Raw genomic sequence first — 60,948 nt, 5'->3', positions numbered from 1 at the left:
GCAGCAAGAAACCCATCCCGGTTCCTTGTTCTTTCCATAGACATGGATGCTCTAATGCCATGTCCAGATGCATGGAGGTGCTTCTGGTGGGTATTCAGAGCAGGCCCATGCTCAGAAACACTCCAGCTGGGGAGGGACAAAGACCTTTTTTCCTGCCACTTCTTTAGTGTTATTGGTGTGTGATCAAAAGAAAGGACTGACCTGGTTTTCGGCAGTGCTCAGCACCCACACGTCCCCGTGAAGCTGAGGAGAAGGGCAGGAGCGCACTGTTTTTGAAATGAAGCCCAGAAAATGACTCATAACGCTGTGAAGGAGATACTTGACAACTAAATGAAAATATATACAGACAGAAGGTACCAAAGCATTTCTGTGGAACATTTTATTGTAGTAACCTTTCGGGTGGTGTTTCTATCGCAAAGCTGCAACTGTTGGATAGCTGTTACGACAGCTTTATTGAAACATTATTTTCTGTATTTTAACTAGGGCATCCCTGTCTGTGGAGCAAACAACCACTATATGTTGTGATCACCTAGATTTTGGGGCAGGCCTTTGCAGGATCCTGGCCTCGGCTCTGCTCTCTGGAGGGTAGAACTCGTTTGGGCTCAGAGACGAGTGTTCTCCCCTATTTGGTGCTGTGGTCTGGGTGCTGCTGCTGCTCACTGACCCCTGGGCAGCTGTATCCGTGTCTGTAGCAGCCTAGATACTGAAATGCCGAATCTTCCCTGGGCAGGGAGGAGGAGGAGGCACGAAGCCAACTGGGCGAGGTACCTTGTCGTGCTGAGCAGCCTCTGCCACTGCCCTCTTTGCTACGGGTTTTGCTGAGAGCTTGGAGGTAGGAAATTCTGAGGAGGCAGATTCGGATGCCACAGGGTTGTTGTGGGACAGCCTGAGGTTGTGGTTGGTGAAGCCTTGTGCTACACTGGGCACCAGACCCGCTGATGTATCTTGTCCTGGTTGAGAGTAGGTGACTCCAGGCTGGAAAAGAAAAGCAGTTTGTGTTTGTGTTCAGCGACTTGGGGCTTAGGATGTGCAAGTCATTGAGACCTTATGAGGTACCCTGCTCCCAGCGAGATACAGGCCTCCAACCCGGGCATGAAGTGTTCCTGACCATCACAGAACTTTGGTCTGCATTTGAATACATACACGGGAGCCCAGGAACACATTTTTAATATCCAGTGGATCATTAGCACCAAATTCTGTGCCATGTGAACTTTCAGAGCCACCTGTGCCGCTGGCAAAACATTGAAGACCGACTGTCTTAGGCTTCCTCTCATCTCCCTCCAGACAGCTAATTACTACTGCGTATGGCTCTGCTCTGCAGGAAGTGTTCAACCTCCACCCAGCTCTTCTGAGACCACGTGGAGGCTCAAACACCTGGGGTTCAGTGCACAGACTTTCCCTCCCCCTGCTACAGCAGCGCAGGTCAGGCGCTCCGAATTCACTCAGGTCTAACCACTACCAGCAAAAATCCCCAGCTGGTTTCATCTGCCACCATGGCTGTGTTGGTTTGCACCTCGCTGCCCCTCGCTGAGCAGAGCTTGGCTCCCCGTGCCCTCCCAGAGGTGGGCAGGAGGACAGACTGTACAGAGCCTGGGTGGCAGAGGTGACATAATCCCTGGCACAGAAACCCACGGGATAATCAGGAGCTACCTCACCTTGGTTTTCGGGATACAAAATTAAAACTCAAGATATCAGAGAGAGCTAATTCAGCCTACAGTGAAAGAGGCAAACTGAGGGTGATTGCTTCTAGCTCTACTAGCAGAACACTGGGAAGGGAAGGGAGCGTGTGGTGTGGTACCTGGTGTCCATAGAGCTGGCAGTCCACGCTCAGGTCCTCGGAGAGGCCTATTAACCTTGAGGCTGCGCAGAAACCATAATTCTGGCAAAGCAGAACACAGTCACGAGAAAATAGTTATAAAATAGAGGAGACCAGCATTACAATTTTGAATTTCAGTACATTTAGAAATAGCTACATCTTCTCATGTTTTATCTGAGCAGCAAAGGGCTTGCTTTTCAGTCTGTTGGACTCAAAGCCAAGCTGTTTAAATGCATAACTGGCAAATAAGTGAGGGCCCTGTATTCTTCTCGAGTAAGATCCTTTGTATGTCTGGATATGAGGGAGGGAAAGAATATATAGGAATTGAGTTAAAAGGTTCCCACCCACTAAAACTGCCTGGGACTCAATTTCATCAGAAGCAAAAGAAGAATTTTAGCATGATAAAGTGTACAGTGTAATTCTCAAGAGCCTGCACAAAGCACACTGACAGCATTAAATTGTGGGCGGGTGAAGCAGTCAGCCCTTTCGGTGCCTGTTTGTGTTCTGTCCCGTACAAAGAGCCTGAGTTTCTCAGGTGCTCACGTTAAGAAGAGCACACAATAATACTTATACTCTTGATTAAAAACATCTTGTGTTAAGGACACTTTGCTCCTCACGCCTTTTTGAAATATGTGCAAACACATCAGGATGCAGCCCGGATAGGTCGGAGAGAAGGGAAAGGTGGGGTACAGCCTTAGGAATGACACACTGGAGAGTGTCTCATGATGGCATTCAGCTCTGCCACCTCCCCCAGCTCTGTCCCTCTGCTGGGGAGCGGGGCTGGGCTGTGGGGGTACTCACGGACTGGGGTGTGGGGGTACTCACGGGCTGGGCTGTGGGGTACTCACGGACTGCTCCTGGGGCAGCAGCTGACAGGCCTCTGCGTTACCCTTCGCCTCTCCCGCCGAGCAGTTGGTGGCAGCCACAGCAAACTCCACGAAGACACCGTGCACCGGCTGATACTGGGGAAACGGGAAAAATGTTTAGTGGGCTTTGCACTGAGACACTGCAGAGCTGCTAAGGAAAGATAAAAGGCAAAGGTCGTGGCTTCTGGCTCTGCGTCTCCCACTGAAGTTGAAGGGAATCCTGTGGCTGAAAGGGCACAGAATGCTCGGGAAATCAAGAACAATTGGGTGGCAGAGTTTAGAGCCAGCTAAATCTGTTCACAAACAGAACTAGTTAGCAGTGCACAGACCCCCAGAGGAGACACTCTTTGCAGGGCAGGTTAGACACGTTGTAGCAGTTACCTGTATCCTGGCTCTCCCGATCTCCAGGAGCTGGAGGTAGGGGTCGGCAGTTTTGCTGTTGTGGTGGTTGAGCGCGGCCGTGACGGTGGCCAACACCTCGGTGTCGTTGAGGCTCGCCAGCAGCGGGCAGTCGGGGCACGTCTGGAGGAGGTCTTCGCTGGAGTCTGCGGGAGGAACCAAACCCGTTCGTTTCGGTGAGACCCCAGGTTGTTCTGAAAGCCATGATGGACCCATTCGGTCACACAGAACAGCCACCTCCGGTCCCAAACGGCAGCGGGAGGAGTTTCTGCAGCACAGACTATAGATGGCACCATTCCACACGGCTCTGCCACTCAAGCCTTGCTGCTGGAAAAGTGCTGTGGACCTCAACAGCACATCTTGAATGTTCTTACTCAGGTTTTAATCAATTCTCTTTCTGGCAAACTATCCACGACACCAATGAAAAGATGTCTCTGCTCACCCGAGGAATGCTGGAAAAATGAAGAGTGGACTAGACTGGACTTGATGATCTGAAAGGCCCCTTCCAGCCAAGGCAATGCTATGATTCTACAAAGATATTTTAATTTATTGGAACTGTGTTTGCTTGAGCATGTTGTTTCATTCATTTTCAGTTTTGAAAGTAGCACTGAAAACATCTACAGAGCAAAGAGATCTCGTACAGAGCTAAGAGATCACTTCCAGAGCGTGCAGAACAGACATTCCTCTTCCCCATGGCAATATTGAAAACGCTGGCTTTAGTAAGTAAGCGCCATCTGGCAAAGGGGCTCTGAAGATCGACAAGCTCCAGTAAATTCAGTCCAACGAGAAATCACATTCTTGAGGCTACGCTCCTGAGTGACAAGCCTCAGTCCCAGCAGTCTCCAGATCGGAACTGGGAATTGCTCCCCAGGTAGTCTCAGAGTATCTTAATTGTCACAGTCAAGAGGAGCAAAGAGGGAGGGCTGGGTTTGTGGGGGAATTAAATCAGAAAAGGGAAAAAATTCCTTTCAGAACAGCTGGGTTTATAAAACCTATTACTGGCCCTCCTTTGTGTCATGTTTATACACAGCACTTGCTGCTTCCCGAGGCAGAGAGGCTGGTGAGCGGTAAGCGCTGCTGTGCTAATCCTCCAGCCTGGGTTAAACCCAAAGAGCAAAGTCTTTACCTGCGTGTGAGTGGCATTTACTCGCGAGTACAGATAACTTTCCATTCAGCTTCTGCAGTTTGACATCACAGTCACCCTCAACTGCCTGGAGAGAGACAAAAATCAAAGGGTTACATCGTTTGGATAAAGAGGAATTTCTGAAAAGGGCAGCTATTACTAAATTCAGAAGAAGGGATCCTGGCTGAGCGTTCCTGGCAAAATCAGGCGATTGCAAAGGCACTGCTGGGCGGGTGCTGAGATTTTGTGAAAGGCAGAGCAGAGCTGCAGCGTTTGGATCCAAATCTGGGTCTCAACAGCATCAGAGGTGCCTGCGTAGCCAGATTATGGACATTTGCTTCAGGCTGCTCTCTCATAAAGAGCATAAAATATGAACACTGATGAATGAAGGCTTTTGCGGAGCTGTTTGATGACGTTCTCACTGGTCCCAGCTGGTCAGTGGCCATGGGAAGTGCTGCCTGGGCCAGCTGGCCCACAGCAACCCCATCCAGCTGCAGGGGAGACAGCAAAGGCAGAGCTGGAGCCCCCGGGAAGAGGGAACGGTTAGAGTTACCTCCCCCAGGACAGAAATTGGGATCTGAGCCCCAGTGACTTCAGGGCTGGATGACAATTCCAGTTTAGTCATGAGCTCTGTGAGCTGGGCCCATGCTAGAAACAGAGGCTGAGCCTGGCAGTGGCTGACCCTGCTTTCTGCCCAGAACCTGGAGCTGCCCCTGCTCGGGCACCACTTCCACTGCTCTGCCTGGGGACAGCTTTTCACAGCTGGGTCACTCTGGTGTGAGAACTAAATATCTGAGGCTGGTAAATTCCAGCCGAGCATTACTTGGAAGGCAGAGCCCTGTCTGAAGGGGACAGCTCTTCTGCAGTCGTGGCCAGACTGGGTGGAATTTCACCAGGTAACAGCCTGCGTGTAGCCAAGGGAGGGCTGTGTTTGGGGGATGTTGTGCTGAGAGTGACCTGTCCTCCTCACATAATGGGGCATGGAAGAAGCCCAGGAGTGAAATCCTTCATCCCACGAAGGCAACTAAATCAACAAGGAGGTTGCAAGCAGTTGGTGGTACAAGCAATGGGCAAACTGACCACGCACCCTCGGGCCGAGGTACAGCGTGAGACACTCACGTGTTCTGTGAAGCTCCGCACTGTGCAGTTTGCAAGAGGCGTGGGGCTGAGGATGTGGCACGTGGTCTCTAATAAGTCCAGTTCGAGGAACATTATGTCATTATTCAGCCCCTGGAAGAAAAAAAAAAATCACCAGGAATTGTAGTAATTACTTCACAAAACATGACCAGGTGTCTCCTGCGGGTCTGTGGGCTGCGGTCTCTGTCTCTGTGAGTGGGCAGCTCCAGGTACATGCTGGTATAACAGAGTGTGTCCTTACTGGTAACGTCACAGCAAACAGGGCCCAGGGTTTTGCCTGGAGTAAGTCAGGATGGTCACACTGATTTTTTCCAGCTAAGAAACTGGCCTATGAATTTCGGAAAGCCCAGCCTGTCCGTAGTGGGTCAGTTCTCTTACGTTAACTTGGTTTTACTTTGTTGGGTGTTCTTAAAAGACCAAATGCTGGCTTTGTTGATGAAAAACCTTTGCATTTCCCTAACCAGATACCAAATAAACACTGGTGCACCTTGGCCTGTCCCACTTAGACCCTTGGAATGACTCTACGTTGCACCAGCTGAGTTCCAGTCGTGGTGATTGTTGGCTGCAGGGTCTTCTGGGGTTGTTCCTGAGCCTTTGCAACTATAGCATAAGACACGTGGGTGGAAGGGCAGAAGTGAGGTTCCCTGGCTCCTAGGCTGACTCTCAGTCATGAGTGATTCCATTGAAACCACTGAAGTTATTTTCGTGTAAAATATGAGCAAGGCAGTGTCAGCAGTGTCTCTGTGTGGGTATCTGGGGGCACACTTCTTCTCATTAATGTCTGGTTTAGTCTCCTGTAGATGACTTCAGTATCCTGTCTCATAACGAGTAGAAAACAGCCATGGAGTTTCATTCATGTTAATATTTGGGACTGTTTTCGATGTTTTGAGAGAACTGAAGGGTTGGACTGGGCGCATACATCGTATTCACAACCATTCCTACAGCCTTTCTAGGTGACTACAACCGTGTCAGTGGGTCTCAGTGAGAATGAGACCACAACCCACAGTTACTTCCATTCAGCTTCCTTGTCAGCTCACTGGGATATTGGGTAAAATGAATGCCTACCACAGAGTCACGGAACTTGTCAGCTCACTGGGATATTGGGTAAAATAAATGCCTACCACAGAGTCACTCATAGCACAGAGTTCTGATAGGTATGCATTTAGCCAATAAATAATTAGCTGCATCGCGACGATTATCCTGACAGTTTCTCTCCAGACGAGCTGCTGGGCTGCTGAACCAGCCCTTGGGCAGACCTGCCCTAGCAAGCAGGCTGCGATTGCAAACGGAGCCCTTTTTAACACTGTCCCAAAGTACCTGAACATTTCCCTCTCCCCCTCTGTTCTGCTCTTTGAGATCCATCCCAGTGACCTGGCTTCCCCAGTGCTCCCCGGTGGCGTGGCCCCGCTAGAATCAACAGAGGGGGGGGATTTACCCCTCTGGGAAGGGCCCTTGGCAGGGCTGGCTGCTCCCTCCCGAGCAGCTCCGGGCTGACGCCGCAGGCCCCTCACTTACCTGGGACACCACGCGGATATTGTCGATTCTGTTTAAGGCAAACTTGTATCCGTGGTGACTGTGGCCATTAATATAATTCACAGCAAATTCGGCTGCTGCCTCCGATTCTGGGTCATCGCAGCCCAGGGGAGCTGGGGGGGGAGCTGCGGGAGCAGCTCTGTGAGCTGGAAGCTGAACGAGCAATATTAAAGCTAGTAGTGCCTTCATGGCAGCCGAGGAAAGGCCACCCCCTTCAGAAATACAGCCCTGGGACCACTGCTGAGGTGGCGGGTATGGAGCTAGAGCTGGGGTCTCATTTATATAGTACATAGCATACTTCGCCCGAGCGCATGTCTGAGATTTGTCCCAGTTCCAAGCGGCATTGCAAACAACAAAAGAGCAAAGTAAATGTTAGGACATCAAGTGAGCTGATTAATATTGGCCAAAGTAAATTTTATCAGGTAGGATATTGCGAAGTCTGCTAAAGCAGCTAAAGAAGAAAGTGTCAGCAAAAATGTAACATAATTTTCAGACCCTCTTCTGCCAGCCGAAGGCAGTGGGTGCCAGAGGAATATGAGCCTCCTGTTCAGCGTGGCGAGATGCTAGTGCTAATTGCTGTTCCTTCTAAACAGGACACATTCTGTTACGGCCCAAATCTCACCAGACACCAGTCTGAACTCTGAGATCAGTAACGTGGTAAAGGAGAAAATGGAATTTGAATCAGTTCTGAGGATCACATTCAACAGTAAATGTAATTATACAGCAACTTTTGCTACGGAATTCATGTGGAATAGGAAATGAGACACAATTTCTAAATCTTTTGCATCAGCTCTTTCTTTCTGTGGATGCTCTGAATACCTCCAGTCGTTCCTGGAATTTCATTTTGCAAAGCAGGCATCATGTAGAAATTTTTCTGGAATCTGTTGCTCAGATTTGAGGATTTGGCAGAAGAGCCAAAAGAGAAGGGCACAAAAGTGTTCTAAGGTGAATGGAGCTGAAAATGAGCTGCTGAAAGGCTGGGGAGCAGGACTCCAGCTGATGTTTGCACTGATGGTGTTTGTGTTTACAAAACAGTCACTGGGTAACAAAAACATTCTCTGGAGCAGAATATATGTCTTCTATGTGGCCAGCTTTTGAGGTCTTTAATTTAAGGTGAGATGACTTTACCAAAGGTGGACTCAAGCTCAAGCAGTAGAAGCTTTTCCTGTGGGGATTTCGGATTGGGTTTCTATGACCCGTTGGATGGTGAGGATCAGGCTGCAGAATAGTAACGGTCCCTTTGGGCTTTAAAATGTCTGAATCTCTGTCGTCATTTGCAAGGAGCTCAGGAATTAGCTGCAGATTGGAGACAAATAGGAGGATTTCAGCATATTTAGAAGTTTTCACTTTAAATAAGTATTTCTCAGTTTGCATGACAGTGTTGGTGGGGCTAAAGGATTTGTGGGAAAGCAGTCTGGAGTCATGGCTCTCTTCTAGAGTCTGGAAATCTGGAAACCAGCATGAATAGAAATGGTTTGGTCGGACAGATTAAGTGATGAAGAAGGAAAATGGGAAGAGACTAAAAAGATGGAATGTTTTCCTTCAGCTGGGTGGGAGGGGGTGAGCTTTGGATACTGGGATTTACACATTGAGAGATTCCTGGGGAAAAGAAAGGCTCTTCCTCTCTCTCGCAGGAAGGGTGATTTGAGGGTGATTTGTTTCTTCCCCCCATTTGCAGCAGGTGGTGTTTGGCTTTTGTTCTGTTGTGTGAGTGATCATTTGTCTTCTTGACTTTGGCCTGGAACACTTAAAGAATGAAGGTTTGGTGTCCCAAAACCACGCTCTGAGTGTTCCTTGTGGGTATCTTTTGAATTATGGCAAATTGATTTAGAAAGACAGGATTTTACGCTTTACTTTTAACCCACAGCTCAGTTTCTAACCTGTGAATCTTTTAATTGCCTTTTCCCTTTCCTAGATTGAGGCACTGGGTTAAACTTCCAGCAGGTGCTGAATGAAATTGCTTTTCACCTAAATGACATGTATTTACCCCACCCTTTGGCTACAGAGGGACACAGACCTGCCTAATTATTCCCTTCTGGGAGTGGGATTGCTGGTGTCAGGTCCCTGCAGGCCTGGGTCCCATCACGACTGGCCCTTTTTTGGCATCCTCGCTCCAGAGGCAATAACTGCAGAAATAACTCCTCACTGAGCTCTGTGCAGATCTGTTCTCTCACTTTCAAGTCCAAGACATAGTAAAATGTTGTCCTTTAGTCGTGGCTGCAAATAGTTCTTACAGCACAAGAAAGTGAGTTGAATTCCATGGGCTCCTGGGCAGAAGGTCACATCTCGACCCCGCTGCAGTGAACGCATCTTTCACAGGATCGCAGTATCCCGGGATGGTTGACTTTGGAAGGGACATCTGGAGGTCATCTTGTCCAACCCCACTGCTCAAGCAGGGCCACCCAGAGACAGCTGCCCAGAGCCACATCCAGATGGCTTTTGAATATCTCCAAGGAGGGAGCTCCACAACCTCTCTGGGCAACCTGCACCTTGCTCACCCTCACAGTAAAACAGCGTTTCCTGATGTTCAACCGGAACCTCCTATTTCAGTTTGTCCCCATTTCCTCTGCTCCTGTCACTGGGTGCCACTGGAAAGAGCCTTCCTCCATCCTCTTTTCACCCTCCCTTCAGGTGTTTATGTACACTAAGATCCCCCCAGGCTTTCTCTTCTCTGTACCAGTTAGTCCCAGCTCTTGCAGCCTTTCCTCATGGGAGAGCTGCTCCAGTACCATAGTCATCTTCATGGCCTTTGCCATGCTGTCCCCAGCGTGTCCTTGTCTCCTGTGCTAAGAAGCCCAGAACTGGGCACAACACCCACCAGTGCTGAGGAAAGGGGAGGGTCACCTCCCCAGAGCTGCTGGCCATGCTTTGCCTGGTGTGGCCCAGGATGCCATTAGCCCTCTGTGCAGCAAGGGACACTGTTGTCTCCCGCCCAGCTTGGTCCCCACCAGGACCCTCGGGTACTTTTCTGCCCAGCTGCTTTCCAGCTGAGTGAGCCCCAGAATGTGTTCACACACGAGGTTGTTTCAGGCTTCTGCTGGAACTCCAGGAGGTTCCTGCCAGCACGTTGCTCCACCCTGTCCTCATCCCTCTGGATGGCAGCATGACCCTCTGGCATATCAGCCACTCCTCCCTCTTCTGTGTCACCTACAGGCTCACTGAGGGGACACTCTGCCTCGTCTTCCAGGTTACTAATGAAGATGTTAAACAGGACTGGACCCCAGTGCTGACCCCTGGGTGTACCACCAGCTGCTGGCCTCCAGCCAGGCTTTGTGCCACTGATCCCCACCCTTGGGCCCAGCCAGTGTTCAATGTTCCCCAGTCCACCCCAACCCACCTCAGTCCACCTCAATCCATGCTAATCCTCCTCGATCCACCTCAATCCACCCCAATCAACGGTGTTGGATTTGGCCCTGGGGAACTGGGCTGTCTGAGGGACCTGAGAGGGCTTCACTGGGATGGAAGCAGAATGCGCTGGGTTTGCTGCCCTTGTTATATAAAATACAGTATTGATTCTGTGCTCAGGAGCTGAGGCTCCAGTGAATCTCAGTTCTTAATAATTCATATAAACCACAATGGAAAGGTGAGTTGATGGTTTTCTTTTTTTGCTTTTTCTCTTTTTTTTTTTTTTTGGTTGGATGCTTGGAACAAGCAGTGATTGGAAACTCACTGCCCGTGAGTTGATTGTTTTTTTTTTTTGCTTTTTCTCTTTTTTTTTTTTTTTGGTTGGATGCTTGGAACAAGCAGTGATTGGAAACTCACTGCCCCTGCTCAACCTCCCCCAGAAAAAAGCAAAGGATTGCTTCCGCAAGATGTCGAGTTGACACCTTCCTAAGCTTAAAATTCAAACAAATTAAACAAGCAAACAGATAAATATCATCTTTTTAAAGCTTCAGATCAAAGTTAAACACTTGTGGGGATTTCTGAGGCTCTCTTTTCAGATTACTAAAACATCATTTTTTGGTAAAGCAGACAGAACTGGTCCAGTTCTCTGCACCACATCAAAAGATGCATTTCTGAGCAGTCAGGCATTGTACAGTACTGCAAAACTTAATCACCTCTTGCTTTACACTTGATTGAGCACATTACTTTTGGATCACAGAGTTCACAACATATTGGAACATCAGGGCTGTCTCCGTATAGCCATCACCCACCCGAAACCTGCACACAGGGCAGCGCAACGCGGGGAAAACGTCAGGTGGTTGAAGTGACCAGTCCTGTCAAGGCAGCACATCGCGTCCTTAAGTGACAGAGTAATCAGCATTTAAAAATACAGTGTGTGAGAACACATGGAGCTCTGAGAAAAACCTCAAGACAAATTAGACCAATGGATTTGCATAATCCTATTGGCCCCTTTCCACCGCACGGGCAAGTCTTCAGCAGGTAGAAGTTGACTGAGATTCCCTGCAGTCCCAGTCCCCCAGTCTCCCTGTGCCAGCAGCTCCAGGCTAAAGAAAAACCTGTGAAATCTGAACAGTTTTACCAGACTGTAACACTAGAACATTATATGTTAATTCTTTTTTTTTTTTTTTTAATATGAGAGTTTTTAAGGGAAGGAAGGCTGATCATGTGCCATAGTTTGCTGTAGTATTTGCAGCTGAGAAATAAAATTGCAGACACAGCATCTCATTTGGAGGCTCTAGTTTTGGGTGCCCAGCTAGAGATTCCTTTTCACTCCCCTTGGCTGATCTCAATCTGTTAATCTCTATTTTCTTTTAGCTGTAAAATGGAAACAACTATTTTTCGTTTTACTTCTGTGATCTGAAATAATGCAATGAGTTTTGTAAAAAGTTTCGATATCACTGGGTAGAAGGATCTTTTCAAAACATAGAGGAATCTAAGTGTCAGGCAAACCAGATGTCGGTCAGTCAAAATTTAGGGATTCCTGGATTTACTGGGGATGTAGCAGGATTGAACGGGCTGAAATTTGGGCTCCTAGATTTAGTATTGATTATTTCAGTGGAATTTTGTTTGCTGGAGTTTCTTTTAAAAAAAACATACTGGTTTTTTTTTTGGTTTTTTTCTTTTGAAAGAGCATGAAAAGTTGTCAAGAATTCTGAAATTGTTACTGCAATGGAAATTTTGATTTTTGACCAGCTCTCCCAGACAAAGCCAAGCAAGTCTATTTCTGCTCTCTCCTCTCTTGTTCTATTTCGCTGCTCTATTGTCTCTGCCACTGAAACTCTTCCAGAAGCACATCCAGTGACACATCCAGCATTTGTTACATGAAAGTCTATTCTCCTTCGCTTCCCAGTGGGAAGCTTATATAAGATGTTTTGTCTTAGTGAAGTTTGTGATTGATTTAAGTTTTCCTCCCCGTTTCCGCTCTTTCTCTGCTGCGTGTTGTGATGCTGCCCTCAGAAACAAGAGCAGTTTTCCCAGTAGAGGGTCTTCAAGCCCCTGGATGACTTACCCTGTGCTGTGCTGTATTGGGATGTAAGACCCCCCCTTCCTAAATTTCTATACTTTTTAACCCTTCTATCAAGGTCCCAGTGATTTCTGTTGCCATGCAGCTCTTAGCAGAGGGATGTCTTTGCCTTGGCCCTGCAGGGACGTGGTGGTTCTCCCTGGGCAGTGGGATGGGTGCGGGGAAGCCGTGCTGGGATGGATAGATGGCAACTGGGAAATCAGAGACCAGCACCTACTGAAGTTTTCCTTTTGGCTCTATGTCCTTACGCCATAGTTTGGGATTCCAGCTTATATGGGTGCTCCCCACGATCGTTGCTTCATCTCAGAACCTAGAACAAATAAAGCCAGATACCTGGGAAGAGGCCGCAGAGCTGAACAGCGGGAGCAAACAGGGGGTGAGACAACAGAAGCAGAGCATTTCTCCCTGAGCAAACAGGCTCTGCAGTCAGGCTGACCTCTCCTTCTCTCGGTGAATCCAAACCCCACTCACTGCCAGAGCCAGTGACTGTCACCAGGGTGTCCACGGACACACGGCTCCAGCTTAAAAAGGCAAATTGAAACATGCCGCATTAATTCCTTCTGCTTGCAGGAGTGTTTGAAGATGTAAATGCACGAGTGGTGTGGATGCTGACATGTCCTGTGATGCTGTTATCCCTTTGATGGAGAGCTCCACTTGATAACTCCACATGTTACCTTCCCTCGATGAGTTAAAGCCCCAAATTTAGTGGAAGTGTTAGGGAAACCTGCAGTGCTCTCTGTGCTCCCTCATCTCAGCTGCAATGACACGGGTTTGATGTGAGAAACCAGCTCCACTCTCGGCGCTGCCAGGAAGCCCTTTTTCCACTGAGCTTGCTAGAAAAAGCTGCACGTTTGTTCTTATGCCATGTCAGTCTGAAAACATGAAGTCGTTACCTGCTTTTTCTGGGTTACTGTTTTGGAAACAGGGCATGTGTTTCTGTGTGGCAGGAGCACCAGGAGGGTCCGTGCTGTGACAGGCCGCGGGCTGGCAGGTGGGAGGGTGACAAACTGATCGGCTTTCTCACCTCGGAGCACTCCTTCGGGGGCACGACAAGCTCCATCAATATCCCAGCGAGGTTTGCATCCTTCTGACAAGCAAGAGAGTCTTTAAAAAATTGAAGTTATTTATTTTTAGTGAGGCAGATGATCAAGAAGATATTTTTTTCCTGCTACATGGCCCTAAATCATCCATTTATTCTACTTTCTCTGCTGCTTTCCAGCCACATGGTGAGAAAACTGGAACTGGGATAGGAAACGTGGGGGGCACATTTTCATTTAATAGCATGGAGACAAGGTATTAATAACACATTTGCAATAGGGGAAGGGGGTCTTTCCACGTTAGTGCAATTTGAAAGAAATTATACAGACAGTCCTGCTTAAGGAGCTGAAATTTCCCATGTTAGACATGAAGTGCAGGTGGCTTCTATGACAACAAGACTTACAGCTTTCCTTGCCTAATTTCCACACCGCCAGGTTCAGCGCAGACAGGGAGGCCGAGCTGCCAGGGGCAATAACGATGAGGGGCTGGGAACAGACACGGGTGCCCAGGTCACCTTCTCCTGGGTGTCTGAGAGAAGGGGAGATGTGAAGGTAGGCGCCGTGGGCTGATTAAAAACTACATCCAGTGTCACGTTTGTATCCAGAGGTGCACATCACACCTTTTCCTGCTGTGCCTGTGAATTTGTTAAGTTTTGTAATGCCAAAGGAAAGAGACCTCTGTCTTCGTTTACGTTCAGCCCAGAAATTCTCAACCCAACAGTGATGAATTCTGCCAGTTTCAAAGCGTGCATCTGACAGGCCGGTGTGGAGCAGCGCTTGTGTGCGTGTGGATTTGTGGATGAAACGGGTATGGATAACTCGCAGAATGGCTTTGGTGAGGATTTCATGAAGATTTTGTTATGGGCACCTCAGCTTTGCCTCTGGCATATCCCCTCTGCTGTTCTCTCGAGCATCATTGATCTCAATGGGATTCTCACTTTGCCATTCATTATTTCCATTCCTCGTGGCTGGTGGCAGCACCCTTTCCCTGACACCTAGGCCCGTCTCTTGAAGGGGATCTTGGGGTCTTTTTGAATCCTCTTGTTTAGCACAGTCAGCCTGGGTCTACATCCTCATCTTCTTCCTGTCAAATAGACCTGAAATCCCTGTTTTATCTGCTGCCATAGCTCAAATTGTTGAGACTGTCCTTAGGGCAGCCAGAGGAAAGCCCTTCACTGCCCACATGGGACACATGATTCTCACTTGCCATAGAGAGGAAGTGAGGCCTAGTTCATACAGCTTGAGACCTGGGAGTCGCTCACAGAAAAGTTGTTAATTCCGGTGTCAAACACCACATTTATCTGTATAACTCCCGGGGTAGGTGTGCACTGCCACTGCCACTGCCACACAGGGCTTGGCCAGGGCCAGCCTCTGGCCCTGCTCAGGCACCTTCGGAGAGGAAACCAGATCTTGCCTTAGCTTTGCATTGGTGAGAGTGCAGTAGATGCCATCTGCCTTGAATTTCGTGACAAATAATTTGCTTTGTTGTATGAAGCTTCCGTTATGCTGCTGTGTAACAGTGCAAGTTAAGGATTCGGTTTTGGAGAGAACTGCTGGGTGGTGGTTAGAAATCTTCCCCTCTGAAATCCCACTCAGTGGCTATTTGCAGGGAAAATGATCTTCTGAGTGCAGCTGAAGTCCTGTTAAAGATTATTGTGTAATGTTATGTGTGTGTCATGGGAAGAGGTAGAGACAGAGCACTGAAAGAGGATTTCTTTGCTTGAAGTTCCTAATTATTGTCAGTCATCTGTTTGCTGGCTTTGGACAGAGCCCTGCAAGTTCCTGAGAGGCAGGTACGTGGGGCAGGCTCCTGGAAACGCCAGCACAGACGGGCAGATGTGCTTTGGGGAGCTACAAAGAACTGCCAGAGACTGTTTGTACACAGAGAACCAAACAGCTCATATTCCCTGCTCTGTAATCCAAAGCCGTTCCTGGCTCTGGGAGATCCCTCCAACCACATTCTTGCCTCCCCTGGAGAGCAGGAAGGCAGTGATTATTCTGTTACCCTTCATTATCATTCAGTGTGGTATCAACTGGCCAGGACTTGAACTCTCCAGTGCCCAGGAGGGCCAGCTCACGAATATACCTTGTGTCAGCAGAGGCCATTTCAAATAATCCAGACGATGACAGATTGATGTTGGTAGCTCATTAGGCAAAGCACTGACCGAGACATCGAGTCCCTTTCAGCGAGAATATGGCCGCAGTGTTTGCTCTTGTGCATTAATGGAGAGACGCATTTTTCTTCTTTGATTTCTCTTGCTTCCTGCTCACCCCGTTTGCCTCAGACAGGGAGGCTATCAAACCTGTCATCACATTACTCCTTCCTAATGCCAGCAGCTGTGCCAGAGGAGCCAAGGTGTAAGGCTAAACCCAACCCGTAGATGAAGTGTATATGGCACATTTCAGCAGAGGAGTTGTGCTCACAACCCTCCTGTGGTGGACACGTTTTCATACGACACTTGGCTTCTAGCTTGTCCAGACCCAATGGCACAACCTTCCCACCCGTGTCTGAAAAGATAGAGAAGGGTTTTCTGAAACAGCATAAGGTGTATTTCAGTTGGTGTCTCCTCAATGTGCTGCCTCCACTCTCGTGGATCTTGTTTTCCCACTTTTGGGAGATGCCTTAGCCCTGGGGTTGGGCTGGGATCCTGGGGCCAGACCTGGCCTCTGCCTCCTCCTGGAGAAGAGGGGCAGGAGTTTTGCCCACAGCAAACACTGCCATGGATCTCTGCCTCCCTGTCACGATCCAATGGAGGAAGCCAGGTGACTTCTGCTGCCATCACCTTCCTCCCCAGGGGTCTGCCTGGAGAGGAAGACAGAGTGCGCTGGGCAACTCGCCGTAGAGAAGAGAGAGGCCCAAGGCTTGGTGGGGGAAGGAATCCCCAGATCATGCTCGGTCCTTGTGCCCAGCAAGGATGAAATTCTGTGTGATCTGGGGGCTAAGGAAGGGCACGTACATCTGAGGTTTGTTGGCTACTGGGACTACCCAAGAAGAAGGGCTGGTGCCAATGCCAGAAAAGAGGAGTGCAGAGCTGCTGAGGGGGGGCAGGGAGATGAGGTGGACACCCAAAGGAAGAAATCAGAGCAAGGAGAGGAGGAGGGGAGTGCTCAGCAGGTGAGAAGATCCCAGGGTGAGGACTGGTGCTAAAACAACCACACGCAGCTCGTTAGCGCCCGAGCCAGGCGGCTGGTCCTGCCTCCTTGTACAGCATCTCTCGGGGGGTTGTGTGTCTGTGGCTCTGTGGCTCAATAAGGAATCTTACAATACACCGGGTGCTTTATCCTCAGAGCCAGTATTATACTCCGTGCTTTTCATACGCAAAATGGTTTTACAAACTACATGGGTAATCATCCCTTGGAGGCAGGAAGAGACAAACATTGCATTTATACAAAATATAATCTTGGAATAAACACCGCTGCCATTCCCGTATGGAAAATGTCACAGACGGAGCTGACTGCAAAAATGATCTTTTAAAGTGAATATGCATTTTCCCCTGTTTACTGCATCCTGCTGTTGGGTCCTTGTCTTTCAGCTGTGGCCTAAGGTGTACCCACAGAGTAGATTGCAAGACTGGTGCTGAACAGCTTTAAATAGAACTGGCTTTAAATAAAGGCGATGAGAAGTGACGATACGGGGCGGGAGCAGCCCGGGAGACGTTTCCCACCTCTCAGGGTTGTGCCAGACATCTTACACGGAGAGATTAGTGTTAACGATACGTCTAATGGGGCTAATCTGATGATTCACATACCTTTCATTGATTTTGTTTGAATTGAGATTGTAACTGTTGGTTTGGTCTTAATTTCTATAACCGGTGGCCAAATGCACTGTTTTCTCAGCAACCCTTGCGTTACAGAGAGCTGGATGCAGTGACAGTGACTGCGCCTGGCAGCCTACCATCTGGGTACATGCTAATGAAATAATCATCTGCATCGTTTTGGAAGTCATTGCAGAGACTGGGGGAAAAAATGTATTGGGTTTGATCTGAAAATTGCAGGCAGCCCAGTAGAATAATAATGATGCAAATAATTTCCCCTAAAATCCTGGAATGGTCTCTGGTGGGATTTGTTTTACATGCATCATGAAGCCGCTTATGTTAGCTTTGCTTTGATATCAAAGGTAAATAGAGGGTGAATGATTAAATCATTTCTATTCAGTTTTGCTGAAAGTAAAATTTCAGTCAGTAACAAATGGACAATTTCTGCTCTGTATTAGGACGGTAATGAGGGGGGAAAACCCTTTTTTCTGCCATCGCTCAATAATAAACTCTTAGGTCCTACAGATCTGGGTCACGATTGGGTCCCGTTATTCACATCAATATGTGTTTGTAAGGAAAAGCCAGTTCATTCTCAGAGGAATATATGCTCTTTGGCTTCCTGCATTTGGAAATCAGCTGTAACTAACCCCAAAGCTGCCCCAAATAAATCCAGAAAAAGTAATAATCCCTTAAGAAGTATGAGTCTGTGAGAAGATCATTCCCACCATTCAGGAGGAACTATTCCCATCCGAAGCTGGAGTTGGACACAAAACATCTTATTTTGGGGCAGGAATTATTAGGTTATTTCTGAAATAAAGATTTCTATATTCATTTCTCACTCTGTCTCCATCCAGTTTATCTTTACCAAAAACACTGGAGAGGGTGCAACAGTGGGGGGATAACCCTTGGAGCCCGAGCCAGACGGGGTGGGATTTTGGATGGATCTCGGACGCTGCGAACTGAAACTTCCCAGCAAAAGTCTGTGAAAGGAATTGCAGGAGGGAAAAATAGGAAAAGCCATTAAATTCCACTGAAACTAATCAGGATGGAAGAGCTTTTAGAGAAGACCAGTGCAGAGCTTTTGTAGCTATTTTAAAAACCCTTTCCTACTTACTGGCTGGGTTTATAGCCCATCCCCTCAGACTGGGGACAACATGGCATAGTTCGTGCAAGAGATTGTACTCAGGCTTTTGGGGAAGGGATATTTAAATGGAGAGCTTGAGCTGCGAAAGTTTGAAGAGACTTTGAAGGGACTTATCCAAGTTTGAAGGCACTAAGGAATGGAAAATTACCAAGAGCAAAGCAGATATCAAGACAGTGTTAATCAGACTCGCAGAATCCTACGGGGAGCTTGCAGTAGGAGAGAGGGAAGGATGGACAGGCTTTCCTAGAGCAGAGCTTTGAGATTGCTCTGTAACAGCGCCCAAAGAAATGTGACCTGAAATAAGAGCAGAAAGGTGTCCGTGGTTTTGAAGAGAAGTCATTCGGGCAGAAGAACCTGAGCCTGCAAACACTTCTGCTTCAGAGCAGCTAGGATCTAGAGGAGGCACCGTGTGGGGGTTTAAGTACATTTTGCCCCCCATAAAACTCTTATATTTATAATTTTGAGTGTTCAGAAAACTGTGGAAAACCTGCAGCAGTGCCATGTCCCAGAGAGGCATACCCTGGACTCAGGAGTTTGTACCTTCAGTGATGTGATGGACGTGCTGGGAGAAGACCAAGGGGATGGTGCCGGTAGCAGGTATTGAGCGCCGGCACAGGGACGGCCACTGCCAAGAGCCATGTGGCCACTGCTGCGTGCCCGCAGGCCAGAGGGGTGCCGGGATCCCTGCCTGGTGTTTCCCAGACTCGGGACAGTCTGGCAGACGTCCATTGGAGGAACTCAACCGCATCGGTGACGCTGTGGCAGGTCGGGGAAGCGGGGCAGGCGTGGGGCACGGAGCAGGCTCGGTTCCCCGCCGGCGCGGGCTGGCGTTCCCGGTCGGTGGCCGTGGCCACCGGGTGCCGTGGGAAGGGGAGGTCCCGTCCCCAGGTCCTGGCCCCCGTCTCTCGCCCATCCCCGGCATTCCCCTGCGGCTCATGGGGCGTGCGGCGAGGCGCAGGGAGCCCTGCCAGCAGAACGCAAGTCATCCCTTGTGGTGAGGTTAGTCCTTTGGCAGGTGAACTCCATGGTTGGGCTACAGCTCCAGGGAGCTGTGCTGGCACGGGGGGAAGGACGGCGGCCAGCGGGGACCTGGATAATGCAACCGGTCGAGTCACGGAGTGATAAAAATTCGTTTGGAAGGGCTCTCTGGAGATGGCTTGGGCAAACCGCCGAGGCAAGGCAGGGCTATCGCTGCCATCGCAACGTGGGCTGGAACCATCGTCTGGTTTGGCTTCAGCTTCTTGGGGCATGGAGGCACCACCACGCTGGGGACACTGGAGAGCTCTTTGGTGGTGCCGCTGGAGACCTGGGGGTGACAAGTTGTGCCTTAGCACGAAGGACTCATCGGAGCACGGAGGCTGCTGGGCACCAAGGACAGGCACTGTGCTTTTCCTGGCCTTTGCATAAGGTTTGTGACATGGACTAGTGGTTTAGGTGCAAGGCTGAATTTCTTCAAATATGAAGACTTCTAAGCACAGCCTACAGGAAAAATACAGCCCGATGTCACCGGAGAGGGGGTGATACATGGCCCTAAATATCAGCCTGTGTCTCAGGGGGTTTAAAACCAGTGACTGCCCAGAAACTGCTCCCGAGGAGGTAATGGCTGTCATATTTGTCTGCCTGAACACAGTGATGTCAGAAAAGAGAGACCTTCTTTCCTCCTTTGTAGGAGCTGTTTTAGACTGGATCAGTTATAACCGGTTCCTTTAAAAAAAATATTTACTTTTCATCAGAAGTTTACATAACATGATCTCCGAGGAGCAAATACTGGGTTTCGGCATAGTCTGAAACACAGGAGATGGAAAAGGAGTTAATGAACAACATTTAAGTCAACATCAAAGCACTTTCTTTTTTCCAGTAAATAGCCGGCCCCTCACGTTATGACGCAATAAGGAGAAGTTCACGGTCGGTCTCTTTCAGCTCTTCAGTACATTTTTAAGACCTCATGCAAAAATCCTGCCCAGCCTGGGAAGGGTTAACTGCAGGCAGGGAGTATTAATGCGGATCTACAGCTCGGGGTGAGCCTGGGCTGCTCAGAGAGGTCTGGGAAGAACAGAGTGTTAGAAATAAAGGAAAAGGAGAGGAGAAAGCCTTAGGATCCCCTCCAGAGGGAGGAAGGGCCTGGTGAGAACGCGCCTGTGCTGGGTGGGCTCAGAGCTGGGGAGCACTGGCCAGTGTGAGGACACCCCAGTAGCCACCCCAGTAGCCACCTCAGTAGCCGAGCGGAGCTGAGGATGAGTGTGAGCGAGGGAGAGGGCCCAGTCCTGAGCAGAGCTGCATCTTCACAGAGATGCCCAAGGGGTGTGTGGTCCATGTGAGGGACAGTCCCAGCCCGGTTAAGGCTGGTGGGAACGGGACGGGAATGGTACAAGAACCACTTTGCTGCCTCTCGGCCAGGAATGGGCAGCAAACTGTCCCCATCCCCTGCCCCACCGGGTGTAAACGCCGTTGGCAGAGGTGGAAAAGAGACCTTGTCCCAGCAACGTCTGGAGAGCTCTTTGCTGGAGAGAGGTGGGCACTGGGGACAAGGCACTTCTTGTCCTAGAACTTTGACAGACTGGGCAGATGGAATTGTTTATCCCAGCCGTATCTAAGAAATGGGCAAACGGGACATCAGGCTTGTGACTGGAGAAGAGCAAATAAAAAGTGTCCTGTATTTAGGAGCAGTAAGAGCGGGGTCGCTCGCCATGTGACAGCAGCGTGTGAGGCTTGGGAATGAGCTGCGGAGGGAAGGGTAACGAGAGGGAGAGAGAGGGAAGTGGGATAAAACATAAAGAACTTCTGCCAATGTTGGGTAACGTCACACTATTATTTCTAAGATAATCAATTTTCATAGCCAGGGAAAACGTGGTAGATCTCCTAGGCTTGAGTAAGTATCTGGCAGCTGCCATGTGGGGACTTACTGGAGGTGTTCTTTACTGGTCCCAATTCTGCTGGCTAAAGACAAAAATACGGACTATAAATGGGAAAAGTATCAGCTCGGAGGAAAGGTGATAGGGATGGTTCCCAGGTATCTTAGGGAAGTCTTAAAAGTGCTTTGTATTCCTGCATGTCCTCAGCTCACAGGTCGGGGCACGGTTCTGCCCGTCGCTGGAGCATTTAGAGGGCACTGTTGGTAAAGGAGGGTGAGGAGATGCTGCACAAGGGGCCGGGTGACCTTGAGGAATGGAGTAACCCACGTGGAATGAAACCTGAGCAGGCACAGAGGAGAAGCTGAGCCCTTTGGTGGGGACTAGTGCTGGACCCTCATCAGCCCCATAACGAGGGGAGAGGAAAATGGGGACGTTTGGCCTCATTCCAGCAGGATCGGGCTGTGAGCAGGGAGCATCTGGAGAAGAGCTGTGGTGTGTGATGGTGTCCTGAGGAGCAGCAGGGCAGGGAATGCCATTGTCCAGGGGCCAGGATAACCCCCCGCGTGGAGAGAGCCGTGCTGGGGATTGGGGAGGGAAAAGGCTTCTAAGGTGAGCAGAGAGTCCCTTACATGGGAGCACACCAGGGAAAGCAGCTCTTTTATTCTTGGAAAACAAAGATTAAGGGGGAAAAACAGCAAAGAGGGTGGGGTGTTTTCTTTCACCAGTACAGCCTGTCAGATGTTACCAGTCAGTAAAAGCTGGGCATGCTGCAGTCGGTGTGTCGAAGCAGGGCAGTGCCCCCGCAGCCTGCCTGTGCTCGGGGCAGCCTTTGGAAGCCCTGGGCATGGGCCAGCCCCTGCAGGGCCAGCAGTGGCCCTCTCTAGGGCAGAGACTGCCCTAATCTGGCCCACGCTTAAAAAAAAGGGAGGAACTGCAGCGATGAGGAACAGCAACATGGAGATAATTCCCTCTCCCCTGAGTGGGAGGCCGGGGCGCGCTGACTGCAGAGCTATTAGCTATTTGTCTACGTTTCCTCTGAAAAGAAGAGCTGGAGGGTGCTGATGAAACAGCTGAATCCTGAGATCTGCTGCAGAGGCCTCTTCAGGACCTGCCGTTGCAGATGGAGGTAACACCTGGCTGTGAAGCCGTGTGGATGTGTAGGGGTGCACACCCGAGGGCAGGCTCACGTCAGCGTGCCAGCGAGGGCATGTCCCCAAGCCAAATGGCCCACAGTTGCCGGGGGGTCCCAGACTGCAGCCTCCGTCACACAGACCCGGTTCTGGGGTGACTCTGCTGCACTTTCAGCCCCACCGGCTTCGCTCGACCAACTGCCTTTTCACCTTTGCTCACAAACAGCAGCAGATAAAAGCTGGCCTTGTCTGTGCTCCTTTCGGTGGCTTAATCCCCAGCGCAGGCTGCCTTACGGGGCTCTGTACACACGGCAGAGGGAATTGGCACGGATCCACCCGAGCGGGGTCCCTGGAGCCGTGCTGATTTTCACCAGAAAGTGTTCTGACCCAGCCACCCAATTTCTTTATGTACAGGAGCGCATCGGATTTCTCAGTGACCTTAAATTGGCAATAAAAGACAGGTCTTTCCTCATTTCGTGAGTTGGGGACATATTTATTGTGTAAGTGTCTGCTGGGGAGGCAGGAAAGTTGTTCCCGAGCCACGGGGATGTATTTGTTCCATTTCCCTGGCTCCCGGGGGCCAAAACGTGTTTTGGCTGCAGCAGTGTGTCCCCACCAGGTACCGGCTTCACAGCCCCTGCCTCTGTGGCCTCTGGTTTTCTGAATCTTGCCGTACAAGATAAATAAGTAAACTCGAAGATAAATAAGCATAAGCAGCGGCGGCCGGGGAGGTGCAAAGGGTGCAGTTCTGAGGCGCTGCCAGCAGATGGTGCTAACGCCTCTCCAGTGGCAGCAGCGGGCTGGGGGGTTGCGAGGCCGGGAGAGGCTTTAGCTCTGAATCCGCTCAAAATCACCCAAGGCAGAGGCTGCGGAACATCATCTCCCCCACACCAGAGGGTGTTTAGCAGCCCAGTCACGGCCACGTGTCAGTCTGTTGAGCTTTGCTGAGTTCTCAGCTGAAAAACGACCGAATAGGAGAGTGGCAGGAAGCAGAGCGGTTGTTAGGAGACTTTGTGAATTTTAAATCCATTTTCGGGAGTTCATAAAAAATTCTCTCTGGCCTGCACTGAGGAAGCACTCTGAAAAATTACTGCAAAGATATGAAAAGCCAAAGTGGAAAACTTCTGAGATACAGCAGCAGAGATTTTTAGTCCTTATTTTAACCTTTTTTACCCTACTGATGTTTTTGTTCTGTGTCTTAATTATCTCTGAAGGAAATCCTACTCTGTCCTCCCCTTGCGGATGCGACCCTGAAGATGTCATGAAGTCACTTTGTGTCATTGCACCGGGGCGTTTCTGCCCTCCTGGGGCACGGGATCAGCACGGATTCGGCGATGGGCAGCAGTTCACTGGGCTGGTTTCCGTGCCCAGGGCTGAGGAGGAGCTGAAAGGGAATTGTCCCTTCGCCCTCCCTGGTGGAGGTCACTGGTGCCAATCACTGGCCGCACTGGATTTCAGGCATTTGGGTGCTTTCTCAGCCAAACCCTGTGAAATCTGCAGCGCGGGGGGATAAAGGGAGGTGATCCCTTTGTGATGTGGCAGTTCCTTCCAGCAGCGCTGAGGTCCATCGCACACTTGCTCACCAGTATGAACCAGCAGGCTCTGCTGCTCCTTTAGTGATGAGGTGAACAACATTCTGGTTTGAAGGCTGCGTTGCCACCTGCCAGTGAAACTCATGGACAGTATAAATAGAAAGGGAGGAAGATCTTAAAGAACAGGTTTGGTTTTGGCCAGGAATGGTTTGACTATACCTATCCCAGCCTTGGGGCAATGGCTTATATCAGATTCTCTCTTCTAGCCTGTTTTATAAGTTTTATAGTAACCTTCAGCTATTCATTAAAATGTCTGAGAAATTAAAAATCTACTTCTCTTTATTGTGGCAGCGATAGGAACAGAAAGCCTATTTTGTTTCTCTGCCTGCCCCTGCAGGCTAATGCAGCTTTGCTCGGTGAAAAGGCATGATTTATGTGCACAATAATTGGAACGATACGGTAAAAGCCAGTTCACCAACGCTATTGACTGGTGCTTTGAGTGTGATTTTGTATCACGCTTGAAGTCGGCATCGCTGAGCACTTCCAGCTTTGGTTCCTCGTCATCACTTACACCCAGCTACCCTCTGCTGAACGTGTCAGTGATTAAAATCAAAGCCAGCAACCAGTGCAGATCCCAGTGAAACCAGTGAAGGTTCCTGCAGGCTGCAGGGGAGCAGAGGCAGGGCTCTCCTGGTCTCACCAAGCTGCAATCCCTGCGGGGTCTCACCCTGCTCCGTGGCTGGGCAGCGGCGGCTGCGTTCTCTCCGTGTGTGCACCCTCACCTCCACACCCCGTGCCGGTGCCTGCACACACACAGCTGCAGAAGGCAGATCCCTGAAACCAGTTCAGAAACATTTTTGAGGTTGGGACTCGTCTTCAAGGAGTTTTGCTTCATCCTAGAACAGTCAGAGTTAATAAACTTTTTGTCTAAGAACACACACCAGCTCTCAGTTTAGAAGTGTCTCTCGGAAACAAATGCACCGCGTTAGTAATTTAGGGGATTTTTTTCCCAGATAGCTGTGAAATAAATAATGTCAATATTCCCACTTCCAGACAGGCAAAACGTATTCAAGAAATGGTTAAATATACCCGTGAGAGAGCTACCAATCAACACTTTTTTTACTAGTTTTGTTTTGCATTCTTTTCTGACTAGTGTGTTCATGACCAGCTGTTTTTAGAGCTAGTAAAAATTCTCCAGCTCACATTAGGAAGGGTTTCGGTTACATGATCTGTGGCTGCAGTTGTTAGAAGGCTTGGCATGGCATTTAAAAATGAGAAAACTGTTTTTGTTGAGTAAAGCACCAAAGCTCTGAAATAATATTTCACTGGACTTACAGAACATGGTTTTGAACTTTGCTCTGAGTGACCAGTGACGGGCGATTGGGGAGGCAGGGAGTTTCCAAGTGTGACTGGAAGAGATGCCCATCAAACGTTAGAAACTGCGGTGCACTGTGAGGGCAGGACTTCAGGGCAGGGGGATCTGATCAACACCTATAAATACTTCAAGGGAGAGGGTCAGGGGGATGGGGCCAGGCTTTTTTCAGTGGTGCCCAGTGACAGGACAAGAGGAAATGGGCACAAACTGGAAAATAAAAAGTTCCGCCTAAACATGAGGAGGAACTTCTTTCCTGTGAGGGTGGCAGAGCCCTGGCAGAGGCTGCCCAGGGAGGTGGTGGAGTCTCCTTCTCTGGAGACATTCAACCCCCACCTGGACACGTTCCTGTGGGACCTGCTCTGGGTGGCCCTGCTCTGGCAGGGGGTTGGACTGGATGAACTCCAGAGGTCCCTTCTAACTCCATAACATTCTGTGATTCTGTGATTCTGTGACTTGTACCCAGCCAACCCTGACCAGCAGTTCTTTATCCACACCAGTGCACTGGCTCATCCCACCCAGGAGTTGTCCCCACAGTGGTGGTACCTGCAGCAAACGGCCTCCTTCTCTGGTCACCTGGAAGGGGGACGCAAAGTTTAGTCAGATCCCAGCAAGTTTTATTCTTCACCGTGCACAGCCTAATAATGTTTCTTATTTTCTGGGCAGAAATTACCCTCCTCAGGTACCATCAGTCATTGCCAAGCGGCTTCTCCAAACCTCTGTCGCTATTAGAGACACGAGCACAATAAGGAGTGTGTTTGGGCCACGCTAATAGAGAAACTGGGGCTTGTAAGGCTGCAGCAGCTTGTTGTGCTCTCAGGTTACTCCAGACTCCAGCGGGAAAATAAACGCCGAGAGTTAAAGGAATGTATGAAATTCAGAAAGGCTCCAGGAGAAGCCAGCCTGCCGTTCTCAGAGCAGAGCCAGTGAGGTAAGGATGGATGTTTGGATCTACCACTGAGGTTCGTTAGGCAGGACCATCTCAGCATTTCTGAAAGAAGGTGGAGGGCACAGATGTGGGTGTCACAGGGCACAGGTGTGGGTGTCACGGGTCCCACCGCTTGCCCTGGCCCCAGGGAAGGCAGGTCCTGTGGGAGCAGCGCGATGGCCCGGGCTGCTCCATCCCTCCCACGCCAGTGTTTCTGCAGAGGAGGGGAGAAGCTCTGTCCTCCTCTCCCTCCTTGGACCTTGCCATCTGGACGATGGGTTTATTGTTAAGGTAGAAGTGGCCGTTGCTGTACATATGAGTGGACGGAGGATGCAAAATCCATACGGACACCACACTTTTGGCTTCACATTTACGTCACTGTGCATCTGCTCTTGACCAATATTGCAACTGAAAGGATCAAGGAAGTTAATTGGGCTGGTTGAGAATTTGTTGTGGTTCTGTAATGAGAAATATGGTGTATTCCTGCTATTATTGAGCCGAGAGTCAGATGGAGTGTAACTCGCATTTGTCCTGGTGCCACCCGTCAGGGGGAATACGCTGGGGTGGAACTGGGGTCAACTGGGAGGACTGATTCAGTCCCACGGCCGTGACTGAGGGGCTGGGAGCAGGACAGTATGAGACGTGACAGCTCCCCCACAGCCACTTCTGTCCTGCCATCAGCAGTGGTAACAATTACACTTACACTTAATTACTGCACTTAGGCTGCGGTAGGCTGAAGCACTCGGCAGGACGGGAGGTGTTAAGAAGCAGAATGCATTTTAAATTTAGAAAATCCCCTTGAGAAATATCCTTATTTCACACTTATTATTAGCAAAGCCAGCTTTGGAGAGAAAATCTCTGCTTCCATGGCTGGAACCAGTGTCTTCAGCAAGAAGCAGGTGTACAGAAATCTCTCGTTTGGGGACATCGACGTTCCATCTGCTCTGGAAATCTCGTGGCTGCTGAGTCATCTCCCACCCCGGAGCGCTCCGCTGAATTTTTAAAGGTTATCAATACCGGGGCACTGCACGCTTAACGGATAGGGCTTTTTATCTTATTTCATTTTCCTCTGAGCCTGAAAGTAAATACCTGTCTGGTCCTGCTACTGTTAAATCCAGTGACTGAAGCCCTTATTGGTTCCAGTGGCAGGGGATTTAACGTTGGAAATTTAAATAATTGAAATAAGTGACCCGTAGTGATACAAGGCACACGTCCCACAGGCAGGAGGTCACTTTCTTCCAAAGCTCTTTATAGGTGTGAATGAAGATGCCTATGAAAAATGCTTTCCCATTTCTTCCAGACTCACCCACGTAGCAAAACACACGCCGAGCAGGCAGGGATTGCCGGGGAGGGCTGGAGCACAAAATGAGAGATACCGTAATATTGTGCAGCTCCCGGGGGCGGCTGGAGCTGCTGGGGACCAGCAGGTTCTGTTGTGCTGCTTCCGGGCTGGGATCCTTGGTCTCCTGTGCTCACGGTGCACCTTGTGCTTTGAAAATTTGGGTCCTTGTTTTCCTGCCTAATTGGAAGCAGAACTCGTTTGAAAATGTATTCGCTTTCCCTCCAGGGACGGCACTATACCAAAATACAGTGTATGCTTTGGCTTAATTTAATAAGTCATAATCTCTTCTCATATTTTATTATGTTTCAGTGCGAGGTGATTTTTTCCAGAGATGACTCAAAATAATACAAAAGAAACAAGCTTGTCCTGTGAACAAAACATGAATTATAGCTGATAAAATCAAGATAGTTTGAAGGCTTGCCAGCACAAAGAATGAACTCCCTCAGATTCCTGACTTGCCGAGTAATGTTAGCAATCCCAAATTTCCCTGGTAATTTTGAAGTTTAAAGGAACCTTAAGGACACTCTAAGGAAATCAATAGAAGAAAAAATTTCCTCTTAACGCAGAAAAGACTCGCTGCGAAATGAGGAAAAGAATAAGGTGATTTCTGGTGTTTTGATGAAGCCCCACAGCTTGCAGTGCTCTTGGACACTCTTATCCTGAGCCTTTTGGCTGCGGGTGTTGCTCTGCTCCTTGGGCATGTTTCTCTCCAGAAGCTCTGTGATGCCGGGGGTGGGAGTGCTCAGCAGCAGGATGGGGGTTCTCCCGGTTCCTTGCATGGAGACACTGTGCTGGTCATGGTGTGAGCTCTGGCTTTTCACCCTGCTTGTGGGTGGACACAGAACTCCACACACAGCCAGGACCAGCTCTCAGAGCTCCACTCCGTGTCTCATGGGGTTTGGGATCCTGGTGGTGCCAGGGTTCCTGGTAATCCTGGAGAGCAGCTTTCAGTCAGGCTTTTCTGCAAAAGGAAGTGGGACTGATCCAAAGAATGAATATATTGGGGTTTTCGATGTGCTGAACTCGTGGTTAAGGATCCAAATAAATTCCTAAAAATTCACCCTATAAAAGCCTGTCAAAGAGTCTCTCTTTGTCCTCACCGGTTTCTCTGTAGCAGAATGCAAGAAACCAACTGATCTTGGTGGAGACTATGTCTTGTCAGGTGAAATCAGCCCCAGGTCAGTAAAGAATCAAAGAATGTATATAAACACTTTTATACTAAGGACGTGTTAAAGGCTTTGGGTGTAGGCAGGGTTGTGCCTAAAGGGAAACGTGTCCTTTGCTCCGCAGTTCAGGGTGTGAGGGAGAGGAGGAGGCGTGAGGCTCCAGCGAAGCACCCCGGGTGCTCTCAGGAACTTTCTCACACCAGAACTTTCCACAGTGCACCTGACACATGGGCTCAGTATTTTTAGCATAACGAATAATGCAAAAAAAGGCCATTCTTACACCGTGGCAGAGCATTCATTCTCCCAGGTGGGTCCCTCCAGAGCTTTCAGAAGGCGTGCACTGACTGCACCCCGGTGCTGTCTCCCAGCATGAGGGATTGGGGCCTCCCCAAAATTGTAATTCCCAGGAATTAGACACCTTAAGCCTCTGGCAATGTTTAAAAATGTCTGAAGATGGTATTCCAGCCTTCCTTTGTGGCCTTGGGAAGCCGCTTAACCCCTCTGTAGCTTCAGTCCCCTCACCTGAAAAGGAGGGAGAAATCTGTGCTCTGTTCCTGCTCTGCGGCTGAACTCAGCACGTGGGCAGGGGGGGCTCCCCACTCGGGGGTGCAAATGCAATTAGGCTATGAAATATTGCTAGTGCTAGGATAAGTATTAAATAACAGAGCGTATTTATTCTGAATGCACCATTCTCCCCCTTCCTGCAGGGCTGTCTAAAAGACCATCCACGTCACAGAGACACGCTCCGTGTGTTCGGGGGAAATCTCAGCTTGATCCAAGTTTTGCCACTGGCTTCTGTGGGGCCAGGATTTCACTTCATGGTCAACCTGAAACCTGTGTAGATCAGTGCAAGATTAGGGCTTCTGGGTTGTGAAAATGGGAGTCGTCCTTGATTTTTATACACACTACAGAACCATTTATTAGACATAAAATACATTTAAAAGGAGAAAAAGCATAACTACGCATTTCAAATGAGTTAAATAATGCTGGCATTAAATATACTTTAGTCTTATGAATAATTTGGGAAGATTATTTCAGTGGAAAAATTAATCAAGGCTCAGAAATATCCTGGAGTCAATGACACCCATTGCAACTATGTGCTTTCCAAACTCTTCAGAGGACTGGTCCCTGCTCCAAAGAATTCAGAGCCTGAGATGGGGAGACAGAAATCTCTGAAACAAAGAAAATAGCCTCTCGGTGTTTGTCAGATACTGAGATTGGAACTGGTCGAGGTTGCTGGCAGTCTGCTAATGACTCTCTTATCCTCTAGGACTGTGTTAAAAATGAAGACTGCAACACAAATGAGACTGAGAGCGTACAGAACCGGAGATGAGGAATGGGTTCCCCAGTGCCACATTTTCAGCCTGAGCAGTACGGAGCTACGATCCGGGGCAGACTTTCCAGCTCTCCTGGTGTACGTGTAATAGTGGATATTTTAAATGCATGCATCATGCTGAAAGGCTGGGGGAATGGATGCTTTCTGCTTCAAGGTCTGCTGCTCCAAAGGTCTCCTGCTGTATTAGCTGCACGCGTGCCGCGGTGTCTCCCAGGGTACTCCAGGGTGCTTGGGGGAATGGATGCTTTCTGCTTCAAGGTCTGCTGCTCCAAAGGTCTCCTGCTGTATTAGCTGCACGCGTGCCGCGGTGTCTCCCAGGGCTCGGGGGGAGTACTCCAGGGTGCCGGGATTCACAGGATCTGGGCCAGAACAGAACCTGAGATTGGCCCCTGGACCAGTACAAGTGGCCAAACTGTGTGCAGAGAGTATTGAAACTACACCAGTTACTCCCTACTTACCACCTCCTGACCTCACTTGGAGTTTTCCCCTTCAGCCTCTTCCTGCAGCATATAGGTCTATTAAATGACTTTTTTACATCATACTCACCAAGTGGGTCTGAGCTCTGCTTAGCTCACTAACGGTTAATGCTTGCCAACCATTTTCTCCAACCAAGAGAGCCACTCTCTCATGGAGAAACTCCTTATCAGCCTGCCAGCTTGTGAACTCCTCAGCATTTGATCTGCTGCAGACAGGGAGCTGCTGAAATCAATAGCTGAATTGATCGAGTGGCAACTGGAGAGCCTGTGCCTGCCTGGGCTAACGCGGCTGGGAGATGAAGTCGGGGACTGAAATGCTTTCAGAAGAGTTCGGAGCTTCAGACAGGAGATTTTCTGTGGACTAGAGATTTTAGATGTCCTCATACGAACTCTGATGTAGCCAACTCACCCCCAAATCAGTCTTTTCATCCTGTAAACATGGGGCTCAAAGTTCTCGCTGTGACTGAGCTCCCAGGAAGGACCTGGAGGAGCTGCCTTTGGTGCTTCCAGGGTTGTGTTCTCCATGAGGTGAGACATTGGGTCCCTGCGGTACAGACCAGTGCAGCTACTGGTTCCTTTCACAGCGAGTCTCCTTGGGGGGACAGGGAAGAGCAAGGAGCTCAGAGCCACACTGGGTTGTCCTACCAGAGCCACCACGACCCTCTGCTCTCCTGGCCACGAGGACAGCCAGCTCTCATCACTGCAGCTCTCCAAATCTTCCCAATGCCAGTGTGACACTTTCACCCTCTGGGCTTTCAGAAGGAGCCCTGAAAACAAGCACTCTCAGCCCAGGGTTTTTTTGGTAAGTGATACTAACTGATGAGTACTTTTTCCATGGCACAGTGAGGATCAAAGCTAGAACTGTGTCTGCATCCGCTTATCTGTGCTGCTTTTGTAGTGGAAGGCAGGATCACTGGTTGCAAAATATACCTACAGGATAACTAAGGGTTTGTCTATGTGGGAAAAATACAAAGGATTAAACTGATGCATAAATTTAAGGTTGGGTGAAAATTTATGTGGACATTGTTCTTTTGCTGTATGAGAGGATTGCCTGAGTTCAGCTTAAAATGAAGCTCAAAGAGACATCATCTCTGGGTATTTTTCTACCCTGCAAGAAATACTAACTTAATTAACTGTGTTTTCTCTGTTTAGTGTGCCAAAATTGTGACCTGGTGTGTGGGCCACAGGAGGTGTTCTTGGGTAAGTGCTCAAAAAAGCTTCCTTTTCCTCTGTGGAACCTTTTTTGCCAGGTGATTCAGGTCAGCTACCGTGATAAGGCAGGATCAGATATCCATCTCTGAATCCAATTGTACTGAAAAATGAGGGGTTATTGTCTCCCGGTCTCTCTTCCTCTCCCGGTTGTTTGTCAGCTCTCCCTGCCAGATGTTATCACGCCCTCAGCTTGTTTGCAGAGATGCTCAGAAGAGGCTCCTTAGCTTGCTTCTGACAAAACCCTCTGGGTTAGCAAAGAGCTATTACTTAAGCCATTTTAAGGAAACCTGTCTTGCTTTGATTGATAGGGATTGGGAGGGCTTAGAAGATCAGCCCTTAGGAGGCTTTGTGTCCCCCCTGCTGCTCCGGTGGTGGCAGGTCTCTGGAGACAGGAACCACTCATGGACCTGCAGAGACACATCTGCCCAGCATCCAGAGCCGCTGACACCAGTGCTGGTGGGCTGGGACTCCTGCATCCTGCTCCTGAGGTAGCCACTGGCCCCACCATGTAGCCTCAGCCCCATCCACCACCCGTGCCTCAGGTTCTGCACCCAGGGGTGGCCATCCTCAAAGCAGGGGGACGGGGAGAGTTAATTGTAGAGTCATTCCATCCCCCTGGTGCAGAGCTACAGGCGGCTGCTGCTACTTCGGCACTTCATAAGAATTCACTTTTTTTTTTCTTTCTGATATCTTGAGTAAATGAAAAGCCAAATTTATGTTCTCAGTGGGAAACTATACTTCAGTTTGAAGAATGTTGTTTATTCTGATGACTCACTATTGGGATTATTGCTATGTTAAGTGGCCCAGCAAGGAATCCTCCTCTCAGCCTTCATCAGAGCAAGCACACAGTTCCCAGGAACATGTCAAACTATTCAGCTGTCCTAAAATCTGCTGTCGGGGTGCCCCTGAAATGCAGTTTGACTTTGCATTGCTGGGTGAGGTTAGCATGGGTGCACTCGTATGTGTATTCAGTTAAAATTCACATCAGCTTCTCAGAGACCAACGCAAGTAGCACTGGAGTAAGCAGTAGCAGCCCTGGCTCCCTATCTCTACCTTATCCTAACTTTATTTTTGGCCAAAGGGTGATGTTAGTTGTTATGGTGTGAGAAAAAATAGAAGTGGTTATTTCCTGCTAGGTGGGTTGGTAAGACAAACTGTTGGTGGAACACCCTACATGTCAGTGGGAACAACACAAGGCAAGAGTCCCCTTCCAGGGTTAACCCATCAGGAACACCCTTCCTGCTCCTGCAGACAGCACATAAAGCCACGCTGTGTGATGCCAGGTGAGTCCAAAGCCCGAGCTCTGCAGTGTGAAATAGGTGTCAGCGATGCCATCTCGAGGAGTTCCCATCCCTGGCTCCCTCCAGTGACAGAGCACGGTCCCTCCAGTGCTCCTCTCCATTGGCAGCAAACCAGAGGGAGTGATTAATACTCGGGGGTCGTTTCACTCTTGAGCAGAGCATGTAACTACGTCTGAAGTGTCTGCTGAGGGGGGACCTGGCCGGGCTGCTCCCCGGTGTGGCTGACAGACCTCCGTGGACCCTGGCTCTGCTTGTGTGGGACACGTATAATCTGTACAGGCCTGAGCCGCTCGGCCAGTGGAAGCGCTGGGGTAGGGGAGAGCTGCTGATGTGGTGGGAAGAATCGAAAATTGAGCCCTTAAAATGAAAATTAACAACTATTCCTCGGTGGTGGCAGAGGGTCAGCGTGCAGAGTGAGCGGTTCTGTGATATTGCTACAGCCCAGGAGTCAAAAACCCATTTTCAAGCAAGTATCCTTCCAGAAAATTCTCACCCTTCAAATTATTATAAGACGCTTTCAGCTCTCCCAGGATGGTGTGATGGATGGTGAGAAAAGCAAATTAAACATACTGAGTTTAAGCTGGTTTACTGCTTAACTGTATCCTCTACTGGGTTTACTGTTTTTTATTTTAAGCTGCAAAAAGGTTATTACCATCTTAAAGCTGGGAGCTCCAGTCTCCAAATCCCTCTAACATCACGCAGAAGCAAATGGGACAGTTAACTGACAGGCACCCTCACAACTTACCCGCTGGAAGCTCACACAAGCTTCTGACACTGAAATCCTGCCTGTGGAGGCACAGAACCAAATCCCATCGTCACCCAGGACAAACCCAGCGTGGCCCCAGCAGCTTGGGGGGAGCCCTGTCCACCCGGGCCAGCCCTCTCCTTCTCCCATCCAAAGGGCATCTCACCCTCCTGGTGTGAGGCGGAGCTGCCGTGGGGTGACAGCTCCTGTGATTGAAATCTTCAAGAGGAAATATGGAGATAGCAGTGGGGAGGGTGGGAGATGGGATTTCCCAGAGAAGTCCAACCCAATTCCTTCCTGCAGGGGTGGGTTGGGATTGCGGGAATGTCTCCTGGCAGCCTCCTGCAAGTAGGGACCATCCGTGCTGGTCCTCGGAGACTGTCCCTCCCCTGTATTGCAGACATCTGCTGGCTGCTGCTGCCTCCAATGGCTTCTCTGCTCACCACGCTGTCCCAAAGGCTGTTAGTCAACTGCTCTTCTTCCCTCTCTCCGTGGCCACTGTCACCTTTGGGTTCCTCCTTCCCAGCAGGATGGAGCCCGGGCAGGACCTGGGGCCAGGAGGACGTTGTGAGAGCCTGTCCCCCCTCCTCTCCTTCCACGGCGTGGTCCAGGCTGCTCCTCTCTTCCCCTGACACGGTTCTCCCCACTCCCTGCAAAGGCCCATTTTCCCAGGCTGATTCCCGAAGCAGTGGGAGATGTGGATGTGAAGCCAGGGCTGAAACAGCAGCCTGAGCCCTCGCGCAGACTTGGAGCCCGGCCTAGCCTGATCAGCAATAAAATGTTCAAAAGGAAAGAGGAAAAAAGCCATTTCCCATCACAGGAGCAGTGGGGTATTTTCCATAGGAACAATGATGTTCTGGTTAAGTTCTAAGAACTTTTCTAATTATTAGGCCAAACCACTGTGAAAGCTGATGTCAGCAGGAAGAGCTGATGGGAGGAATTATAATGTGTCTGGGGCCATATGAAAGCGTTAGACCCTGCCCTGCTCCAGATCCGCGTGAGTCATTTTCCTCCTGGTCAGGATTTTGTATTGAAGTGCAGACTGGCAGTTCTCTGGATCGTTCCTCGTGCCAAAACTCCTGTGAAGTCGGTTTTGTCTGTTTTTTTCCCAGTGCCACTGAGAGGAGGACCATCAATGGAGCTCCTTTGCTGAGGAGGGAGCGTCAGGCCCCGCGCCGCGTGGGGCAGCGACCGCAGCACCTGCTGCTCATTTATTGTCAGCCAGTGCTGCCTCGGTTCCAGCCGTAAAACTCCGCTGGATCCAGGGGGAATTATGGCTCTTTGCCACCTCTGAGTATCTGCTCTGAGCGCTTTGGTCTTTAATTGTGTGTAGATTTTCTGTAGGAGCCTGTTTGCTGCAGAGACCTGCCGTGAGACACCACCCTGCAGGACTCTTCCCAGATCACCCCGGCCTTTCCACCTGCGGAGCTGAGATGGCTCCTCCCTTGATTGAAAGGCATTTTCAAAAGGACCCACCAAGGGATCTGCCTCTTTCCTCCCCTTTCAGCTCATCCCAGCTCCTCGTGGCATCACTTTCCAGACAGAGCTGGGCTGGACTCCGGGGTACTCTGAAGAGGCAGAGTTACCAAGTTATTGATGCTGCCAACAGGTGAGATGGGTTACAAGACTGTGTAAATCTGAATTTTGTAGGAAGTGGCAAAGCAAGCAGTTATGTCATAGAGAATGGGCAAAGCCTGAAAATGATCCGACAGCTGTGTCAAGCTCTTCCTGCTACAGTCTTCAAATCGGAGAGAAAAGCCCATCAGCCGCCTCGTGATCCGTGTCATCGCGTCCGTGTGATGAGTTAAGCCACGGCAGGAGCATCAGCCGCCTTCATTCACAGCCACGTGGAACCTGCCGAGTCCTCCCGCAGCCTTCCCAGTGCATCATCTGGGAGGCTTTGGTGCACGTCAAGCCTGCTTAAACCTGCAGGCACTTGAGATATTCAAAGGCTTCTGTCTCACTCGGAGCGCTGGCAGAGCTGCTCTTCCTCACGCCTCCCCGGGCTGCTCCGGGGGCTTTCCAGGTGCCATGGGTGTCAGTGTGCTGGGGGGGCTCCGTGCTCAGCCCTGCTGTGAGCTCCCCTTTACACCTGGGTGCAGGTTTTCCCATGTGGGTGCTCAGAACGTCGCTGTTTATACATGCCAGGGTAGGTGCCAGCTTTGCGCAGGGTTTCAAAGCACAACTGCTTTTTACTTAGTAGTACAAAAGTACACAAATCTACAAAAAAGAAAGAAAAAAACCTCACCAACAAAGTATATTTCCTGCCACTGTTTCTTTCCCACCGTGGGTGTTAGAGTCCCGTGAGCTGATCAGTTTTTCTCTGCAGCTCAGGGCAGGACCCCGGCCCCGCAGGCTCTGCCCTCTGCCCGCTTCCTCGGTGGGACCAGACCAGGCATCACCTCCTCCTCTCTGCTCCAAACCCGGTGTGTTTCTGTGTCCCAGAGACTGATACATGGTGATCTCTGTATTTGTTTTTGACAATCTCCTCAGCTGCACACAGCAGTCCCCAGCACAGGCATGGGAAGGAGTGACTCTGCTCCCCCGTACCTGTGTCTGACAGCGACTCCCCCAAGAGATAAACCTCCTTCCACCAGCCCCGCACCCGTTTCCCATGCAAATTCATGAAACTGGAATTAAACTTCCCCCTGCTGCAGTCTGGGGGGGGTTTCCCTCTCGACAGCTCTGTGGGTGAGAGCCGGGGTGCTGACAGGCAGCCAGGGGTGCTCCGTGCCGGCCCCGGCTCCGGCGGGAAGCGCTGCCGTCGCCACATCAAACCCTGAGCCCAGCCCGTGTCTGGGGCAGCGCTGCCTCTTCTTTCCCTTCCGCTGGAGAACAGGCTCTTTTCTTGCTTCCCTGCTTCATCTCCAGCACGCCGGCGGTGGTGGCTGTCGTTATTATTATTAGGGGAGAGTCTATCATGCTTTTCCGTGGAAAATTGGATTCTTGACAGAATCGCTTAGCTTAAGGTTTTGTCTTTGGTAGGAAAAATTAACTTTTTTTATTATAAATCATTCTAAGAATATATATTTTTGCCTGAAACTTTAAGAAAGTGTTTATTCAGTGCAATGTTGTTAATTTTTATGGGACACGGGGACAGATGTGTTTACATTTTCTGTCTGTTTTCAGGGCTGGCTGTTACAGCACCGGCTCCTGTGGCTCCTCAGAATAGCGTCCCCGTGCCAGGGGCTGAGCAGAGGCCCAGCATCCATTTCACAGTTGTGCCAGGGTAAATCCACCGCGAGCAAGGCAGCTCCTTTGTGCCCATGTCACTCTGTCCACGGGGCTCCTGGACCAGCTGAGTGCTGGGGGCAGATCTCCCTCGCAGGGACAGGGCTTATGTTGGCAGAAGAATGGTCACCTGTTGCCAGTATTCCTCAGACCAGTTTCCCACGCTGTGCAAACTGTGTCTGGGATAAAACTAGTTTCTGCTGATGCTGCTTTTGTCAGAAGAGGAAAAATATCCCACCTATATCAGGTCCCGTCCGACTCTAATCGTTCTGATTCTCTGAGCAGGCAGGGTGTGGGCAGGTGGGGCTGGGAGGCTCAGGCTGGAAATTAGGAAAGATTTTACACTGCAAGGGTTGTGAAGCCTTGGAAGGGGCTGCCCAGGGCAGGGGTGGAGTCACCATCCCTGGAGGGATTGAAAAGCCGGGCAGATGTGGCGCTGAGGGACATGGGTCAGTGGTGGGTTGATGGTTGGACTCGATGATCTGAAAGGTCCCCTTCATCCTGGGCCATTCTGTGATCCTCTGATTCTATCTGGTCCTGACGGCCACCATATATCACCCCTTCCCACCCCCTGGATGCCTGAGTCAGAATTCCAGAGGAGCAGGCAGATTTGGTGGGTAAACGGGTGATTTTGGTGTGACCGGCCGGGCTCACCACTGTCACTGCCAGAAAAGCACCATCTGCCTTCTGGGGGGCAAGGGACAAACCCCCGGGGGCTGCTGGCACCTCCTGAGGTGTGTGTCAGCACTGATTAAACAGAAGCTCTGGTGAAGGTATTTTGGGCCTTGATTACTCCAGAAGCCCCAGGGAACTGGGTGGTTTGGGCCGTCAGCCGGGGATTCACTGCAGCTGCGGTGGGGAGTGGGAAGGTTGTGATGAGCTGCAGCATCAGGAGCTGATAAATAACCCGTGTGGTGGGGCTGTGCTGGGAAACACTGAATAATAACTTGGGTCTCATGGAAGGGCGCTTCCTGGCGTGATTTAAATGGATACAGAGGGACTGAGCTGCTCCCCATGGTTCGGCTGGGATGGAGGGAATAACGACAGAACAAGAGGGAACGGCTTCAAGCTCCAACAGGGTAGGTTTAGACTGAACATTAGGAAGGAATTCTTCACAGAGAGAGTGGTCGGGCATTGGAACAGGCTGCCCAGGGAGGGGGTGGAGTCCCCATCCCTGGATGTGTTTAAGGGCCGTTTAGATGTGGTACTGAGGGATATGGTGTAGGGGAGGACTATGTAGAGTAGGGGAGATGGTTGGACTCGATGATCCCAAGGGTCTCTTCCAACCTCAATGATTCTATGATTCTATGACTTCAGGGCTGGTTTAAGGAGAGCAAATGCCATCAGTAATGTTACGTTTTTATTGATAACGCGAAACAATTAACGGCTTTGGAGAGGAGGAGTAAATGTGTTTATGTTAATGCTGATTTATTACATTATTGCTTCTATAACACAAAACAAGGCTTCCTAACCTGCATCCAAGCATCCGCTTGGTTTTTTATCTTGGCCTATTTATCGGTTCTTTTTATCACGAAGCCCACACAAATGAGGAGAGACATTTATTGTGTTCTTTTTATTTCACAATGCATAATTCAAATCTGGAAATACTGTTTTCCGGAAGAAATACACATTTATTTTTAAAGCTTTTCTCTAATTTTATTTTCTATAGGTTCTTTTAAGAACTGGTCACATTTGGGTCTTTATTTTTATTGCTTTAAAATTCAGAAAACTTTCTAAAGCAATGTCCAGTGGAAAATTAAATCTCGTGTTTGAGTTGTAGATAGAAAAAGATGGATTTACTAAAAATTATGCCTGAGATTCCTTTTATGCTTTCATGAGCATAAGCTAGAGTAGCTTCTTTGCTGCTCTAGCAGAATTTTCAGAGTAAATACCCGAAGTCACCCTTAATTACCCTTTTCTTTGGGAATGCCACGCTGAGGGTGCCGAGCATGGGACATACTGTGGGACTTGTGCTGGCTGTAATTAGAGCTTGATGACACTGGAAGTGCCCATACCCGTGGAGATAACGTCTCAAAAGTCTCCCCACAGAAGGTGCAGGCTCTGCTCTCTGCTTCCCTGGGCACTGGGGAGCTGAGATTTCCCCCTGCTGGGACCTGCACTGACTGGGGTGCGTGGCTGTCACCCCCTGATGGGTGATGGAGCAAAGGAAAGTACAACCAAGGACAGGTCAGACAGAAGGTTTGTTAACTCTGGTCACGGTGAGAGAACATTGGGTCAGCATCCCCCCCTCTGCTCCCCCATTCCCTGCCAAGAGACCCAGCCCATACACTGTGGAGGATTCTGACATTTCCAACAATTTTGTGAATTAGCAAGTTTTTCCTCCCTCCCCATTCCTGCCTCCCCAGAGCTACTGGGGAAAGATTCTTTGTATGAAATCAGCAATAGGCTCTTCACAGGTGCAGGAGTGGGTTCAGGTAGTGCATATAGGACGTATATAAGAATGTGAGAGAGCAAGGGTAGAAAATTGGCAATTCCAGTCCTGTCATTCTTCATTCATTCCTTCGGTTTCGTTGTTCCTTTCCAGAAACTGGCTGTTTCTAGTCTCCATGGCCTTGTCTTCCAGCAATGCTGCTGCCTGAGGAGCCAGCCCCATCCTGACCCACCTGGTCCTGGACCCTTCCCAGCCTGGGCACAGTGCAGAGCTGCAAGGTGGGTGTGTGAAAAGAACCTGGCAGAATGAAATACTGCTCACACCAGCGTGGGTACAACCACAAAACCTGTCCCGGGTGAAGCCAGGCAGTTATCCACAGCTCTGGGTTATGCTGTCATCCCGGATCAAGACAAATTAGTGTGCACGGAGGCAATCAGAAGTAATTACTCTTTAAGAAACAATAGGCGTCACTCTGTGGCTTCTGTCTGACAGCTGAAGAACCTGGCTCCCTGTGAAAAACCCACACAGCTTAATCTCCTCCTGTCACATCCTCTTTCCCTGTCCTCCCTGGGTAAATGTTTGTGCTGCCGCGGCGAGAGGCACCGGGGCAGCGGGACAACGGGGCCCTGGGTCCAGGGACAGCAGCGGCACCCGGTGCCCTCAGCCGTCCCTCAAGGGGAGCAAAGGGGGTCTGCAGGTACAGAACAGCACCTCCGCCGGGGCTCGGGTGGTCCCTTCCTGGAGTAAATCCTGCTTCCATGAAGTCAGCTCCTGAGGCTGCAGCACAACAGCTATAGATAGGAAATGAAATGATGGGAAGCGAGCACAGGGACCTGGCTGTTCTTCTGCTCCTCAGGGGAGACACTCAATGGCATTCCAACTGATTCATCTTAGGAGTGTAAATATACCTGCTGGAGCCTGCTTTTGCCACCCCTGTTGTCATTTTTAGGTGTTGTCTTAAAGACTAAACCCTTCCTAAAGGCTCCAGTGGCACCTTTGAAATCTTATAGAATCTGAAGTCAGCGTGTGTCAGTCGTTGGCTGTTTTACCTTCTCCAGGAGGAGCTGCAGGATGTGTCTGAGTGAAGATGAAGCCACAGAGTGGCAGACTGAGTCATCCTAGGAAATACCTGTATCTTTGTGCAGTGGAAGCAAACAGGGTGTTTATTAGCCTTTATTACTAGTATTAATTAAGCATTCTACCAAGGGTGAACCCTGAGCAGCCTTGCTGGCTGGCTCCCTCACAGCAAGATTGAGGGTCATTACTAGACTAGAGTAGATTGATGGTCCATTTTCAAATGAATTCCTATATTCATTGGGTTTGTGCAGCACATAATATACGTGATAACACCATACTTCTATCACTTCTGTACAATAATACCAAGACACAACATTGCCAAGCATTAACTTTACAAACATGCTATGAAATACAGCTCGTGCGTCCCTGTCTTATGAGGACACTTGAGGCTGAAATATCCTCCTCACCTACAGACTTTTCAAACGAATACAAATATCTCTCCAGAGCTAACAGCTGGTACTGCTCCACTAATGGCAAGTATTTTCTTGTTCTTATGCTAAAGGTAAATCATTATTCACTTCTTTCTGTCTTATCTTCGTGGTCCAAATAGCCCTATCTCTGTAATAGAAACCAGCAGAACTTAATTAGTCCTCTCCAAACGCCTCATGACGTGTGTGTACACTCTTCGAGCTATTAATGCTAAAAGCTTTCCCATAAAGAACAAGAACTGTAGTGTAGTAATAACACGAGGATCTCATTTCCTGTTTTTATGTTTACTACTTGTTACTATTTCATGTCTATGGACTGATATCCAGCGTGCAGATGCATATTTACAAGGGAGCACAGTGTAATGAATTCAGCTTGGTTCCGTTAATGGGCTTCTAAAGCCCGGGTTTGTCTGGGGGAGAGATTGTTGCATTTACATCTGTCGTTTTGTCCTGATGCTGGTATGAAAAAGGTATGAACAACACCTGTGAGGAATCAGGGAAATGAAAGGTAGAGAAATTCAAGGCCCTCAAGGGGTGTTTGTTGGTCTTGGCTTGTTCCTCCTGTCACCCCCCAGCTGCTGCCTTACCTCCACATTCAATACCCAAATTGATGCGCACTTCAGGGCGTGCTCTGGTGGCCAAGATTTAGGGGTTTTGTGTGTGTATGGTTGGACTCGGTGATCTCAGATGTCCTCTCCAACCAGGACTATGGTTGGACTCGGTGATCTCAGACGTCCTCTCCAACCAGGACGATTCTATGATTCTGTGAATTCTCCATTCCTGCAGTTCTAGTCCTGGAAAAATATAAATATTAAGTGTAGTTAACAGTAATTCTTTCCCTTTGTTGTCCATCTGATAATTTAAATGTTCATTTTAAGCACAGAAGTCTGGTTTGTGACTCTGCACCTGCATGAAGGTAGAAGGTCCCCCCAGGCTGTCCCCACTGGGTGCTGGCTGGGGACCATCCCCCCTCCCTGGGAGCTGTGGTCTCTGGAGGGTGGGAGAGGAGAGGGGCACTGACAGCTCCGTTCTGCCCGATGCCTGGGACCCCCCCAGCTCCAGCACACGGCTCCCAGCTGGAACTGGGGCTGGGCTGTTTCATCTGGTGGTGCACAGCCCGAGGGACCCCCCCACCTCCTTTCTCCAGCTGCTGGGAAGTGTCACCGTGCTGGGACACACTGTCCCCATCCCGTGCTGTGGCTGTGGGACTGAGGAGGGCAGTATGTGCCCAACAGACAGAAGACCAAGCAGATGGTACCAAATCACAGCACGTTCTTCTACCATGGATTTCTTTTCTCTTTTTTTAAAAGGTGAACATATTTGGGTGATCCCAGTTCCCAGAGGTGAATGAACAGCAGCGGAGGGTGTGGAACCTGCTGGAGCTGGCTCTGGAGTGGTGTGTGAGCAGAGGGCACCTTACTCTCTCTGTTCTAGGGGTCTCTCTATGGTGCTTTTTGCCGTTCTAGCCATTTTTGCGTGGGTTCAGCGCCGGAGCCAACAGCTGTCTGGTGTCATTGGCTGCCTGGTTCTCTGCCTGGGCAGGGAGCGGCGCGGCTCGTTTCAGCCAGGAATGTCTGTAAATGTGTGCTCTGCTCTGTTTATGTTGGGAAAGCAAAGATCAAAGCCTGTACTTGGAGCAGCAGTGGGGGCTGTGAGTGGGGACCTGGCCACACTCCCGTCCCATGTGTACGTACATGTCCTCACGTACCCACCCCTGCCCTTCACCCCTGGGACCCGGGGCAGGAGCTCTCAGAAAACCCAGCTGGTCCTTCAGAGGCCATCAGAGGTCAGGGCTGCCCTTGAAGGGGAGCAGAATTAACCTTAGGTGGGACTAATTAGTTGCCTGCAATGAGGGGAGACCCAAGGTCAGGTGCTGGCAGTGGCTCTGTGGGGTCAGACCAAAGCCCCGTCCAGTCCCGTGTCCTGTCCCAGCGAGCACGGTGCTGGAACCACAAGAAAGAGCATAAAAGGGGGCACTGAGACAAGAGTCCTTTTTGTGATGTGTCTTTCCAGCTTCTGGAGGCACTTGCTGAGCTCCAGGCTGTATCTGCACTGCTCTATGTAATGGCTGCTGGTGGAGTCCCATCAATTTATCTAATCCACTTACTCCTTTGGGTTCTCCATCTGTGACTTCTGCATTCATCTACCATTGTGTGAAAAGTGTTTCCTTTTCATTAAAAGGAGCAAGGAGTAATTATTCCCTGTTTGCTTTCTCCACCCCACTCCAGGCTGGATCCCTCAGCCCTGTCCAAGCCCAGCTGCCGGTCTGATGAGCGGGTGGGTCTTCCTTGATGAGGTCTCCTCAGATGCTGGGCCATTTGGTACCTCTGATGTTCTTGCTGCTCCTCTTCACTCTGTGACCCCTTCCTGAGGTGGGGTGACCAGAACTGCACGCAGCGCTGGAGACACGGGACCGCCAGGGGCTGACAGACCTGCAGAGTGATGTTTTCCGTGTTGCTGTCGCTGCCTTGGCCATGTGTCCTGCCGGCGGGTGAGAGGTAAGAGCAGCTCCGTCGCTGGAGGAGCCCGCGGGGAGAGCCTCGCCGCTCCTCCTGGGGAAGGACGCGGGCAACGGGACGTGATTTATTTGTTTAATTTATGTTGGACTGTTTGATTTTGCACAATTAACTTCCTCCCCTAAGAAAGATGTCAGATGAAATTTTCGGCTGGAAGGTGGAAGGGGAGGACGAGCAATCAGTGCTCGCGGCAGCGCGGGGCTGTGGGCTTTGATCCCTCCCAGGCTCCGCTCCGGGGGTGTCCCCCCGACGGGAGGAGGTTTGGGGGCAGGACTGGGGAGAGTTTCTGCCTTATCCAGAAACTGCCAGCCAGATTGTTTCCCTTGGATCCGGCCCTATCTCGGTGGTTATGTCCTTGGCTTTTCACATGCAAAAGAAGCACTTTATTAAAAGAAACAAGATACTTCCCCGAGCCTGACAGCTTGCATTCTGAACTATCACCCCCAACAAGGGACCTTAGAACTGACCCCCAGACGTTAATTTAACCATTACAATTCCATTAGGATAATTTGTCATGAAACATCTTTTACTAATTACCTGCATTTGTAAGTTAGTCCACATGTCAGGAGATAAGGCGTGGAGCAGAGCCCCAGGTCACCGCTCTGGGCTGCCATCACACAAGACAGGCCCCAGATGAAAGGGAACTGGGAGTCGATGGGAGGAATCTCCGTGACAGCTCCTCCGGCAGCGCCAGGCGGCCGCGGCTGCAATGTCAAAACTGGACCATTGTTTTCCAAGTGGTGTTTTGGAAAAGATGGGGCATGCCCTCATTAGCAGAACAAGCTCTCGGCAGATTGAGCATAATGCATTCCCCGTGAGCTTTTGTCTTGAAGGTGGTGATTTAATAAATACAGGTCCCCACTAAAACCGTTTGCTCAGTGTGGCAGGCAATGGTACCAAACATTTATGACTGAATTTAGAACTGTCCCTTTTCAAAGAGACCTGATTATGTCCTGAATGTTACTTAAAAAAGCTCATTTGGGAACGGCTGTTGCTTTCTTCAAATGACAAATGTTGAAGCGGAGGGAAAGACCAATTAGGAGCCTGATTAAAGGCTGCTTAAGCCTTTCACCGAGTCGTATGTGTGGATTCAACTCCCTGTTACTTGCTGGAAATGTGCCCGTGAGTTTACGGTGGGAGCTGCGACACGCTGTGTGCCACAGACACCTCTCTCTCGCAGATTTAGGCAACTGTAAACTTCCCCTTGTTCCCATGCCTGTGACATTCCCCTGGGGGCTCGGTGAGAGAAGGGCACGAGGTGTGATTAATGCAGGATGAAGCATTCGGAACATTTCCTCATCCTTCTTCCCGTGTCCCTCTGGGCTGGGTGAGGAGGTGCCGAGGGGGGTGCCGAGGGTCGATACGCGGTGATCGCTCCTCTGGCTGCGGGTGTGAGGGGTAATTAAATCCCTGCCTCCCCCAGCCCCCTGTCCCTCCCCTGCTCCTTCCAGACAGCAAATGCAATTAAATTCTTTGCTTCCATCGCTCCTTTGATCAATACCAAGGGCACCACAGCGGTGCTGCCCGGGCCAGCCCTGCCTCTGCCCTCCCCACGGACGGGCTCTGCCCCGGCCATACATCACAGCCCATACAGCACAGCCACGCCAAGCTAGGGAGGTGCCAGCACAGCAGAGGGCTGGGGGGGAGCTCCATGAGCGCAGCAGGGAGGGGAGGGCAGGGAGGGCTCTGACCAAGCCGTCTGTTCTGTGCTTTATCCAGACAGAAGGAAGAAACCGTGCCGGGGGGTCCCTGGGCTCCTCTTGCGGGCACAAGCCTGCCATGGGGCTCAGCAGTGCTCTGGTGGTCCCTGCTGTCCTCAGGAAAAACCAAAATCCTCTTCCACGGGCCATGAGGCAGTCACTGAGCTCAGCAGGACACTCCCCTGCAGACTTTATACCTACAGATGCCCTTTTTTTTGCATCCCTGTGGGGAGATGCTCTCCTTCCCCGTGTCCTCAGCCAGCACTGGTGGGCTGCTCTGTCCTCTGTGGGGGGAGCAATGGCATCTCCGGGCTGTCCCCAGCTCCTGCAGCACAGCTCCCTGTGTGGACACCGTGGCACTTCTTCCTTTCCTCTGTGGAAGCTCACCTGTTATTTTCCACCAATATTCCTCCAAATCTTTAAAGATAAGCGAGTCTTTGGGTCTCCAGCTCTTTAGTCTGTCTGCGACGGGCACACGGTGTCTGCCAGTCTGTAATGAGAAGTCACAGCACATCCATCCTTTCCATCTCTCCCTTTTATCCTGAGCTGATAAGGGAGGCCCTGGGCAGCTCCGCATTCCTGGTGTGTGCTGCAGATTAAAGGTGAAGAGTTGAACAGGGAAGAAAAGCAGGAGCGAAGCAGCTGTTTAATGAGATAGAGGGGCTTTCCTCTTGAAAACCGCTTATCCATATCCTCTCTGGTGGTGATTGCACAGAGTATGTTCTTTATGCAGCACGTTAGCTCTGTTTTCCCTGTTCAGTATATTTCACCCTTTTGCAGGATCATCTTTTCACCTTGGTGGCATTAAATCCTTCTTTATGAAATCGTAAGTGACCCACAACGTGTTTTTTCAAGCTGCAGAGTCCTGCCCTGCCCACCTTTTGTCTCACAGCTAGAATGAAGCCGAAGGTTGCTCGGGAGTCGAAGCTCGGATGGTCTCAGTCTGCACCTGAGCTGGAGCCCGTGTGGGGCCTGGTTTGGAAGCTCCTTTCCAGCCGAGCCCGTCTCCAGCTGGAGCAGACCCTCTGGAGCTGGGAGTCCCGGGGGGGTTGGCCTGGCTCTCAGGGGCAGGGTGTGCTGTCCTGGCTGTTAGAACCGGACCCTGAAAGGAGGAGCTGCTGGGCAGCTGTGTTAATTTAGCGTGCTGCAGGTTCTGCTGAAGTGATTCACGTTTTTGCAAACTTGCCTTGCTCTGTTGCTCAGGTAGGTCCTTCATCTCCCGGTGCCCCCGAGTGTCTCGGGTGGGACAGCTTGGCCACTGCACCCCGTGGCTTTGGCGGTGGAGTCGTTCGCTGGGATTCACCTCCAGAAAGAGACCTAAGAATCCATCCTTACAAACTCTGCGTCAGCTGGCGGGGGCCAGAGCAGCTCGGCAGGGTCCCTGGGAAATGGCTGAGGTACCTCTGCTGCCACCGTACGCTCCCCTGTCCCTGCTGGTCTCTGGAGAGGTGCTGGGAGAGAACAGGAGCTGCTGAGGGAGAACAGCAAGAGAGAAAGGATGCATCCGTCAGGGAGAGATGCTGTCCTGACTCTGGCTTGGAGTGACAACCAGCACGTGCTGCTCTCCTGTGGCCTCATGCTCTTGAGCTCTCTCTGACTTGCTCCTGGAGGTCCTTCTTCCCCAGCTGATGTAAACGAGCCTGATCCTTTGTGTCACCTCCATGGGACCTACTTGACTGCAAGTTATTTTAGAAACAGGAACCTTGCAGGGTTGGGAAAAGAGCAATCTGGGTTTTTTCTGATGCCAAAAGTTCCTGATCTCACTTTCAAACATAATGCCCATGTTTATATATGTATAAATGGTAACGGGGGGTGGCCAAATTGTGGGTTTGCTGTGAAGTGGAGGCTTCTGGAATGGCAGAGGCTTGGGGTCAGAGCCTGGAGAAGATGGAAGCCCTGGCACAGTCCAGAGCAGGAAAGGACACTGGGTTTGAGACGTGGAGCAGAAGAGGGAGAATCTGCCTCACAGGGGACTGAAGGAACTTATTTTGGGGACATAAAGGAACTAACTTCACATGACTGTCCTCCCCACCCCGTGCGCGTGACCGCACGCAACAGTCATTTCTGCTGATGGAAATGTGGCTGCTCTGTTTTCTGCCCCACCTTCATCTCCATGTCTTTTTACTTGTCCACAGTATCACATACCCCGTGGCATCACATAATTAAAATAGATGATTATGCAGATGCAAGTGGATCCCTAAGGAAACTGGCACATGGACATAACACCACAGGCAAGTTTTAACTGATTATGCAGCTATAAAGAAGTTTCTTCTTTTTAAAATTAAAACTATTTTAACTGGGTTTTTTTTTCTTCTTTTTTAATGCTAACAGCTTAACATTTTGCTGTCCAGGTGAAACCTGAAATGGAAGAGCAGGAGCTCAGGATTAACACAGAGTTACCTCACGGAAGTGCAGGCTGGAGCTTTCTGGCTTTAGAAACCCTGAAAAGCACAGAATCTTCCCTCCCATTTGTGTCCACCCACCCACACACACACCCCAGCACACAGAGCACAAACCCGGGATGCGTTTGGCTTCCATATCTGTGACTCCCACCCTCCTTTTATAAACTGTGGATTTTTTTCCTTTCAAAGCACAAATTCCCCCCCACCCCCAGAAAAGTTCTTGCCCCAAGGCCTGATGGATACACTCAATCCCCACATTAATCCCTTTCCATTTTCAGTGGCCCCTTTATGATGGGATTGCCTTCCCAAGCCTCATGTCAGCTAACCCACCCTCTCCTGGCTTCTTTCCCAAACGTGACCAGTTCTAAGGGGAAGGCTCAGCAAGGATATTATCCCTTGGTATCAGTGGATCCAGAATGTCTTCTTTTCTTATACACACACCCCAGCACACAGAGCACAAACCCGGGATGCGTTTGGCTTCCATATCTGTGACTCCCACCCTCCTTTTATAAACTGTGGATTTTTTTCCTTTCAAAGCACAAATTCCCCCCCACCCCCGCCCCCAGGAAAGTTCTTGCCCTGCAAGTGCCCTGGGCGTTTAAATGATGTGGAAACTCCCTGTTTTATTCCCTGTCTGTTCTGCTGCCCCCGGCACACAACCTCTGTCCCTCCAGTGCAAAGCGTGGCCTCAACAAGGTGCTTTTCCCTGTGGTTCCAGTGAATCCTGTCACAGCACGGGTAGGGATGCGGGAGCCTTCTCACTAGCACTGCTGCTTGGTATGTAGCAGGGAAGAGGTACCACTTTTTCTTCTATGTCATCAGCCTGATTTTATTATTATTCCCAGCAAGCGATGCCAATACTGTTCATGTCCCGTGCCCCAAGGCCTGATGGACACACTCAATCCCCACGTTAATCCCTTTCCATTTTCAGTAGCCCCTTTATGATGGGATTGCCTTCCCAAGCCTCATGTCAGCTAACCCACCCTCTCCTGGCTTCTTTCCCAAACGTGACCAGTTCTAAGGGGAAGGCTCAGCAAGGATATTATCCCTTGGTATCAGTGGATCCAGAATGTCTTCTTTTCTTATCTGCAGGGCTGCTCATTCCTCTCCGTTGCTATCAGCAGTGAGGGCTGGATACTGCTTACAGAATATAGTCATCATTTTAAAGGGAAGTAAAGAAGAAAATAAGGAATCAAACCCAAAGCTATCTACATTTTCTGTCTGAAGGTACAAACCAGGTAGAGCTGCCCTGAAGCTCGCCACCCTCTCCTGGCTTCTTTCCCAAACGTGCCCAGTTCTAAGGGGAAGGCTCCCTTGGTATCAGTGGATCCAGAATTTCTTCTTTTCTTATCTGCAGGGCTGCTCATTCCTCTCCATTGCTATCAGCAGTGAGGGCTGGATACTGCTTACAGAATATAGTCATCATTTTAAAGGGAAGTAAAGAAGAAAATAAGGAATCAAACCCAAAGCTATCTACATTTTCTGTCTGAAGGTACAAACCAGGTAGAGCTGCCCTGAAGCTCGTGCTGCTGATTAAAAGATGGCACATTACATAAAAAGAAATGGATGGTCTTCTCTAACAGCTCTCGTGGTGAAGCAGGAAGGTACCATGTGTGGAGGGACCGAGGATCAGCTGGTGCCTGAAGCAGAGACAGTATGGACAGCATCTCTGACAGCATCCATCAGAGCAGCACCGAGAGCTCTGGCAGACTGTGGCAGAACGTTCCTACTTCATTATGTGCTGAAAAGCAACTGCTTTCTACTTATTAGACACTAATCAAGGTCACCTCTTCCTCGCTGAATGCTCTGCATTCACTACCCTGTTGGCAGGAGGGCTTGCTCTGCTCCTCTGCGTTCAGAGAAAAACCCAAAAATAAAATGAAAGGAAAAAAAATCCTTTGGCCAACCATCTGTTGGAGCACAGGCCGTGGACACAGTGCAGACACAAACGCCTGGATGCGTTTTGCAGGTGTGCCCTGTGACCCATCCTTCCACGGAGGAATTCCCTGGGAAAACAGATTGCGCTAGACTGTTCCTGCAGCCGCAGTTAATCGCGCCTTTTCAGTGTTGCTGCTGCAGGATTAACACAACCAGAGCTCCTGGTTTCAGGCTTATCAAAGGCGGCAGCACATCTCTCTAATCTCCTAATTCCCTGCTCTCTTTAAAGTCTTTAACTGAATGGAGCGCTGATGAGCAGGGACGTGGTGCCAGCAGGGAGGGTGTCATCTAAAGCCTGGCTATTGATGCTGTTTAACGCCTCTGTGGCTCTGTGTGTCCTGGGCGACTCGCTGACCATCTGCCACCCTCCACCCTCTCACAGGACAGGCAGGGCTGCAGACAGCGTCCTCATTCGCCTCCAGCCCAGAGGGTGACCAGCAGCAGCTCGGCAGCACGCTCCTGCCGGGCCTGGTCCTCCCTGACCCCCACCCGCAGCCACCACCGAGGGATGACCCCCCGATACCAGCCCTTTGGGGCTCGGTGAGCTGTGGGCACACACACACACCCCCATTTCTGTTGAACTCTTTGGCACACTCTGGATTTCTCCTCCAGCTGTAAAAAGCATCACGCTGTCAGCTCTGCCAAAGGGCTTCAGACGAGCTGGAACCGGCAGAATTGTGATATCACAGCAGCCCCTTGTCCTGAGAGTCCTAGAGCTGGACTGACTGTATCATTGAGCCACAGCCTGAATTTTTAGCTTTATTGCACTCAGGAATCACAAATACTCAGGTTGTGTCCTCCCCTCTCCCACCCTTCTGCTCCCACACCACCCACACCTGGCACTGGCTTCAGGCCTTTTCTCCTTTGAGGCCAGATTGAAATCAGTGACCCAGAAGTCAAATACTCTGAATTTTGGTGGGAAGCACTCCCCGGAGCTGAGCACTCTATATTGGGATGTTTTCTCAGCGAGCCCTTTTGTGTGTCTTCCCATATTGACTGTACTGTAATTACCAACAGTCATTGTTGGTTGCAGAGTTTATTAATCGCTCTCTGCTTTCTTCTGCCTATTTCTGCTCAGATCCCAGTGATTGTTGGTTGCAGAGTTTATTAATCGCTCTCCCCTTTCTCCTGCCTATTTCTGCTCAGATCACAGCGAGATCTCCCTGAAAGGAGGGTGCAGAGAGGTGGGGGTTGGCCTCTTCTCCCAGGGGAATAATGACAGGACCAGAGGAAATGGTCTGAAGTTGGGGCAGGGGAGGTTTAGATTAGATATTGGGAAGAATTATTTTACTGAGAGGGTGGTCAGGCCCTGGAACAGCCTGCCCAGGGAGGGGGTGGAGTCACCATCCCTGGAGGGATTTAGGAAACGTGTAGACATGGCTCTTCAGGGCATGCTCTAGTGCCCGGGGTTGGGGCTGTCGGGGTTGTGGGGTTGGGGCTGTTTGTGGGGGTTTTGTTTGTTTGTTTGGGTTGGTTTGGGTTTGGTTTTTTTTGTGGTTGGACTCGATGATCTCAGAGGTCCCTTCCAACCATGAATATCTGTGAGATAAGGCCTTTCTTTAGTTTGTGGAGGGGAAGTGATACCCTGATGTAACGCACTAGTGTTCTGCGATGGCATTCCTGGGGGTTATATCCCAGATTCCCTGCTATTCCTGCAGGGAGGGCCGGCTGGAGCGTGTGTGGGGCTGTGGACGGGCTGCGAGCCACCCGGCCCCGGGAACTGGCCCCGGCCACAGTCCTGCTGCCAGGGCGTCTGCAGGAGGGAGGACCAGGCACCCCCAGGAGCAATTTCACAACCAGCTTCGTGTTTGCGGGGAGGTGCCCTTTGTGGTGCTGCTGCTGAGGGGGTTCCACTCCCCGGTGTAAGGGGGTGCCCGGCTCAGGCTGTAGCTTCAGTGCAGACTGTTAATATGAGTAAGTTCTATCTCCGTGGGGTTTTTTGTGTGTTTAGATTCAAGGTCAGATGCAGTTGGGCGCTCCGTGGCGGTATCTAATGACTTGCCCGTGTCCCAGAAAGCACACAATTTGAGATTAGAAGCGGCAGCACCTTATTACCATGAGAGTCAATCGGGAGCGGGAGCGAGCGCTGAAAGGGCGAGGAAATGGAGGAGGCGAGGAACAGCGCTCGCTCCCTGTGTTATGGAATTGTCATTCTGTGCCACTGTGCAGCATAAATGGACTAATCTTCAGTTTGAAAATGAGGAGAGCTTGACTGTTAAAGAATAGGTCATTTGGCTTCTGGCAGCAGCAGAGGATGCTGTAATATTAGCTGTAAGAACTTGTGCATTCTTGGTGAGGAGATAAAAATGATTAAATTGCACTGCTTGCTTCTCTATCTTCTAAAGTAATTCATATTTGGACCCGGAGTCATCTAAGCATTTGCATAATTCCTCAGGCCGTTCCTGTTCAGCCATGCATTTCAGCTTGTGCTTAAACTTAAGCAAGTGCTGAAGTTCTTTTCAGTTCCTGCTGAACAAGGGCTCAGCCATGAGTTTATAACATTTCGGCACCTTCTGAGACCGCTGTGCTGGAGCAAATGGACGTTTGCTGTAGTTGTTGTAGCTCAGGCTGACTATTCTTCAGTGACTCAGGAAGGTTAAGGGTGAAGACCTTGGGGCCCTGGAGAGCACCATTTTTGAGAGACTCCTCTGTTGGAAATCCAGGAGCCAGAGAATTGGGGTCACGTCTCCGAAGAGTTTCCCGGACTCTGCAAAGCTGGCAGCCACCGATTCCTCCCTGCCTTCTGCTGGGCTCCTCCTCAAAAGGCACGAGCAGAGCCAAGGGGAAGGTCTCGTTGGGCTCTTTGGGACATGGAGCTCTTCAGGCCAAATTCTGTTCCCAATTATGCTTTATTCTTCCAGAGCAACTTCTTAGCTTTGGTAGGGCTGTGCCAGGTGGAAACCATTGCCGACATGAATTGTAGTTTTGAAAACATCTTTGACAAACTGCAATACTTCTGTATGTATTTCTGTTCAAACTTGGGGGGGTGGAGGTTGGATGGAGAAGAACCTTGATATGCTGAATTTTTTTTTTGTGGGGACGGAAAGTTCAAAACATATTGCCTGGCATTATCAAGCTATTGTGTGTCGGTTGGGTTAGGACCAGAATGTGTCAGCCAGTACAGCTCCACTGCTTCGGGAAGACATGTGTGGGAACTGGAAAATTTTTAATTGGGATTGACCCCAATCTAAAATGAAAAGTTTGGGTTCGGCTTTTTAAAGAAAATACAATAAAACAATTGACTTTTTCTTTTTCTTTGAAAAAAATTAATTTTCCAACATTTGGTAGGAAACCCTCTACAGAGTAGATTTATGGCCTGAAGTCTCGTTCACAGGGAAACTGGTGGGAATTTTGCTCTTTACTTTCATGTAGCCAGGATTTTACTGAGGTTTTCTTTGCAGCAGAAGGGATCGTGTGGAGCTATGAACGTGACTTCAAAGCCTCTTGGCCCACTTTAGAAATGAAAAGTGTTCTTACATATATCATCCATTTATTGAAGGTCTTGCTCCATTGAAAGTAACGTGGCTTTTGTCTCCATCCCGGAGAACCACAAGGAACTTCATCTATAGCTGTTAAAATGAGACCAGTAACATTTCTTCTAACGCACCAGGAGCAGAAGAAAGGGCAAACCTCCTGGTTAGAGCTTGACTTTGCGGGGCTGCCTTCAGGTCGCTGCCTTTAGATGTTCGTGCTGTGAAGGGGAGCTGGAGCAGGCTCCAGAGGTGGGTGTTTGTGGTGGGATGACACTTCTGTGCGTCGGACCCTCTGTTTGCTGGTCCCAGGTGGGAGGTGCTTCACCTGCTGCAGAATTTCCCTGTGTAGAGCAGATTTTACTAACCCCAGAGAGACCTACCTGGAAGCCGTTTTTCCATCCCAAATTGGGGTCCCACTACTAACAACCTTTTATGAGCGAGGAGCAGGTGATTCCATTGCTGGTGACTGCGGTTCTTCATTACCACCTCTCTGTCTGGGGCAAGGTGTCAGCAACAGTGAGAGAGGGAAGAGAAAGGACTGGAAGAATCAGAGGAGGGGGGAAATAAATCTTTCTAAGGGAAAAAGAATATTCAGTGAGCAATTTTCATGAGCTACAGACATTTGGAAATCTGCTAAAATATGTTTGCAATGTTTTTTATAAACAACATTAAATGAAAGTACAGTTAGTTCTGGACTTAACCTACCCGTTTGTCCTTGGATTTAGGGCTAGCTGGGAGCAATTCTCCAGTTTTGCACCGCAAGCCCATCTCTGCCTGCTTTGCTGGCAGATTCTGCTGCACAGGACAGTCCTTGGAGAGAGGAAAGAGCAGGACCTTCCATGGCAGAAGCGGTTCCTACGGCGGGGCCTGAGAGCTGAGTTTCAAAAGCTCCATGTTCCCAAAGAAGGGCCAGATTTTTCCGAAGGGCTGAACAGCAAGCGCTCCTGCTGTGACAGATGGCTGAGTATTTCAAAAGATCTTGCCATTAAAGCTGGCTGGAAATTGTCTATTCTCTTGTTTTTGACAGGAACTCGGGTTTTCTGTTAAAAATAATAACAGTGCAGAATGGTCAGATTTCCTTTCAGCATTCTATTTTTATGTGAGTTTTGATTGTTTTGGCCTGGGAAACTCTCACTCCAGTAATACATTTATTTACAGCTCTCTGTGCTGGAGGGACACGGAATAGATGCTTCCAGAAGTCCCATCACCTGCTCTGGTCCCTCGGTGGCAGGAAGCGTTGCTGAAGCTCTGGCTGAACCCAAGCAGTGACGTGGTGGGGAAAGCACTCGAGTGCGCTCCTTCCCTTCAGGTTTTCTTGGGTAAGGTCCCATTTAGGATTTCCAGAGTGGGTTAAGCTTTGGGATACCTGATTTGGGATCCTCGGCAGGTGGGTGACGGCCTTCCCTCGGGGCTGTTCACAGGAGAGGGAGTGCTCAGCCCTCTGAAAGCCCAGGTGGGTTTATTTGTGGCCGGGCACTCAGAGAGTGGGATCTTGGAACCTGAGGCTGTTTCTCAAAGTGTGGGCTTTAACTTTCTGTGGCTTAGCTTTCCCATCCATAAACTGGAGGTAATTCTTCATCCTTAGCAAAGGACCTATAAACACAGTGTTTATGCACGCAGCTTTGGAAAAGCAGAAACACAAAAAAACCCCTTCTCTTCCATCTGAATGTCTCAGAGCTCTTTAAACTGTTAATTAATTGAGCAGTCATAACGATGTGCCTGTGGGGACGAAGAGGGAGGAATAATTTACAGGTGGGAGAAATGAGGCATGAATGACTCCCTGGCCTTACCTGTGCCGGGCTGCGAGTCGCTGTCGGATCCAGACAGATCCCTTCTGTCCTGTCTCCTTCCCCATCTGTGAGGGGTGGTTGGGAACATCCGCTTCCTCCCCTCTTCCTCCTCTTCCTCCACAGGGGACCCGCTTCCTTGTCCCCAGGCTGTGGTTCCATGGAAGCACGAGGAGTCCATGAGGAGTACGAGGGGTCTCTCCAAGGAAGCAGGCTGGGAGCTGGGACGTTTCTTTCAGCTCCCAGGTGCCACCCACTAAAGAGGACGTGGCCCAAGAGCCATCTCCAGTGCCAGGGAGTCAAGAAATGAAACTTCTGGGTGCTCTTTGGATGACTGGCTGTCCTGCCTTCCTCCTGTCCTTACAGACCTCTGGATCACGGTGTGCTGTCCTCTGCAGACCCCAGCAGCTCAGGTGATGTCTCTGTGGTGCTGAGCAGAGGGGTCCAGGGATGTCTGCCCTGGCTCTGAAATGCCATCTCCCCTCCCAGGAGCAGCACTCTGTCACCTGCCCTTTTCCACCTGATCCCTGTCCCTGGGCTCAGCAGAATTCTGTGCAGAAAACACTGCGAATCTGCTGGCACATGGAGAATAAACGAGCATTGGAGAAGGTAAATTCAAATTGTTTAAAATCTGTGGGATGGGCGGGGTAAAAATACTGCTTAGGAAATTACAGTGCACCATTACACCCACAGTTTGGCTGGGAATCCTGTTAAATGTAGTTCTTAAACACAGCTGTGGAAGCCATGAAGATGTCCCGTCGGTTGCTCACCTTCATGGCCTCGCGGGGAGGCACTAAACACACCAGGAGCGAGCAGTGATTCTGAGGGGCTGCTTTGCTTCATTCCTCTGGCTGCTCCCTCTCGAGCTCTGGCAGCTCAAGATGTGAAGTTTTATTTCAGCCAGTCTGGTTCCTACTGCTTCTCCCCACCAGCTATTTGTATCTGGAAAGGAAGAGAAAAATACTGACATAATTTGCTGGTCCCTGGAATGCCAGTTTTTTTATTCAGCTGCCAGGGTCTATGGTTACCTTTAGCCATAGCTTTTAAAGGCCTTTTTGGCTGGATGGCGGGGACAAGCCCTCCAGGAAAAAGCAGTGGTAAGTGGAGGCTCATGATAAATATTTTGTACTGTCTGTGGTCATGTTGTCTGTTCTCCTTCAGTGCATGTATCACGTAAAAATGTTCTAGTAAAGCTGTTGCCCCCTTGGTGGTGAGTTGAAGCCTGTTTATTTCTAGCTTTCCTAAATGCATCTCACAGCCCCGTTCTGCGCCCGGGAGCGGAGCCTGAAGAGCCCTGTTCAGTGCAATGGATTGTCTTCTGCAGCTCACTGCCACCCCATGTTCTGCCTGATCTAAATCAGGGGGTCTCCAGGGTTCTCTGCTCCAGCCCCCAGGGTAGAGGGGGGTGTTCTGTGCAGACGTGACGCTCACACGTACATTTTCCATGGAGCAGTCACTGGAGAAGGAGCTGAAGGCAGGTAGAGCCTGACCTCCCTGTTGGGTGTTCATGCTCCAGAGCGGGTTCCTCTGCCCCTCGGTGGGTGATGGAGCTCCCACCCGTTCGTCAGCCCATGCCAAGGTTAGCACAACGCTGCTGGGAGAAAGCTCATCACTCAAAAACGCCTCATAAATAATTTAGAGGAAAGCAATTAGCCCACACAGCTGTAGCTGTTTGCAGAGTCCCAGTTATACCTGCCAGAGCAATCTGGAAATGGAAATTTTTTTGAAGTAGCCGGAATGGTCTAGCTCGGAGCTAGGCTTGGTGGGTCGCTGTTGATGAGTAAGGAATAATTGCACTTTCATGTCTTTTTATGAGTAATGAAATCCAGGAGAGAATTTTAGTATTTTTTGCATATTGGGAAAGGGATCAAAGGGATGCATAGTTTGAAAAACTCCAGCAGTCGAGGCCTTATCCTTCCAGAGGCTCTGCAACTCCTTCAGCTTCAGAGGGAAGGGGATAAGTTTTAATGGAGCCTTGGACTTGTGTTTTGAAGGCATCGGCTGGTTAAAGCCTGTCTGTACGTACGGACTGCCCGGGGGGGACGGGTGGGGGGAAAATAAAGTAGGTGCTGCTTGAAATACCCGAGTGTGTTTGCCTTGACAGACCCCTGGCAGCAAAACGGTTGACAACTTCTGAATAATGGTAAAAGGGAGAGGAACCTGCTCTTTAAGAACCTCAAACAACTACAGGGAGGGTGTGATGACAAAAGCCAGTTTGTGCTGGTGAGTGCTGGGGGGGGGTACCCACATTAAATCCAGAGACACCACCGGGCTGAGGAGGGAGCAGGTAAATATATATATATATATATGTACAGCTCTGGTGCTGCAATGGCTGCAGCGATGTCCTGCTTCACAAGGGGCTTGGTAATTACAGTAATTGGTATCATTTGGGGGAGGCTGATAATCAAATCTGATAATCAAATCTCTGCTGCAGGAGGTTTTTACCTCTTTTTCTCTCGAGTTCTAAGAATTGCAGGGACAGCTTTGAACTGCTTCTAATTTGTTCCTTATTCTGTTTCACGCTTTTGTTTCGGATGGAGCAGCCCCTCACAGTCTGATACAAGCAAAAGGCAACACCGTGTCGAGGAGAGTCCCTGTTTGGCTGCCCAGCAAAGCCAAGGTGTCTCGTTGGGATGCTGGGCAGGGGGCACCCACCTTCCAGCCCCTGCCCCATTGCCTCGGTGCTGGGGACAACGCACCCAGCACGTGGGTGAAGAACCCTGGCCGTGGGCTGGGGGAGAGGAGACCAGATTCATCCTTCCTGTAGCAGCGTTTGGACCGGCATCATTTGTGCATGCTTGAGGGCTGCTGCCACCACAAAAGCAGGGACTGGACACACCGATTCTGAGATGGTGGGGACCCTTTGCTGGGTCTAACTGGTTTCCCGCCTGCCCTTCCAGCCTTGGCCACTTCAGCCTGCTCCCACCTCCAGCGGCCCCTCAGCAACTCCTGAGGAAAACTGCTGAGTATTTGGGTTTAGGGTTGGGTTTTGTGGGTGTTTTTTTTTCCCCATGTGGATAAATTCAAGCATTCAGTTTCCAGCGAGCTTCACCAGGAGCAGCTCCGGCACTCCTGGAGGGACAGGGGAAGGGAACAGGGATACAGGAGAGAAAAAGAGTGACTGGAGGCAAGAAACATCCCCAGCTGGTTCCCCTGCCTCTATAGACATGTGGGATTGTACCTAAACTGGTTTAAAATAACGTAGCAGCCCTGGGGAGCTGCAGAGGGAGTCACCCCAGTGTTTGCTGGGTTTCACGAGTGGGCTCTGCAGCCTGCCCTGGTACGTGGTATGTCAGTGCCGTGAGATACCTGGAAAACAAGTTTAACTCCAGCCTGTCCGTGCTCCCGGTGAGCTCTGGTCCGTGCAGACAGGCAGCAGAGTGTAATTATGGACTAGCCAGGTCCGGAGCTAAACCCTGCCTCAGGGGGGCCTTTCTTCCACTGTCCCTCTTACAGTTGCATCTGGGGCCCGTTGACTTCAACCTGCTGGTCTGCTTCATGCCCAGTGGCCAGTGAACACAGGTATTTCCTGCCCTTTGGCTGGGCTAGCGAGGTGCCAGCCTCCAGCCGGTGAGTGCCGGTGGCCACCACAGGGCGAAGCCCATCCTGAAATGCTGGCGATGGGGAGGTTCATGCCAGGAGGTGGTGGTGGAACTCAGTGTTGGTGTTAATGCCCATCACCCTCAATCGCTGAGCCTCCACTCTCCCCCAGGAAAATCGCCCTTCCCACTGAAATCCCTGATGATGCTGTAATTACGGAATCTGCTACGTGCAGATATTTTTAATGCAGCTGAGTAAATGTGCGAGTGGCGGTGGTTTTGTATTTTAAAAGCTCTGCCTGTGTTTGTGTCGTTGGGTTATACTCACAGAGGAGGAACCGAAAACCTCACCCTGCAGCGAGGGAAATGTGGAGGTGCCCTCGCCCCACCTCTGCCCGGGGCTGCCTGGGGTGAAGGGTGCAGGCTGGGGGGCACACCCCAAACGAGCCAGGAGGAGTCGGCTTTAAAATGCTGTGGGTTGCTTGGGATTTTTTAAAATCAGGACACTTTGCAAACCCAGTTCAGAGTTTGCTGCATCCATTATACTGCCAGCCCTCGAGCAGCCAGGGAAGTGGCAGCCTCTGAGAAGTTTGTGCCCACCTCCAGGGCTGCAGCAATATGAGGCTTCATCTTTATCAAGTCCTTTGAATTTGAGAAGAAATGCCCCTCTGGTTCTGGTGCGGGGCTGGGGGGGGTGTCTGGGGTGTCTCTGCTGCATCGCTGCCTCCTCCCCACCCCTCGCGCCACTGGGCTGCAGGGACTGACCCTGTGGGTGTCCTGTGGCCTGGAGAAACCCCAAACGTGGCCGAAGAGTGGCCAAACTCCAGTGTCCGTAGCTGCGTTCGGGTTAGAGTTTGCCTGCTGAGAATGTACCTTTTTTTAAAGCTTTTTTACTTTGTTGTGATTTATTTACTGACAAGTACGTACAGATCTTTCCGCCGGTGTCGTCTTTACCTCCCAGCCTGAAGCTGTGTGAAGGAACGTGCAAGCTATTTGGAGCAGTCCTTTGTTTTACTCCTATTCAGAAGTGGAAAAATAGGCAGGGACAACAAAGGAAAAATTTAATTTTCCTTCTTAGGCCCTGGCAGTCTGAATAATCTTTTGCTGAGTTTCCTGATGTGGCTGTTCGCATTCTTTCGCGAGTTCAGGCCGGCCATTAGCAGCCTCCAAACAAAACATGGTTCTGGGGAGGTTTACCTTGGCCCCCAGACTGCCTCGGCTCGTGCTCCACGTCCTCTCCCAGCGCCTGCCCCCTCTGCGACTCCGGCTGCCCAGGCTGACGGGATGGCTGCTTCACCTCCAGATGGAGGAGATTTAGTCCCCGTGTTTGCGTGAGCCATCAACGAAGTCAGGAAACTGCCTTTCCCGAGCATTCAAAAGCCCTTTTATTCCGAAGGAATGAAATCGAGGGTTCTGTGAGCTGCAGTGAAGGCTGCTGTCGGTAAAACACTGAGGCTGCAAGTTTGGCCACAAAAATGTTACAGTTCTGCAGTTGGTATTCAGCCCTTTCTGTCCGCCCTGCCGAGCCTGGCCTTTATTTATTTATTTATTTATTATTTTTCACAAGTCTCATGTCTTCCCTGCATTCCATAAAGCCTCAGTGTTTACAGCCAACTTACTCCTCTGAGAGCCCCAGCCCCCGGTGTTTAAAGCTCTGCCGCTCGCCCTCCTGGGCCGGGAGGAAGCCCCAGCCCGCGATGGGGCTGATCCTCGCAGGCAGAGCCAGGGGGCTCCTAAAATCCCACATTCGAAAAGTCAGACCATGATTTTTTTAAGAGGATCTCGTGAACCTGGGCTCCCGGTTATGTGTCTCCAGTGGCTGGTGCAGTCAGTGCTAATGACGGCCCGGGTCGGGCCATGGTTGGGAGCAGAGACGCTGTCAGATACCAACAGGCTGGGGCAGGAGCCCTCCTTCCGTTCATTATATCCCTCTTTTAGCTTCCCAGCCTGAGCATTGCCCTCTTTACTGTGTGTTTCATAGAGGCCAGAGGACTCATCCCGTCTCTGGCCGGATTTAAAGCACAAACAGTTGCTGAGGAAAGCGCTGTGTTTAACGAGGGAGCCGGGCTGGACTTTTTTCAAATGAACACATAAAAGCCAGCAACTCGCAGTCTGGCACCGGCTTTGCCGTTTTGTTGGTTCCATCACCCCATTGTCTTCCCTACCCCTTTTTTCATTTCTTTGTTCCAGCACTGCACAGCCCCGTGGCCTGGAGATGCTGCGGGTCCCGGAGGGACGCACGGCGCCACGGCCCCAGCCCGGGGAGACGGCTCTAACAGAGCCCATGCATCGGGGCTGTGTCCAACCCTCCCTGCTCCCGTGACTTTTTATTTGGGGAAACACCTTTAGCCTCTCCTCATGGGGGCTCCCTGTGATAGGAGTTACAGAACGGTGGGGGTCGGCAGGGACCTCTGGAGACCACCCAGTCCAGGGTCACCCAGAGCAGGTCACACAGGAACGTGTCCAGGCAGGGTTTGGATGTCTCCAGAGCAGGAGACCCCACACTTTCCCCGGGCAGCCTCTTTTTTCTCGTGATGAGATGGAATTTCCCATGTTCCAGCTTGTGCCCATTGCCCCTTGTCCTGTCCTGGGGCACCACCGGGAAGAGCCTGGCCCCATCCTCTTCGATGGAGGATATTGATGATAAAGGATACTGATGATAGAGGACACAGATGGCAGAGGATACTGGTGATACCGCATCCCCTGTAGATACCGATGAGGTCCCCTCACCCTGCTCTTCTCCAGCTCCCTCCGCCCGGACCCAGCATAATGTCACTGTTGGAGGAAAATAACAGTGATGCGACGCACCTCACTATTGTTGATTTGGTGCAAATG

At 50.3% G+C, this 60,948-nt stretch overlaps 1 protein-coding gene and 2 long non-coding RNA genes across 3 annotated transcripts; 2 read left to right on the top strand and 1 right to left on the bottom strand.

Moving 5' to 3' along the window:
- Window positions 1–364: 364 nt before the first annotated feature.
- Window positions 365–7,119, bottom strand: AHSG (alpha-2-HS-glycoprotein). Its single transcript, XM_014939913.1, has 7 exons — window positions 6,857–7,119; window positions 5,324–5,434; window positions 4,208–4,292; window positions 3,064–3,227; window positions 2,665–2,778; window positions 1,799–1,879; window positions 365–975 (listed from the first exon to the last, which is right to left on the bottom strand). The coding sequence occupies exons 1-7, from the start codon at window positions 7,061–7,063 to the stop codon at window positions 697–699; spliced, it is 1,041 nt and encodes a 346-aa protein (XP_014795399.1). The 5' UTR covers window positions 7,064–7,119; the 3' UTR covers window positions 365–696.
- Window positions 7,120–30,257: 23,138 nt separating this feature from the next.
- LOC106886705 lies at window positions 30,258–39,513 on the top strand. Its single transcript, XR_001411722.1, has 3 exons — window positions 30,258–31,174; window positions 31,525–31,572; window positions 39,407–39,513. It is a non-coding gene; the product is annotated as an uncharacterized LOC106886705 (long non-coding RNA).
- A 14,468-nt stretch (window positions 39,514–53,981) lies between these two features.
- Window positions 53,982–55,212, top strand: LOC106886706. The gene is made up of 3 exons (XR_001411723.1): window positions 53,982–54,106; window positions 54,701–54,987; window positions 55,064–55,212. It is a non-coding gene; the product is annotated as an uncharacterized LOC106886706 (long non-coding RNA).
- The last annotated feature ends 5,736 nt before the right edge of the window (window positions 55,213–60,948 follow it).

This window comes from Calidris pugnax, unplaced genomic scaffold (genome assembly GCF_001431845.1).
Source record: "Calidris pugnax isolate Ruff unplaced genomic scaffold, ASM143184v1 scaffold94, whole genome shotgun sequence".
Classification (NCBI taxonomy): Eukaryota; Metazoa; Chordata; class Aves; order Charadriiformes; family Scolopacidae; genus Calidris; species Calidris pugnax.
This window is presented reverse-complemented; position numbering and strand designations above follow the sequence as displayed.

What these genes read in the sequence shown, in the direction of transcription:
- AHSG (XM_014939913.1), bottom strand. Translation starts at nt 7,063, where the DNA reads ATGAAGGCACTACTAGCTTTAATATTGCTCGTTCAGCTTCCAGCTCAC. An exon ending in ATATCCGCGTGGTGTCCCAG is followed by an intron (nt 5,435 to 6,856) that starts GTAAGTGAGGGG and finishes TTTTTCTTCCAG; the next exon opens with GGGCTGAATAATGACATAAT. An exon ending in TGCTGCCCCAGGAGCAGTCC is followed by an intron (nt 1,880 to 2,664) that starts GTGAGTACCCCA and finishes CTGCTTTGCCAG; the next exon opens with AATTATGGTTTCTGCGCAGC.